Below are 72089 nucleotides of genomic sequence, written 5' to 3' on the forward strand. Positions count from 1 at the left end.
AAATGCGTTACTTTACAAGATCAACAAGCCAACTTGAAAGTAAACATGACAAAAATTCAATAAAAAATTTGCCTCAAAACCAAGCAAAACAAATTGAACAATATCACAATTTCTCAACAACAACAAAGGAAAAGAGACCGAAAACCAAAAGCTTGGAAAAAGAAAATCAAAGTTATTATTTTTCCTTTTTCTTTTAAGGAATGTAAAGCAACTTTTGAGGTCACAAAAAGAACTACTAAATTCAAAAGACCAAAAAAGAAGCACAAGGAATCTTGATATCTTGCAAGTTATAAAAATGATTAATGAATGAAACTTGAAACAACAAAGACTACAAATTTGCACGAACTGACCCAAACAACAATAAAATACTTCAGCAAACCGACAAAAATCTTAAGAAAGAAAAACTTTCAAATTTTTCAAAAAGATTCTAAAAAGGAATCGAAAAGCAAAAAGGCCAATCAAACAAGGAAAAACAAAGAAAGGCAACTTGAAATGTAGGCTGCAAACAAAATTGAAATCAATTTCTTGTTCTGGAAAATCAGCTAATCCATGAAATTCAAACAGAACTCTTGAACCCAAGACACAAACTACTAATTGTTGGCATTATGATTCAGGTTTGGCACTATGGCACAGGTGTTGTACTTGATGGAAAATCACTCAAGTGGAAAAACTCTATTCAGGCTCTCAAAATGATGGAAAATAAGGGGTTCGTAGGTGCACCATTCAAAAGGTGTGGACCCGCAGGTACGTCGACCAAGAAGTGCGGTCATACCCGCAGGTGCTCTGTTCAGAAGGTGTGGTCCCCCATTTCACTCACTCCAATGCAGAGAAGCGCGCACGTGGGGTTTCTTATGTTTGGCCCTTGGTATTTAGCCCGTCGTTCATGATCCTATGGTTTTGGCCCGTGGTATAGGATCTAAATTATTGAACCCTGGTTTGGATCCCTTGTATTGGTTTTCGATGGTTTTGTCCCATGGTTTGAATAAGGGCTTGCCTATAAAAAGGAAAGGAGATCACTTGGCTAGACACTTGTGAAAATTGAATATCTTAAGATCTGAAATTTTGGGTAATCGGTTTTAAAGGCTAGATCTAAATCAAGGTGAAATTGAAGGTGAATCTATTGATAGGTCGTGATCTCTCGGGCGCATGATCAGATCTATGGATCTGATTGTCTATGGCACATTGGAGGACTGTTAATTTGGCCCTAACCAGAGGTTCGCAGGCGATCCACGGCGTGCGTACGAGGGTCCGCAGTGTAGGAGAAGGCGCAGGTGCGGGGATCCGCAGCGTAGCAGAAGCCGCAGGTGCGAGGTACGCAGCTCAGAAGAAGTCACAGTGCGGAGGTACGCAGGGGAACAGAAGAACCAGTTGCAGAGGTACGCTGTCAGGCAGGAAGTGCAGGTGCGGATCTAAGCAGAGGTACGCAGGGCAACAAAAGGAGTCGGTGCAGAGATACGCAGAGCAGAAGAACGACCAGGTGTGGATCTACGCAGTTTAGACACAGAAGAGCTGCGGATATTCGCAGACCCCTATTGGTGAAGTTGCGGACCTATCTTGAAACATTTGTTGGCTGTCTTTTATCTGTTGCTGAAGAGTTCTGGGTTTACATTACTAGTATTGTTGATCTGGTTAGTGCATTCTCAGAAGTTATTGGTTGGTTCATTGGTTGATTGAAAAAGTTGATTGGGTGATTCACATGTACTTGATGATTATTTGATGTTCATGGATCCAGTTTGAAAATTTATGAAACGTGGTCCTTAAAGAAGTAGAAGAGCTAAGGGGCTTGTAGCTCCCTTCTAGGAGAGACTGGAAAACGAGAGAGAGTTGTAGCTCTCTGCAGGTTGCAGCCTACGTACTAGTAAAGGATTACACCAGTACAAAATCATTGTAAAAGAAGTTTCTAATTGAAAGAAGATAGAGACATATTGCAGCAGGTGGTTTTCACCCACATTGGGTTTCCACCTTATATCTGGTGTTCTTTGGTGTGACTATCTGTTTTTCATTGTTCTTGTTCATTATTATATGGTACTGACATACAAGTTAATCATCAATATCTAAATAATATATTAAAGTATAAATCTAGATGGCATATTGAAAAGAATTTGATAATACTGATTCACCCCCCCTGTCAGTATTATTTCCAACAATTGGTATCGGAGCAGGTCCTTCAGAAGAAGCTTGATCGCTTGAAGGAAGATCTTTCATCATGAACAACTACGAGAGGGAAGCATCAATCAGGCCACCGATTTTTGATGGGACAAACTTCGTATATTGGAAGGTAAGAGTTACTGCCTATCTTCAATCTCTTGGTACAGAAGTCTGGGATATCATAGACACAAGGTATTCTTTTCCATCAGCAACTCCTACATATCTGATAGAGAAGAAGAAATATGAAACAAATGCAAAGGCGGTCAATACTCTTCTAGGACGTCTATCTCAATCAGAATTCATGAAGGTTATGCCATATAAATCCGCAAAAGAAATATGGGACAAGATTGTTCTGAGCTATGAAGGAGATGATCAGGTAAAACGAGCAAAACTTCAAACCCTCAGAATTCAGTATGAAAATATCACAATGTACAATGATGAAAGCGTGGCTAACTATTTTCTTCATGTAGATGAGATTGTTAATTGTATGAAAAATTTGGGTGAAGAAATAAAAGAGGCAGTTGTGGTTGAAAAAGTTCTAAGATCTTTGTCCCCTAGGTTTGAATCTAAAGTTTCTCCAATAGAAGAAAAAGAGAATCTACAAAACCTTAAAATGTCACAGCTGCACGGAATTCTAACTGCTTATGAAATGAGGAAAGGAGGTCCATCAAACAGGAGAGAAGCTCCCTTCAAGGCTTCAGGCAAAGGAGAGTACTATGAGTCAGGACACGTGTCAGAAGAAGAAGAAGAATCAAATTTTGTTAGAAATCTTCAACAGGGTACTGGAAGATTCAGAGGTAAGTTACCTTTCAAATGTTTTTCTTGTGGAAGAGTAGGTCACTATGCTGCCAAATGTCCTCATAAGGATAAGATTGACAAGGGGAAGGAACCTGTTAGATGGAACAAGAAACAGAATGCAAATAAGAAAAGCTATTACACTCATGAAGACAGTGATGGACTATCAAACAGTGATGAACATGAACGAGGTAATAACTATAAACTTTTAATGGCTTTTGAAGATGATGATTACATGGATGCTATAGATGTGGATGGATTTTATGAAGAGATTTCTAGACTCAAGACATTTTTAGAAGAAAAGAATGTGATCATTGATACTCTGCAATTTCAACTTGATGAAAAAGAAAAATTTCTTGAGAAGTTAGAATGTGAAATTGTTGGTCTTAGAAAAGAAATTGAGAAAACAAAGGCTCTTAATCTTAAATTTGTTAAAGGATCTGAAACTCTAGATGAGATTATCAATGTACAGCGTTCTCCACTAATCAAGACAGGTTTGGGGTATAATGGAGAAACATCTCAAGCATCCACCTCAAAGAGTTATCTCAATGTAGCAAGAAGGAATGAGCAAAAGCCCAATGGAGATCACCAGGTAAAACAGGGATGAATTACATCAAGAATAAACAAATACTACGAGGTAAATCAGGGGCAATCCACCTTAAGGATGAACAAAAGCTACAACCAGCCACAGGTAAAATCTTCTCAATTTGCCTCAAGAATGGATGAAAATAGAAACTATAATCATTTGGCAGGTAGATTTGATAATCGCAGAAGTTTCTTCAATGGCCAATGTTTCTCTTGCCATAACTTTGGCCACAAAGCAGCTCAATGTGTTGCCTATAAAACAATCATGACTAGAGAAGCTCAAAAGCAAAGAAATATGACTGGGATCACGAAAAGGACTTATAACAACTTTTCGGCCCTTGAAAATGAAATTGAATGTTCTATTTGTAATAACTTTGGTCATGAAGATTCTGAATGCAGGAGCAGGTTTTGGCAGACAAAGGAACAAGCCTCAAGTACCAGAACATGGAGAATAAAGGAACCACAACTAGAAAGATGTGGGATAGCTTTTTATGCAGAAGGACAGGAAAATCAATGGTACATCGACAGCGGATGTTCGAAGCATATGATAGGTGATAAAGAAAAACTTGAATCATATACTGCTTTAGAAAAGGGAAAGAAAGTTTCTTTTGGAAATGATACCCCTGCAGCCATAAAAGGAAAAGGCACTGCTCAACTGAAAGAAAAGGTCAAAGCTGGAAATGTTTTGTATGTTGATGGCTTGAAGCATAATCTACTGAGTGTCAGTCAGATGTGCGATCAAGGAACCGAGGTAATATTTCGATCAAATGGATGTAGTATTCGTGATCTTGATACAGGAAAAACAGTGATCAAAGGCAGAAGAACTCCAAATAATCTATACATATTTGAAGAAGGACAACAACAATGCTATTTGAGCAAGGATGATGAACATTGGTTATGGCACCGGAGGTTGGGGCATCTAAGCTTTTCACAAATAAGGAAAGCATGCAAATACCAGGCAGTTCGTGGTCTTCCAGATATCAAAATTCCAGACAACACCATATGCAAATCATGTCAGTTTGGTAAGCAAACCAGAACTAACTTCCCTGAGAAGGAAGGATCAGCTAGCAGGCCTCTTGAACTAGTCCATACAGATGTATGTGGTCCATTTAGGACAAGGTCACCTCGAGGAGAAGAATACTTTATATTATTCATTGACAACTTCTCCAGGATGGTTTGGTTGGGACTCATGAAACACAAGGACGAAGCATTCGAAAAATTCAAATCTTTCAAAGCCTTGGTTGAAAACGAATCAGATCACAAAATTAAGTGCCTCAGGTCTAACAGAGGTGGGGAGTTTACCTCAAATGAATTTTTCGATTTCTGTGAAGAACATGGAATAATAAGGGAATTCTCTACAGCTAGGACTCCTCAACAAAATGGAGTGGTGGAAAGGATGAACAGAATGGTTCAACAAATGGCTCGTGCTATGCTTGATGAGTCTGGAACTCCCGCAACCTTCTGGTGTGAAGCTGCATTTGCTGCAGTTGTTATTCTCAACAAAACAAATGTCTGAGTTAACAACACTCAAACTCCTCATGAGCTCTGGTATGGTGAGATTCCTTCGGTAAAGCATTTCAACTTTTTTGGAAGCAAATGCTATATTAAGAATAATGATGAACAGCTTGGCAAACTTGAACCTAGAGTAGATGAAGGCATTCTCCTTGGTTATTCTCCCCACAAAAAAGCATATAAGTGTTACAATAAAAGACTTGGAAGAATTGTTGACAGCATTGATGTGGTGGTTGATGAAAAAGGAAACATTCCTAGGCAAGTAAATTACGAAAATATCGAAGAGGATGAAGACTACCCTCCAAATCAGACTGAAGATGAAGAAGAACCTCAAGAGGCACCGGAGGAACAGATAAGGACAGAAGAGAAGACTCCATCCAGGTATGTCCAAAAGAATCATCCAGAATCTCAAATTTTGGGGCAAAAGGAGGCAGGCGTACAAACAAGAAGAACAATTGCAGAAGCTTCAAGATATTTGGCATTACTCTCCTCCACTGAACCACAAAATGTAAGAGGGGCATGCAAAGATGAATGTTGGGTCAAGGCAATGGATGAACTTGAGCAAATCGAAAAGAACAACACTTTGGAGTTGGTTCCTAGACCAAAAGATAAGAATGTCATAGGGACAAAATGGATCTTCAAATCTAAGTTGAATGAAAATGGGGAAGTAATTAGAAACAAGGCTAGACTTGTTTGTAAAGGGTATGTCCAACAAGAAGGAATAGATTTTGAAGAAAATTTTGCTCCTGTTGCAAGACTTGAGGCCATCCGAATGTTCCTTGCTCTCTCAAGCTTTCAAAAGTTCAAAGTATTTCAAATGGACGTGAAATCAGCCTTTCTGAATGGAGACTTAGAAGAAGAAGTATACATTGAGCAGCCAGATGGTTTCATTCTTGGGAATGATCCAAATCTTGTATGCAGACTGAAAAAGGCTCTCTATGGTCTTAAACAGGCTCCAAGGGCTTGGTACTACCGTTTGGACAAATATCTTCATCAACAAGGTTTTTCAAAAGGATCAGCAGATAGCAATCTTTATATAAAAATTGAAAATGACAAATTGCTAATACTTGTTGTGTATGTAGATGATATTATCTTTGGCAGCAATGAAGAAGCTATGAGTCAAAGCTTTGCCGTGGTGATGCAGAAAGAATTCGAAATGTCTTTGCTTGGAGAACTGACATATTTTCTTGGTTTGCAAATCCAAGAAAATGAAGACAGTATCTTTTTGTCTCAAACCAAGTATCTCAAGCAGATCTTGAAGAAATATGGCATGGAAGATGCAAAACCAGTATGTGCCCCCATGGTTACAGGATGCAGCCTCAATGCAAATGATGAATTAGCAACAGTACATCAGCCAACCTATAGATCTATGATTGGAATCCATACATCATGCATGCAGTGGGAATAGTTGGAAGATTTCAGGCAAATCCAAAGGAAACTCATCTTCAGGTAGTGAAGAGAATTTTCAAGTATCTTCAAGTAACTCAAAACTATGGCTTATGGTATCCTAGAGATACAGATCTCACACTTCATACTTATACAGATGCTGATTGGGCTGGAAGCGTGGATGACAGGAAGAGCACAAGTGGTGGTGCATTTTTTATGGGTTCCAGATTAGTATCTTGGTTCAGTAAGAAACAGAGTTTGATTGCTTTATCTACAGCTGAAGCGGAATATGTGGCTATTACATCTTGCTGCACTCAACTTCTTTGGATGATGCAGACCTTGCAGGATTTTCAAATCACTTGTACACCACCTATCTCCATCTTATGTGATAATACAAGTGCAATCAGCATTTCAAAGAACCCATTCATGCATTCAAAGACCAAGCACATACAGATCAAGTATCACTTTCTCAGCGAACAAGTGCTTGAACAAAAGGTCAAGTTCGAGTATGTTCCTTCTAAGGAACAAGTCGCTGATATATTTACCAAACCATTGCCCAGGGAGACCTTTGAATACCTCAGGCAAAAGCTGGGGGTAGTTGATGCATCATCTTGTTGTTGAATCTCATCTATTTCAGAGATTGTTGGTTGTACGCGAGTTTCATATGGGGTATACGTGTACATTTGCTGGGTTATGGATTGGTCGAAGATCGAATGGCACATGTTCAGGGGGAGCATATATAATGCATTGTTGGCATTATGGTAGCACAGAAGGACAACATGGATGCTAATCTGAATATGGCTATAATATGTCTCTATCTCTTTCACGGTAATTTATGGTGTATGGTGGATTATGGTTCTTTTTGAAGAAATTTTTCTCTTGCAAATCTGGTCTATAGTCAGGGGGAGCATGATCAGCAGAGCAAAGACTTAAGCATGTTCTCAGGGTGAGCATAACCCTTTGCCCTTGATGTGAAAGGGGGAGAATGACGTTGAGGATCTTGAGGTTTCCATCAAGTCCAAAGGGGGAGATTGTTGGCATTATGATTCAGGTTTGGCGCTATGGCACAGGTGTTGTACTTGATGGAAACTCACTCAAGTGGAAAAACTCTATTCAGGCTCTCAAAATGATGGAAAATAAGGGGTTCGTACGTGCATCGTTCAAAAGGTGCGGACCCGCAGGTACGTCGACCAAGAAGTGTTGTCATACCCACAAGTGCTCTGTTCAGAAGGTGTGGTCCCCCAGTTCACTCAGTCCAATGCAGAGAAGAGTGCACGTGGGGTTTCTTATGTTTGGCCATTGGTATTTAGCCCATCGTTCATGATCCTATGGTTTTGGCCTATGGTATAGGATCTAAATTATTGAACCCCGTTTTGGATCACTTCTATTGGTTTTCGATGGTTTTGTCCCATGGTTTGAATAAGGGCTTGCCTATAAAAAGGAAAGGAGATCACTTGGCTAGACACTTGTGAAAATTGAATATCTTAAGATCTGAAATTTTGGGTAATCGGTTTTAAAGGCTAGATCTAAATCAAGGTGAAATTGAAGGTGAATCTATTGATAGGTCGTGATCTCTCGGGCGCATGATCAGATCTGTGGATCTGACTGTCTGTGGCACATTGGAGGACTGTTAATTTGGCCCTAATCAGAGGTTCGCAGGCGATCCACGGCGTGAGTGCGGGGGTCCGCAGCGCAGGAGAAGGCGCAGGTGTGGGGATCCGCAGCGCAGCAGAAGGCGCAAGTGCAAGGTACGCAGCTCAGAAGAAGGCACAGTGCGGAGGTATGTAGGGGAACAGAAGAACCAGTTGCGGAGGTACACTATCAGGCAGACAGTGCATGTGCGGATGTAAGCAGAGGTACGTAGGGTAGCAAAAGGAGTCGGTGCGGAGATACGCAGAGCAGAAGACCGACTAGGTGCGGATCTACGTAGTTTAGACACAGAAGAGCTGCGGATATTTGCAGGCCCCTATTGGTGAAGTTGCAGACCTATCTTGAAACGTTTGTTGGTTGTCTTTTATCTGTTGCTGAAGAGTTCTGGGTTTAGATTACTGGTATTGTTGATCTGGTTACTGCATTCTCAGAAGTTATTGATTGATTCATTGGTTGATTGAAAAAGTTGATTGGGTGATTCACATGTACTTGATGATTATTTGATGTTCATGGATCCAGTTTGAAAATTTATGAGACGTGGTCCTTAAAGAAGTAGAAGAGCTAAGGGGGTTGTAGCTCCCTTCTAGGAGAGACTAGAAAATGAGAGAGAGTTGTAGCTCTCTGCAGGTTGCAGCCTGTGTACTGGTAAAGGACTACACCAGTACAAAATCATTGTAAAAGAAGTTTCTAATTGAAAGAAGATAGAGACATATTGCAGCAGGTGGTTTTCACCCACATTGGGTTTCCACCTTATATCTGGTCTTCTTTGGTGTGACTATCTGTTTTTCATTGTTCTTGTTCATTATTATATGGTACTAACATACAAGTTAATCATCAATATCTGAAGAATAATTTAAAGTATAAATCTGGATTGTATATTGAAAGGAATTTGATAATACTGATTCAGCGCCCCTCTCAGTATTATTTCCAACACTAACTTGCTTAAGAAGAAATCCTAGGCCAATCAAGACCTTTCAATGGGAAGGAGATTTTGAAAAAGAAATCTTGCAGGAAAACTGAATTCTTTAGATAGTAGATGACCATACAACAACATAAATCATGAGGTAGTAGACCTAACTAGGAAAAACAATTTGAAAAAACAATTCAAAAAATTGCATACGTGACTGTGTAAAGACACAAAAGTGTGCACACGTGTTTCTAATACAAGAAACTCACATATCTGTGAGTATTCTTAAAGAATCCTACGTGTATACATGGATATAACCCAAGAAAACAACGTATACAAAGCTTAATTAGGAAAAAACAAAAATCAAAGACAATCCAAACCAGGAATAACAAGAATGTTATACCCTATGGAGTTTCGAATTCTATTGCGGGTGAGAACACCTTAGGGTCTAGGGTTGAGAACACCAACAGAGTGCAGGAAAAACCACAACAAGAAATGCACAGGCAGTCAACCAAAATTCTTATTTTACTGAATTGTGTAAGAGTGTCCTTACCTGGAAGTCCTACATTTGAGTAGATCCCACAGGGTGAAAACCCTTAGCTTCTCTTGATGTCTTCGAAACCTGAAAATTATCCAAATGAAACATATACAACAGTAGAAACATAAAGCATGTTCATGATATTAACTTGAAATCATATAAATGAATGAACAATTATGCATCAATGTAAGATTCATAAACGAATTACAATATAAATAGGTGCATAAACACATTTAATATTGGAAAGAGAACAACATTCCTTTATTGAAGTTAGCTACAAGTAAAGTGGAGAAATATGACCTGAGTCCTTGTCTAGCTCCAAGCGGAACCATCCTCTGGATCCGTCCTTTCCCAGCCTCAACAATCTTCCTGCATCACCAATACAAGGATATCTCAAGAAAGATGAAGGATATCTCCAACAAGGAAACAAGGGTTCCCTAAAGCTTTGGGGAATGCATGAGGCATAGGGATTTCGTCAGACTCAATCAGGGATAATCTCACTATAGTAACAATATCTAATATCTTCTCCCTTAAGTACCTCCCATTGAGGTTTATTTATACATCTCCAAATTAGTTTTTTTAGTTGGGAAACAGTTGGGCCACGGGCAATAGGAGGTGAGTAACAGGTAAAACCCATGACTCCGCCCAAAATTAAGGATTTTTTTTAATTGTTTTAACATATGTACGCGGGTTGGGTATATGCTGACCCAAGTATGCTTTTATCAAAGGGAAAAGTAGTGTATAGGGAATAAAACATTGTTTTTTAAATTTTGGACCAAGTCTATAAGGAAGGGTTGCCCTAGGCCATAATCAAAGCATCAGATCTACCAAGAGTGGTAAATAGTGCTATAACACTTGAAGTTATGTACAAGTGCCTCTAGAAATAGTTATGTCAATAATATTAATAAAGGTTTCACTGAAACGTCTAATAGTGGTAATAGTAATCAACATGCAAAGCCAAGTCTAAAGAAGCACACTATAGAGACATTAGAGAAAGCCATAGTTTTCTCCCAGTGGATGAGTATGCCATATTTTCTTGAGTTTTCAATAAAAATTTCATGCATACAACATAGAATGTTGGATGGAAATATGTCTATAATAGCACGGGATAAAGTTGTAAATGATTTCAAGACACTCCCTAAGGTAATTGTTATGGCAATGTCCCTGAAAGTTGCAAGTCTTGGTCTCAACATGGTTGTTGCATGTTATGTTCTTCTACTTGATACTTGGTGGAATCCAAGAATTGAAGGCCAACCTTTTGATAGATCATATTGAATTGTACAAATGTGTCTTGTAATGGTTTCCTGGTTTATTGTTAAATATACTATGGAAGATAGTATTTTAGCACTGAAGTAATGGAAGCGACAAATGCTTGCATCAACATTTAGGGAGGATGGAGTTGGTGGTCATCAAAGATGACTTACAGAGGAGGACTCGATATATATATTTATGGTTTAAGAACATTTGTCTTAATTCAAGAAAGGAAAAGTGACTCGAGAGTTATACAAAAATAAGCAAAGCTACAAGTTTTGAGATAGTTTTGGGATTTAATGGGAGAAAGTTATACAAGAAAGTAAATTTCCATTGCATTGATAAGACTGTATTTTTCAAAGATCACTGGGCATGTGTGGATGTTTCCCACAACCTGTATTGAATCATTATCATTATAATATTCTCTCTGATTCTGCAAGGCATTTCTTATGAGTGGGTCCCTTTTGATAATATTTATAGTCAATTCCTTGTAATTATAATAGTGTTATCATGCTAATGTTTTTTCTGTGCTATGTGATTCCATTTTTGGAAAATTGTCTCTGAGGAATTTCTAAGTAAGAAATCATAGCACTAGATGTTTAAATTATTGAAATTTATTCCCTATAAATCAGTTTTTTTCCGCAAAGAGATTACATCCTATTTGTTTGTTTTTTTCTGTTTTTAGTTTTTATTTTTTTGATAAAATGCTTCCTTTAGTTTTTACTATATAATTTTACTGTAGATTTGGCATTTTACAAAAAAAAAACGTGGGCTACATAGTAAAAATCATTAACAAATGCCTCCTGGACAATAAGAAACATAAGTCAAATATCATCAAAAGGTATTCATGGGAAGTCTATCAGAGACATAGGGGAGGTGTGGGGAAAAGTAGATGAGATATCATTATGGTATTTTAGTGTTGGCCCCCAACCATTGGCAACAATTTTGTGAGTAGTTACTATAGGTTCCCAACCTTCATTTCTTGGTTCTAGCGGTCTTTCATTATTGGTTAGTGCAAGCAAGGGAATGTTTTATTTTGCTAAGTGGGTGAAGGGGGATAGGTTGTGTTAGTGCTCTTTTAACTCCCTAATTGCATGACAAAACTAAATGATTTGGCCTACTGTAAGATACCCTACCTGGAATATCCTTGAAAACTCATAAAAATTACAAGTTATATAGTTTGGTTCACTCTAGTGTTTTGACAAACTATTTGCATGCGAAGTGGTGTAAGTGACTCTCTTTAAGAATTATTCCAAATGAACATGTACATGATCACATATTACCAAAATAAAACTTCAAAATAACTTGGACAATACCAAACTCATATGATAAATAAAATTCAACTCAGCTGATATTTATTTGCATTAAAAAGTAGGGGTATACATACCACTGTTAGAATATGAATGGGATGCAAGATACCACTAAGCAGAGAAGAACATATGGTTGTAGGTGTCTATCTCACTTCAGATTTATAACTATAATACAATGTGATTTCCAGTAGCTAGAAGAACTTAAGTGTGCCACTTCTAGACATGAAGATAAAATCAGAAATGATAATCAGAGGTATAACAGTGTTCGATCACAACAAATGATGAAAAATAGTGGCCTCCTTCAGTAATCATTTGATGAAACTAGCGCCACAAGGAACTAATTTTTTTTAGCAATGTAAGCTTCACCGCATCAATCCACCTTAATAAATAGATCTAGAAATATATTACCCTAGTATATCATCCTGGAATATCATCAAATCAATCCCTTTTTGTCATTCTAATATCAATCCCCTTTGCCATTAAGTTACTAGTCACACAAAAGTTGTGTGTGCATACCTCTTCAAGTAGTAACTCAACTCCTTTTCTTGGCTCCATACCTCTAGAAATTACTTAGTATAAATACCATACCACTCGACCAATAAATGGTGAATCTTATTGTCACTTCACCAAGAAAACTCAACATATTGGGATGGGTAACTCACCTAGGAGCTAGGTGTTAGAAAATATATGTTACAGAGAAATGGAACACATAAAATATATTTCAAAAATATAAACAAAGAAAACGCATAAAACAGGAGAGACACAGATATATGTGGTTCACCCAATTTGGGCTACATCCATGGAGAAACAACCCATTCTTCCTTTTATATTATCTAACAAAATTAAAAGATATAACCTACAGAAAACCCGCTGTAATTCCCTCTTTTCTCTCACACAATCTCCTCTCTCTTTCTCGCTCAGAATATAGATCTACATAGCCACAATACAATTCCCTCATATATAGCAAGGGTTGCCTTATAGGGAAAAAATCCCTAAATTAAACATAACTTCTACCATCAAATCTCCGCCTAATGAACGGACGAGATTGACTATGAAATTACAACATTTTACAAGGCAATTTTACATTAATTTTTAGCTTTGCGGTCGTTGCCCCCACTAGACCCCCCTGGACGTGCACATTTAGGGGCAACATTGCTGCCACATTAATAAATGGGGTCCAATGCGATGATACCTCTGAATAAAGAAGATAATCAGGCTCCACACCCAACACTAGGAGTTGTTGAGAAATCTAGGAGAGAGATATTTGATGTGATTTCTCTTATAATGATAACTACCTGTGATGAATTTTTACTTTTCTTAATTAGATTCTTCTTGAACTTCATTATTATTATTTTTTATTCACTAAAAAATAGCAAACCATAAATAAAAATGAGACAAACGACACAATATGTAGGCTATCAGCCAGGGCCAAAACCTTTCCAAGATTGAGAGGGAAACCCACTGAATTCTTCTCCTTATAGAATCTTCAATTGATGAATTCCAAGAACAGGACCCCTGACCTAATGACCTCTACAATACGAAGTCAATTTCTCCTTGAGGATTATACACTTTCTTCTTCATCACAACCCCTTGGTTCAACAACATAAGTTTGAAATTCTTGGCCTCCTTCTCTATAATTTTCAGCTACCTGTAGGTGACTACAATTTTACACATGTGACCGAATTAGGGATACTTCAACCTTCCTTATCCTTTGCTTGGATAGGGATCGATTATTTGTGACTTTGGACTTCAATGTAGATTTCTTTCATGAGTTGGATCATCCATCCTGAAATGACTGTAATGTGGACTTGTAGTAGGTAGGGTAACCTGAGTTTCCTCGCACTTGTTAGCAGGATTACCCCAAAATAGACCTGCAATTTCTTTGAAATTCATTTGACCTTAATCTTGTCCTTTTCTCTTGGATGTAAGGCTTCTTCTTTGACATTGTACTCATAGTTTTAAAAATTGGAGTCGGTGACTGGACCGGTCCACCTAATAAACAAGGTTTCAAATTGTTGGAAATTGTAATTAGGTTTGATCTTTATTAATGTATTTGAATCATGTTGTAATGTACTTGTCAAAAGAATAAAGAAAATTATTATTATTATTATTATTATTATTATTGTGACTTATTAAAGCATGGTTTTCATGCTTGGCTTGCCATGTCTTAGGTCATGGTCCCCATTGAGGACTCCTAGGATTTATTCTGAGTCAATAGAGCCATTGTACTTTTAAAGAGACCCTTCTTGGGCTTTTTGAATCATGTAAAAAGGTTTAGTATTGAGTTAAAATATGATTTATGTATCTTCAACACCAATTCAGCCTAAGGACACTAATTCGACCTCACATGGAGCCTATAGATACAAGCACATCGAATTAATTTGGAACATACATTCTCAAAAGAAGTTTGATATCTCTTGTAGCTGGGAAAAGTGTGAAGTATGTGTTCGGGAAGCCAAATTAACTGTCAGTTTGGGGAAGTCTAAGGAGAAGGAAAATTTTGAAATTTTGGTGCCACTCTGTCTCTCTGTGTTTTGTGCCCTAGATTGGGAGATCGAAATCTTTCAAGTTTCGCTGATGTCGGAAGATGATGCCTAGTCGAAGTTGCTAGAAAGGAGGTCTAAATTCTAAAGAGGCTAACTATGTGTGGATGGAAGGTATGGTCTTTGTCTAGGGTGAAGAGTCTTAAAAAATACTATTGAAAGGAAGTATTTCTTAACTGGGTTTTCCCCTCAAGGGGAGATTTTCCCTGACATAGTGCCTACATCTTGTGTCTATTGTTTTATGTGTTGTTTCTTTTGTAATTGCTTGATGAACTAAAAAAATAAGATATAAAGAATCGTAATAATAAGAAACATCACAAGTAATTATCAAGAAATAGACAACAATGATGAATATTTAAGCCTTATGCATGGTTTTCCCCTTCATCTCATCCTCATGATGAGTGACACTGGTTGGTTCGAAACGCATCGGCCAAAATTTCTCCTATGTCATTTCTACCAAAATAATTTTCTAAATTCATCATGGATCACAAAAGCCTAAATTCAGAAAATGATGAAGATGTCGAAATAAACCTTAACCAGTTTAGACACACTTCTAAACTACATAATGTGAATGTCGATGCTCATAGAAAACCTCTTGCTTAGGGTAAACCATCAATTAAAAACTCAAAGGTTGATGGAAGATACCATAGAATAAATCTAACCTTTCATATTGGAATTCTCAAAATATGTGCACCAATGTTTATGAAATATGACGAGTTGCATTGAAATTATATGGGTCATACCTAACTGCATTGGGAGGAAAATTTATAGAAAGGAAGCAAAATACACTGAATTATTACCAGTATTGAGAATTTAGTGTTGAGCAGAAACCGCAAGTCATGGAGGAGTGGATGGGTTGAGATTTTGAATAGAAGCTACAAGCTAGGGACGATTAGATGTGCAGGAGTACTGAACAAAATCCACGAATAAAGAACGAGTGGAACAATGGGATTTGTAAACAAAAACCACAAATCAAGTAGTGGAGATGTGGAAGTTTTCCTTTTATGTGGAAATTTTGTTCAATAAATAATGATGAGGAAGTGATTGAGAAACCTAACCCGAATGATATTACATACTAGAATAGTGATTTAGATACAAAATACAACCTTTATTACAGCAATATGGGAAGGCACTTTCCTTCTATTATAAGCAATAAAAGGTCCTTAAATGCAGTTGGTCCAGATGTGCCATCATGGCCAAAGGATGATGAAGTAGTGACATTCAAAGTAGTATCACAGTACCAAGATCTAGCATCATTGGATGCTACAAGTAATGATGGTATTTTGTTAGTACCTTTTCTAAAGCACCAGAGCATTGCGTTGACTTAGATGGTTCTACAAGTGACAACCAACATACACTATGCTAGTGGTATTCTTGTAGATGATCAGAAGCTTCGGAAGATTGGCTCAATGATTGTTTTGATTTTGAAGGAGAGGTCTCCTAACAAATCTCTTCATGAAGATTCAAATCAAGTAAAGGTTGAAACATTTGCTATAAATCTAGATGAAGATTATGCAGTATCAACATGTTTTACAAATAAATACGTCAAATAATGGTGCAAATGATATTTCTTTGGATCAATACATTAAGTCGAAAGAAAAAAAAAAAAATCTATGATGAAAGACAAACAATCTTCCATTACTCTGGTTGTGTGTCCAACAAGTGTTCTTAAGTAATGGGCACAGGATATCTGTGACAAGGTTAACCTAAATCCAATTTGTTTCTCCATGTCTATCTTAGATCAATAGAAAAAAGGACCCTGATAACCTGGCCAAGCATGAAATTATTTTGACTACTTATTCCATCTTAAGTATTGAGGTTTCAAAACAGGATCTTGGAGACGATTATGGAAAAGTTGAAAGAAATCATGATGATTCTATTCTAATTGTCTCTTTTTTTCTTAAAAATAAAAAGAAGGCGTCAAAGACTATTAAGAAGACAAATAGTAGAAAGGGTGAAAAAGGCTCCTCAAGTGAACCTGTTCCCCACCCTCTTGAAAGAATGGGTTGGTTTAGGGTGGTTCTAGATGAAACCAAGAGTATTAAGAATCATAGGAACCAAGTTACTATAGCATGTTGGGGTTTACAAGCTCACCAAAGCTGGTGTATCTCTCGGAAACTAATCCAAAATTCTATTGATGATCCTCTCATCTACACTAAGTTTTGTGGTCACTCACTGCCAAATGTGTTTTCGGTTGTCCAAAGTGAAAATAAGCAGTGAAGTTTGAAGCAATATCGGTCCCCCTCCATTTGATAGTGCTCGGAATAATATTTCCAATGGTATGTGAGACCATCTTATAAGAAACACAATTACATGTAACGATGCAGTTAAATGACTAGCACATAGATAAAAATAAATTATGGAAATTATACTTTGATGGATCAAATTCCAAAGAGGGAAATGGAGCAAGAGTATTGTTGGTATCTCCTAAGGGCAGCTTGATACCCCTCTCATTCAAGCTGGAGTTTGAGGAAACCAACAACGTTGAAGAGTATGAAGCATTTCTCCTTGGGCTATAAACACTAAGGAATATGAATATTGAATTCTTAACTATGCATGGAGACTTCGAGTTGATTGTAAAGTAGATCCAAAATCAGTGCCAAGATAAACACCCCAGATTTTGAAGACTTACCAGAATGAGGTATGTGATTTAATTGATAAATTATTCCTAGTCTTTAATATCCAATTTCTGTCCAAAGAAGGAAACGGAATGGTTGATTCCCTTACTGTGGCAGCAAGAAATTTCAAATCTCCTCAAAATCTGCTTCTCATGTACAAGGTGGAGGTTAGGCATAGACCCTCTATACCTGATAATGTCAAGCACTGGCAAGTACTTGAGGATGATGAGCAGATCAAATGATTTATAGAAGTAGTCGGGGAGTTCAGTATATCAAGTATTGATCATAGAGAGGAAAAAGAGGTAGATCAAGAACCAACTTCATCGGAAGACATAGTTGCTGGACAGAAAATTCTACAACTGGAAGGGAATACTATTCCTCATGGGCTAGTCACACTCGAAATATTATTTGATAAGAATGATGTAGCCTCCAAACCAACAACTCCAGAGATGGACGAACAAGTAGAAGATTGCAATATTGGCTCAGAAGATGAACCCAAAATTGTCAAACTATCAAAAGGAATTCCCTAACAATATAAAAAAAGGTATTTAAATCTCTTCAAAATGTATAAGGATGTTTTTTCTTGGTATTATGAGGATTTAAAAGCATTTGATACTAATATCATGCTGCATAAGATTCCTTTAAAGAGTAGAATAAAATGATGCAAGCAGAAGCTCAGGCAGATTAATCCATTGTTACTCACATCTATTGAAAAAGCAGCGAGGAAACTTCTACAGGCTAAAACCATAGTTCCTTTAAGGTACTTGGATTGGGTGGCCAAGCTAGTCCCAATCCAAAAAAAGAATGGAGAAATAAGGTTATGTGTATAATTTTTATGGGCCTCTAAATTAGACATAAATTAAGGCCCATGCCTCTAAACTAAAACATAAATTAAGGCATATGACCATCCTTCAACACATTAAACCTCTCCTTCTACATTAGATAATGTATTTTAAACTTTAATATATTCATTAGGAAGGTTTATAAATAATTTCATATTTGTGCCTAATATTATTTATTTTTGTGGAATATTATGAGAATATTGGGTAGATTAAGAAGATTTGGAGGAGAAGATAATTTAGGGACTTGTTCTACTACATGAGGATCAATAATAAATAATAAATCAGCAAGATATTATGGAATTATGGCACATATTGTGGAACTCCAATGATTGAGAAAATCTAGGAATGTGTTCCCTTCCATTTAATGCAGATTCCTAGCATTGGGGACCAGATCCACTAATCAAGGGATTTTGGTGGGGAAATATTCCTCCCTTCATGGGGAACCATTCCTACTCATTTTTTATAAGAACCAAGTCGAATATTCCTCTAGGGATAGAATTTCATTAGTGTTCTTGTGGAGAGAGCTTGTATTTGTGCAGCTCCATTGTATTTTCTTGCGGGGATGTAATTCTATTGATGAAAATAGTGAAGATTGGTGTCATATTTAGCTTCTAAATCTTCTTCTCCTCCATATGTATCTGATTTTCCTTGAGTTTGGAGATCCCAGGGGCCTTAGAGCCCTTTTCCATCATTTTCTTTTCATCTTTTCACTTCTTATTCACATGCGTCTCTTCTTTTTCTTTCTTTCTATTTCTGCATATAGTATTAATGATTTATTGTTGTGGAATTGAGTTAAATGGTTAATGAAAATTATTTTGTAGGATCACAATCATTATTTCATCCTTGGAAAATATTTGGAAGTTCATAGTAATCATTGAGTTGCTTGGATTACTCTTCTTAGGCCGGGATATAGATTTCTAGAACTTCTTTGTGGCAAAGAACAGTGAATTTCTGCTATTTTTTAGAGAATGCTAATGAGATTCAATCGAGTTGGTTCCACTTGAATTAGATCACAAAAGCATTATAGTTCATAACAAAAGTTATTCCATTGCATTTTTAGTTGATTAGGTTAGGAATTTTTTAGATTTACTATCGCACTAGTTCTCGAATTTCTAGATTTTCGACTAGTAATGTTTTTCTATTTTTTAGCATGGGTTAACAGAGGTATTTTTGAATGATTCCAATTTGAATGGGGACCTAAGACATCCTAGTGAATAAAAAATCGTCCCCATCCAATTTGGATTCGATTTTCTTGGTCATTCGATGAATTATAGTAAATCTGTACATCCTATAGGAAATCACTGTAGCATCCTATAAGGAATTCTATTTTGAGCCCAAATTGAGGAAAATCATCATTGAAGATGGGATTAGGCCTCTTATTGACCTCCATGCCATAATTACCATTTTAAACCTCTTTCTCCACACTTAGGTCAACATTTGGCTAGTTTTCAAGAGTAGGATTTGATTTCCATTTCTTCTATCTTCATTTTTACATTAGATCTCATCAATCTTCTATATCATTTTACAAAGTATTCCTCATGCATGAAGTAGATAGCTAGGTCATGAAATTTTGTTTCCCTTAGATAATTGAAATTCTTCTTGTTTTCATGATTTTTGGGTAAATTTCAATGTTTGATGCAGTGCAGATGTTTCAGGAGTACAAAGAGATTCCATAGCCAACAACCTCATCCCAACTTCATCCACCAATGGTCCTCACTCTCTTTCACTAAACCCTCACCAATTTCATCATTTCACAAGGAAACTTCTTCAATCTTTTTGAGAAAATCAAATCATCTCCCAACTTTGGTTTTGAGTTCTAAAGTTGTCCTAGGCACTCCCTTGCCTCATTTAATCCACCAACCACCTTCCCTAACTTTTCCATCACCTTCAACATCCATCCTTTTCCTCTCGGCTGTATCTTGTAGGTTTTCGAGACATCCTATAGGAAACCCTATTTTAATGTTGAATTGAAGAAAAAGCCTATAGGAAGCTAGCAAAGGATCCATACTTGTCTCCCAAGCCTTCTAACCATTCAGCATCATCTCCAAGCCACCTGCCATATCACCATAAGGGATTAGCTTTCACACTCTCACATGAAAAAAGACAAAAAGAAAAACAACTTTTTTTATTCATTTACATGCACAGCAGTAGAAGTTTTGATGGTTTGAATATGCATGTTTAGGACAGTAGGATTTCATACATGTTAACTCAACATTCTTTTGAAGAAAAGCCTCTTAGCAGTTAGTTAGAAAATGGAGTTTTCTAGCATTTGATTTCAGTCTCCTTCCTTGTACCTTCTTTCTTGTAATAGGTTAAGGTTCCATTTCGAACATTTCATTTTCTGAAATTAGTTTAGGATTTGATTTCAGTATATGCACTCCATTATATAATGACAACAAAGGAGGGACACATTGTATGTTGCACATATATTGCTGATACCTGTTAAGTTTGTACGAACCCTGGATTGATAATTAAAGTCGGTAGCCTTGGGAGTTACAACATTCTTTCTACAATATCAAGGCTCATCACTTTTTGGCACCATTGTCAGGGAGGTGTCAAGGTATGAATTGTTTTCTTCCCTAGTTGATTCATTTATTTTTACTTTTTGCAAAAAAAAAAAAAATCATTAGGAATATTTCATTTCAAAAGTAGAAAACTGCATTGCATTATAGTTTTGATGCAATCATAAAAACAGAAAATCTCCAACACCAACCCGCTCCCCCATTTGATCATGTGGTCCAGTAAGAGCCACATCACCATTGACTTTTACAGGTAGAAGAAGAATATGGAAAATAATGTTGAAGAAATTGATGGAGATGATGAAGAATATCCTCTCGGATTTCCCATTCAAGATATTGATGGTATTGTGCACATGAAGAACATCCCTCCATATTTTCTTCCAAAATTTCACGGTATAAGGTCAGAGGATCTGGAAACCTTTCTCTTTGAATTTCATATTGTTTGTAGATCTTATGGTTACTTATTTAACACTGAAAAATTCAGATTGTTTCTGGCAACATTGAAGGATAGGGATCTTAAATGGTTCATGATTTTAGGGACTAATTCAATAAGATCATGGAATGATATGAAAACTATATTTATAGAAAAATATAAATATCATGATCTCAAAGAAGAAATCTTGAGAATGAATCAAAGAGAAGATGAGATTATAGAGGATCTAATAGAGAGGTTCATGTATAATGTTAAGAGGGGAAAACTACATCATTTAGGAACTGACACACTAAAAACCCTCTTACTAACAACAATTAGAGATGAGTGGATTGATATTCTTGATCTCACGAGTAGAGGTGATGTATATCAATTATCATTTGAAGAAATTTGTGAAACATCCAACACATATCAAGAGGAAAGGCAAGAGTAAGTCAATCAGCATCAGGATCGGTAAGTCAAGCTAAACTTGGAAATTTGTTTGATGACTTTAAAACATAAGTTCTTACCAATCTAACCAAACAAGTAGAAATGCTAAGAATACAAAATGAGAAAAAATAAGTTGTTTGTGTTGTCCACACAGAATCACATGATGTTAAATGTTGCTCCTCATTACCAAGGTTGAATGTAGTTGACCAAGAGGACAATCAAGCAAGTCAATTTCCAATGCAATGATGTTAAGTAGCTCCAAGAGGACCATGGCTACCTATTCAGCCTGATATGATGAAAGAGCCTAATTCACAATTTCAAGGTTATGTATATCCACCTCAAAGTAATTAGAACACACCTTTTCCTTGGCAACATTAGCCATCTCAACCCAAAAACAAATCTTCGCAACAAGGTTGGCAAGGAACTTATGGGAGCCATCCACAATATCCTCAATATTTTCCTTAATATCCTCCATACCCAACTCCATGTTATCCCTACCATTCACCTCCACCACAACCACAATCCTAACCACATCCATCTCAAATATACACTCCCACTCAACTCCCTGTACCACCATTTCCAAACCCACACATTGAAGTAGCTCAACACACTTACAATGCTAAGGTACAACACTTCCAAGCATCTCCTCTTGAGCTTAATGGTATTCACCATAGATCAGGAACATTAATACAAAAAAGTGATTCTGTTGATACCATTGAGGGACAACATGTAGAGAAATAAGATTTGAAGGAGAAGATCAAATAATAATGGGTTGCACTTGATGAAGAGAAGACAATAAAATCAGAGATTGATAAAGTTCCCTCATGGTTATCATCAAGTCCTCCATGTGTTTAAGAGAACAATAAAAAGAAAGAGAAATATTTGAAGGTCATGGAAGAAGAAGACATCCAAGATGATCCAAATCAGTAAGTGGACTAGGGCCATCACAACTATATTGAAATATGGTTCCAGACAATCATTAAGTTGCAGCAATACCCTCTTTTTCAAATGTGCTTGATATCATCAAAGTCAAATCATTTGATCTTTCAAATCCAGGTACATGTCAAAGCATACGTTTCAAGCCTCCACATCATTTTGTCTTTCATCTTGATGTGCACAAGGCTCCATTGGAAGTATTCTTATACTTGAAAGTGATTTTGTTTTTTCAAGTATGGTAGGGTAGAAGAAAAAAAAAATGATGAGAAAAAAGAGAAAAAAAAAAAAAAATCTCAGGCGAAAACCTCCTTGGAGGTGCCTGAGATTGGCTCATTGATTGAAAACCTCCAGCACGCAGTTAATAGGTTGGGAAAAAATAAAAAAGAGGAAAAAAGAAAAAAATCCTAGGTGAAAATCGCCTTTGAGGCACCTAGGACGACCTTCTAGTTGAAAACATCCTTGAGGCGGCTAGTAGGCCTAGAGGAAAAAAAAAAAAAAAAAAAATATTTGCTTCATATATCTCTCTGATGAGTGCATGTACTCTCCAACATCTGCAAGCAACAATAACAAGTTGGTATCAAAATGAAAATTGGTCAAGCCTAGTCAAAAGAGGTGAAATTTTGACTTTCTCCTCCTTTGCTCAAATGCTCCAACAAGGCCAAGGCCATGCGAATCCATCACCCTCATCTATTTTCACCATCCATGCATCATTCTCAAGCTTCCACCATTCATTTTGCTTGTTGTCATAGATAACTACAGGATCCTCTGTTTTACTACAAGATACAAAAATACATAGAAGAGAAATTTGTTTTTGCAATAACTTGAAAACCATGAATTCATTTGTCAATCTATTTCAAAGGGAGATGCATATCGATGATGGTAACATGCTTAAGCAATTTCAGAAAATTCTAGTGTAGAGTTTACGAGAAATCAGCCTCCATCACCTAGAACCATTTTTGCATTTTCTCGATATCTATGAATCCATTTAAAAAATTTTTGCATGGGGAGATCCATATGGATGATGGTAACATGCCCACGCAATTTCAGAAAATTCTAGTGCACAGTTCTCGAGAAATCAGCCTCCATCACATTCAGCCATTTTTTGTTTTCCTCGAGATTTGTGCATCCATTGACTAAATGGTTTTCATGGGGAGGTGTATATTGATGAGGGAAACATACTCAAAACATTTCAGGTCAATCTATTCTACCGTTTGGGAGATATGGACAAAACAAATCCACTGCAAAAGGTTGTCCCAAAAACCTACATGTATCTATAGGAGATCCTACAGGGTACAAAACAACACCTACAGGATCAGCAGTGAGCAGATTTAAAAGGGAGAAACAAAGGTTGGCTTCATCAAGCAGTGATAAGGAGGTAGGCTCTATACTTTCCAACATTTTCTGAGTGAAAAGAATATAGAAAAACCTTCTAGTTTATTGAAAAAGATTGCAATCTAGGGGAATTGTATACACAATTTTTAAATTTGGTATCAGACATATACAAACCTCCATCCATCAGATAAAAATATCAAGGTGAACCCATCAACACAGTGAGGATTCATCAACACCCTCCTATACCAGACATATTCACAAGGCACAATTTGATGGGTTTCTTTCAAAAATTGAGGGGATACGATGATGAAGTAGCCAGAGATTTGCAGTCAGCTTCAGCATAGAGATCCAGAGGTTAAAGAAGTGCCTCTAGAGCTTAGCAGTAGCATCGGGATCATCAACATCACCATCCAACACCTACGCATGAACATCAACTCAACAACAACATGCAAGCCTCTCCAACAACCATGAGGTAGGTACAGGTATGCAATATTCTTGACCTCTTCTCTTGAGCATATTATAGCTAGAAATTTGTTGTCAATGCATGATAGATGAAGTTTTATAAGCTAAGGATGGGTCAACAGTCTCAGCCGCCTTCAACTAGTTAATTGAAACTCATCCCTTCACTCATGGAATGTTGAAAAGTCATATTATGAAAGGTGATGATTTCAGGGAATGAGGACAATGGTTAGAAGAAGAAAATTTTGCAAAGGCCAAGTCACCACAGCACTCCAAGCCCTCCATCCACTTTATATTCACTATATATTCATCATTCATCCATCCCATTTCATCCTTGAAAAAATAAAAAACAAACAGAGCATCCTCTCCATTTTTACAAACCTACACTAGTCCCTTTGAGCCCTAGCATCATCATCCAATCCGTCTTCATCAGTTCTCATCACTCCCATACTATTAGAAGACCCTGAAAGAGGAGGAATGACTACTACAAGAAGAGAAAAATTTTCTACAAGAAATAATAAATGAAAAAATTATGCTAAACCCCAAGATGGTAGTGCTTAAGAGAGACCTAAAACAAAAAGAGAACTCCACGGCCATTAGGTAGTCATCTAGGCCATAAGAAAGAAGAAGAAGGAAGAAAAGGAAATGAGGCATTCACCGTCAAAACAAAACTCAAACTATAGTGATGAAAAGATGTTTTCCAAGAGGTCTCCAATCTCTCTCTATCTTTTTTCCAAGGCCAAAAAATGGGAAAAAGGCATCAGAGTCAAGTTGAGGGCCCATCCTTGGCTCAAACTATCATTTATGCTAAAAAAGGGTATCCTGTAGTTTTAACAGGGTTTCCTGTAGGTTTCCTGTAGTTTTGACAGGAATTAATACAGGATTTGCTAGTTCTCATCTAAATGAATTTTGAAGGTGTTATAGGTGTCCAAATGGTGGAACAATGTAATAGAAGGTTGATAAGGATGTGGAAGACCTTGCTAAACTGAAAAATATTCAAGTACCCATTTTGAATAAGGGGAAGAAGACAAGCTAATGGTCTCAAGAAACGGTGATTTTTCTTTGCCCAAATATGTTTTTGGGCTTGTCCTTGCAAAACTTGCTGCCAATATTCTTAATTCACAAGAGAGAGGCCACTGGGGCCATGGATGAGGCACAATGAGGTCACTAAGTTTCTCAATGGATGAGCAACACTTTTAGTAGGATGGCACGATGGCCCTCTAAATTAGACATAAATTAAGGCCCATGCTTCTAAATTAAAACATAAATTAAGGCCTATGACCATCCTTCAGCACATTAAACCTCTCTTTCTACATTAGATAACGTATTTTTAAGTTTAATATATTCATTAAGAAGGTTTATGAATAATTGTATATGTGTGCTTAATATTATTTTTTTGTGGAATATTGTGAGAATATTGGGAAGATTATGAAGATTTGGAGGAGGAGATAATTTAGGGACTTGTTCCCTACTACAGGAGGATCAATAATAAATAATAAATCAACAAGATATTATGTAATTATGGCATAGATTGTGGAACTCCAATGATTGAGAAAATCTAGGAATGTGCTTCCTATAATTTAATGCAGATTCCTAGTATTGGCGACTAGATCCACTAATCAAAGGATTTTGGTGGGGAAAGCTTCCTCCCTTCATGGGGAACTATTCCTAATAATTTTGTATAAGTACCAAGCTGAGTTTGCCTCTTGGGATAAATTTTCATTAGTGTTTTTGTGGAGAGAGCTTGTTATTTTGCAGCTCCATTGTATCTTCTTGTAGTGATGTAATTCTATTGATGAAAACAGTGAAATTGGTGTCATATTCAACTTCTAAATCTTGTTCTCCTCCATAGGTCTCTGAGTTTCCTTGGTTTGGGCAATCCCAGGGACCTCAGAGCCCTTTTGCATCATTTTCTTTCCTTCTTTTCACTTTTTATTCACATGCATCTCTTCTTTTTATTTCTTTACATTTTTGCATATCGTATTAATGATTTATTGTTGTAGGATTGAGTTAAATGGTTAATGAAAATTATTTTGTAGGATCAAAAACATTATTTCATCCTTGGAAAAGCTTTGGAAGTTCATAGTAATCATTGAGCTGCTTGGATTTGTCTTCTTTGTCCCAAATATGGATTGTGGAACTTCTTTCTCGCAAAGAATAATAAATTTCTGCTACTTTTTAGAGCATTCTTACGAGATTCAATCGAGCTGGTTCCACTTGAATTATATCACAAAAACATTATTTTTCATAACAATAATTATTCCATTTCATTTTCACTTGATTAGGTTAGGAATTTTTTAGATTTACTATCTCACTAGTTCTCGAATTTCTAGATTTTTGACTAGGAATGTTTTTATATTTTTTAGCATGGGTTAGTAGAGGTATTTTTGAATGATTCCACTTGGAATGGGGACCTAAGACATCCTAGTGAATAAAAAATATTTTCCCATCCAATTTGGATTTGATTTTCTTGGTCATTCGATGAATTATAGTAAATTTGTACATCCTCTAGGAAATCACTATAGCATTTAGTAGGAAATTCTGTTTCAAGCCCAAATTGAGAAAAATCATCATTGAATATGGGATTAGGCCTCTACCTGACCTCCATGCCATCAGGGCCCTTTTAACCCTCTTTCTCCACACTTAGGTCAACATTTGGCTAGTTTTCAAGAGTAGGATTTGATTTCCATTTCTTCTATCTTCAGTCTTACATTAGATCTCATCAATGTTCTATATCATTCTACAAAGTTTTCCTCATACATGAAGTAGATAGCTAGCTCATGAAATTCAGTTTCTTTTAGATAATTGAAATTCTTCTTGTTTGCATGATTTTTGGGTAAATTTCAATGTTTGACGCAGTGCAGGTGTTTTAGGAGTACTAAGAGATTTCATAGTCAACAACCTCATCCCAAATTCATCCACCCATGGTCCTCACATTTTTTCACTAAACCCTCACCAATTTCATCATTTCACAAGGAAACTTCTCCAAGCTTTTTGAGCAAATTTAGCCGTCTCCCAACTTTGGTTTTGAGTTATGTAGTCATCTTAGCCACTGCCTTACCTCATGATGAACCTAGGTATTCCAACAAGAATGCTACAACTCCCAGGGCTACCAACTTTACTTCTCAACTCGGGGTTCATTCAAACTTGCAAGTGACATTGCTATATGCACAAGTAGGAGTGAAGGTATTGCCTATTGTCACTGCTCATCTGGAAAGAGACCCTAAGGGTTCCAACCCAGATGTCTATAGAGTTAGAAGAAGCTTGATTTTGATGGAAGAAGAGAAAATCTATTCTAAGAGAGAGCTACTCTACTGCAGTAATGAAGAGAACAACTTGTAATGCTAACTCACACCAAACCCTAACTAACCATCTAAATGGCTATGTTAAGCAAAATTGCTAAAACAACACTAATCTAATGCTGCTATCTAAGTTTGCAGAAGTGGAAATAATCAAAACTAGACTAAGGGGTAAGCAAAGGAAACTAAGCTAAGTTTGTGTTTAAGTAGAAGAGTAGTCGGAGATGAAAATTGGTCAAAAGAGGATGTAAGGGGGCGATAGTGCATAAGAACTATTGGATCATTCGGTTGAAAGGAAAGAAAATGTCTAAGATTGAATTGTAGGAGGTGGTAGCTGTGTTTCACGTGCCCTCAAAACCATAAGTTGTATTTTGAGATTTCATGGGATTAGCCTTACTGAGTGACACGTAGCATGAGAAAACTACTTTTCTCACATGCTGTTGGCCGGATAACAGTCGTGAAAGTGTCCGTGAGAGATTGTGCGATAGCCGTTGGATTAGGCGGGGCTGATCCATGCTAGTTGGCGGTTGGGTGAAGTGACAGTAGTCAGATCAAGAGACAGATCGACAGTGGATATTAAAGTGGGAGAAGAAGACATGCAGAAATGTCGGAACAGGTTTAGAGGGTGGTATGGTGTTTATTTCGTGCCCTGAAAGCTGTAAGAAGTTTTCTAAAATTTTATGCGGTTAGTCTCCCTGGGGGACACGTAGCACGTGGAAACCACTCTCATCTCCTGCCCTCGGGTGGATAAGGATTGGACAGAAATCCGTGCGATATCACACGATAATCGTCTGATCTAGTGAGGCAGATCAACAGTGGATATTTGACTGAGCTAGTTGGTGAGCGGGTGCGCGATAGCCATCGAATCAGGCAAGGAAGATCGAAGGGTGGGGATTTAAACTACATAAAGTTAGCGTTGGAAATGAATTGGGTGGTGATTGGTCAGGTTTTTCCGTGTAAGGTGATCTATGGTTAAAAACTATTTAAACGTGAATTAACTTCTTCTGCCTAAGTATTTCATGCTGAGGGAGAATGAAAGGGATATGAGGGAGATCAAATGACAGGAAGAGCGTGAAGGAGAAGATGATCATGAAAGGAACAGAGTAAAAATGTAATGAACCCAGTGACTGTATTAAACAACAAAATCCTTGTGAAAACCAAAACACTGTGTTTTTGGGGTTGCTACAGGGTTTCTTTCTCATGTCATGGTCCTAGAGGGAGGAGGTGAGGCCGAGACACCTGTGGGCAACCTTGTGGATATTTTCCTTTCTAACCTGCTAATTGAATGAAAGCATAAATGAAGCAAAATGAAATAGAACTAATATACTCTACATTACTGTAAATGAGACTACAAGTACTTAAACAAATAAGCAGTTAAACAATAAGCCTCTGTAATGGAAATGAACTACTGAAGTAAATGAGCAATCAAACCATGAATCTATGCTACTGCTGTAATGGAAATGAACTACTTAAGCAGATAAATAAAAAGTAGGAAGCTATGCTACTTAAAAATACAATAAAGAGGGGCTTTGGCTACTAGGGTCGGGTGCTAACCCAAGAGCTTCAACCCACTAAGTTAACTCAGTGTTGGCTCAAAACAAAACTCATCTTCATTATAAATCAAAAACTGTTACAAGACTTGCAGCTTGAAAACAAAGTAGAGTTCTACAATGAGAAGTCTGAATTCTTCCTAACACCTGGTAACTAAAAAACTAAGGTCCTAAGCCTCTCTACTTGTACATATGAAGTCTCCAATGACTTCTTTGAAAATTAGTGAGGCACAACTCCTAATTCAATGATAAACTTGTGCCTTCCCTTTCACTAGCTTGGTTGCCTTCTAGTAGGGAGGCTTGGCTCCCAACTCAAGATAAACTCGTACTTTCACTTGCTTGGTTGCCTTCTAGTACACATGACTTGACTTGTTTCGCACTCTCACTTGCTTGGCTACCTTCTAGTACTTGTCATTTCGTTGTTTGCACCTTCACTTGGTTGGTTGCCTTCTAGAAGAGGGTCTGTTTGTACTTTTAGCTGATGGAGGGATATTTGAATCGAGGGGCAGTAAATGAGGAGGATTTATCTCTTGTAATTCGCCTCCCTTGTCCCATTCAAGTTTTTACCAAGGTCCTTACCATAGATCCTTTCTTTTATATTTTATCTATGCATTTTCCTTTCTTTTATCCTTTATTCCTGCATTACATGCACATTATACCACAAAGCAAAATATCCAACTCAACTCATCTCATAAACAAAATATAATCAAAAGTATGAAATAAGTTGTGAGAATACTTGGTTTGACTAAGCTAGGAGGTTAATTAAGGTCAATTAAGGCCCATATAATTACTCAGTGATGAGGCTCATCATCAGCCCCCTACTAATAGTGTTGCTCATCCTCTGAGAAACTTAGTGGTTCTGGTAGCATCTCTGACATCTCATGCTTCTGTTGTGGTCTCTACTTCTTGCCATTAATATTATTTGATATTCAAGCTATGTGGCAGTGTTTTCCATCTCCTTATGCAGGCTTGTATATTATCATTTCTTAGGAGCCAAAACATGTCCTAAAAATGTGAACTTTCTTTCCCTTGAGTAGCAAGATATCGAGGTGCCAACAGAGGATTATTTACAATTAGATTATGGGTACTGATTAGGGCCATGGAATTTGATTGTTCAATTGCTTCTCTATCCCTGATGCCACTTATCTCTTTTGTTTCTTGTTGCTCTTTCTTATTTTGAAATGTAGAGGGGTTTGCCTCGTTCTTTTCCTTTTTTTCTTGACTGGTGTGCTGAGAGAAGTGATGGCATCTGTTGCCTTCTACTCAGGGACCTCTGGACACACCCCGGATGACTCCTCCTTTTGTTCTTCCCCTTCTGTTTCAATGCCTTCTTTGTTTCTATTTTTTCTTTCTCATCTCTATCAGTTTCTTGCTTCATCTCTTCATCTGTTTCAATGCCTTCTTTCTCTTCTATTTCAGCAGCATCCTCTGTATTAGTTCCTTCTACATCCATCTCATCCCCATCTAGCTCTGTATCTTCTTCTTCTCATTTTTCCTCCTCCTTATTGATAGAAGGACTAACATCATAGATGAGGGTTTTGATATTATCCTCTGTTGGTAAGTCTCAAAATAATAACCATGTTATAGGGATATTGAGCTTTTGGGGGGCATGCTCAATGAGGATTCTAGTAAACCCATGGTGAACTAACTGTTGAGAATTTCCTATATTTTTTTTTCTACTGGAGTCCAGGAGTGATTGCATCAAAAAAAAGGGTATGCTGAGTCTTTGGTGAATTGGTGTTTCTACCCCAAATCTTAATTCTTAGAGCTCTCTAAAATGGAAGCCACAAACAACACTGTATCTACCCTCACATGAGATATACTTGATGATCATCTTGCCTGTGAGGCTTGAAGAGGAAATAAGAAAATTCTTTGGCAGGAAAAAACATTGTTTCCTGTGTATGTAAGCCACTAGCTTTCTAGAGGAAATTGGCCACATTTTTACTTACAAACCAACTACCTCTTAACCTTTACAATGTTTGATCAAATGATGCATATGAGTGAGTGAGTAGAATAATCACCTGTGGACTTAATGCCACCTTGTAGTTGTCAAATATCAGAGGTGCTGCTGATGGTCATTCTTCTTCCTCCTCTACTCTCTGCTAATGGTTTCTTGACTGCAGATCTGATGTTGTTGCTACTGCTGTCTGGTCATCCTTCTTCCTCCCCTATTGTCTGCTGATGGTGTTTGTGACTGCAGATGTGATGCTACTAAATTGATAGAGGGAGTAGGAGTGTGAATAGATTCAAGGATGATGGTAATGGATGAGGTGAGGGGTGGGATCTAACCAATCTACCAGTCAAGGGATCCTATAGAAAACACAATTTTCACCTGAATTGGAGCAATGAAGTGAAAAAAAATGGAGTTAATGGAGGGATGCATGGTAAGGAGTGGAGGAGATGAACATATGTGAGGCGGGGCTCCCTTTGTATCTTCTCTTTGCTCCCTGATTGTCTTTCTCATCCTCCTACAAATAACAATTATGTTTTCTTTCTCTCTTATTATTATTATATATTTTTGTTTTTTTTTTCTAAAACACCTAGGCTGCCTCAGAGAGGTTTTCACCCTAAATGTTTTCCCTGGGCGCCTCAAGGAAGGTCTTCACCTAGGGATCTTCTTTTTCTTTCCATTTTTATCATCCTTTGGCCACCTCATGAAGGCTTTCAACACAAAGATGGGACTCAGATGCCTCATGGAGGTTTTCACCTGAATCCTTATTCTTTTTTCTTTCTTTTTTAGTGACCTGATGATGGAGGAGCTGAAAATTGCTCCACCATCATCACTGTCTTATTGATATTGTTAATGAACTCTTGCTTAGATAAAGGCCTCTTGTACATTTTCAATCTATGTCCATTAACTAGTAATGGAATGACTTCTTCATCTATAGTTCTGATCTACACTGAACCATTGTCATGTCATCCTTCCACCACATAAGGTCTGAGCCATATTGTCCTTATCTTTCCCTTGAAGTCTTTATACCTGGAGTGATATAACAATGCCCAATATCCTTCTTGAAATTTCTTCTCCTTACTATGCTTGTCATGCCAGATTTTCCTCTCAAGCTTAACTATCTCTATATAGAGGAGGGCCTGCATTCTGAATTCATCCAAGCCATTCAAATGAAACAATCTTTCTTTTTGTGCATGACTGGGATATAAATCTAGATGGGCTACCATCCTCAAAGTATTATATTCAAATTCAATGGAAAACAAAACCGTTTTCCCATAGACCAACTCATAGGGTGTAAATCCAGTGGTGGTCTTCATTGTCATATTATAGGCCCAGGTGGCCTCAACTAGTCTTGCTGTCCAATCCTTTTTGTTGTTGTACACTACCTTGGTTAGGATATTCTCCAATTCTCTATTGGTCACCTCCACTTGCCCATTAGCTTTTGGATGATAAGGAGTGGAGGTCCTATCCTTTATTTTTTGATGCTTAAGCAGTTCTTCAATCATGCTGGAGGTAAACTGGCTACCTTGTTCTGTGACTAGCTCTCTAGGGTACCCTAATTTGTTGAATATATTCTCACTTAGGAACTCAACCACCTTCTCTTCTATTGTTGCCTTAATTGCCTTGGCTTCAGCCCACTTAGTCAAGTAATCAGTTCAAACAATAATGTGTTGTTTTTGCTTTGAAGGAGAATTAATAGGCCCAATGAACTCCATGCCCCACTTGTCAAATGGATGGAATGTCACTTGAGGTTGTAGGGGCATTTCGACTCTTGAAGTGGGATTTCCCATCCTCTAGCACCGATCACACTGACTAGTGTACTTTTTCACATCCTGGTGAAGAGTAGGCCAATAATAGCCTACCTGTAGCACTTTGAATGATTTCCTCTTTACTGTAAAGTGACCTCCACAAGGCCCATCATGACAGGTTAGAAGGATGTCAAAAAATTCCTCTTCCCTGACACACCTTCTCAAGATCTGATCTGGGCCAAGTCTGAACAGATGGCACCCAATCTAGGTGATGGGGGCACTTTTCCTGATTATCTTTCTCTTTTCTTTGGAGGGTAGATTTGGTGGGAATTATGTTGATACCAAATAGTTTTCTATGTCAACAAACCATGGGGAGAGCACTGAAATAACAAATAAATGTTCATCTGGTAACTGATCAACTACCATTCCTTCTTCACATGTAGGCAGATTCATCCTAGATAGAAAGTCAGCAACAACATTCTACTTACCAGGCTTATCAACAATAGTTAGATCAAACTGTTATAATAAAAGTAACCATCTTATGATACTAGCATTTACATCTAGTTTTTTCATTAAATATTTAATTGTAGCATGATCAGTATGCACAAATGTTTGATAGCCTATAATGTAATTCTTAAAATCATTCAATGAATGAAAAATAGCCAGGAGTTCTTTTTCGGTTACAATATAATTTAACTCAACCTTTGACAGGTTTTTACTGGTAAAATCAATGGTGTAGGGAAATTTCTTCTCTACCTAACCTAAGCCTCCTCCAATCGCTTTCTATGAGGCATCAACATGAATATGAAAAGGGAGGGCCCAGTTTAGGCATATGAGAATTGGTGTAGTGGTTAACTTCCCCCTTAGAATGTCTAAGGCCTCTTGATAGCTCTTTGACCATATAAATTCAAAAACTTTGGCCAACAACCTAAACAAAGGAGAGTCCAACATGATGAAGTCCTTTATGAACCTTCTATAGTATCTAGCAAACCCTAAGAAACTCCTTACATCTCTCTACTTTTATGGAGGTGGGACCCTTTGGATTGGGTCCACCTGCAGTCCTTGCTGAGATATGGAATGACCTAGCACAGTCCCTTAAGTCATTAAGAATTCACATTTTATGGACCAGGAGACAGGTTCATTTCAATGTATTTGCATAATACTTTGCCTAGGTTAGTTAGGGCTTCTGGAAAATCATAGCCATAAGGTGTAAAATCATACATATAGATCTCTACAGCATCATGTACTAATTCAGCGAAAATGCTCAAGATCTCTCTCTGGAAAGTGGCAAGAGCATTGAATAAGCGAAAATGAAGGACCCTATAGGGAAATGTACCCCAAGGATAGGTGAATGTGGTTTTATCCTTGTCTTCGGGGCATATTTGGATTTGGTTGTACCCACTAAATCCATCTAGGAAAGAAAAAAACTTCTTCCCTGCTAGGCCATCTAGCACTGGTCAATGAAGGGTAGGGGAAAATGATCCTTCTTTGTGGCTTTTTTCAACTCCCTATAATTGACACAGATCCTCCACTTACCATTCTTCTTTGGAACTAGCACTAAAGGAGAGACCCACTCACTGCAGAGATAGGGTAAATGGACCCTGCATCTAACAATTTTTGCAGCTCTTCTTTCACTATGTCTTTAAGGGCTAGATTCATTCTCCTTTGTGGTTTCCTGACTAGCTTGGAACCTTCCTTGATGTAAATGTGGTGAGTACACACTAAGGGGCTTAGTCCCTTCATTTCATTGTAGCTCCAAGCAAAGGATTCTAGGTTTTCTTTCAACCTGCTGCATAGCTTTTCCTCTTCGGGAGCAGACAGAGATGGAATGATTTTCAAAGTTTTCTCTGGGCCAAATTCTATGGTTTTGACTCGGAGTGGGTTGGAATTGGCCAAGCATAAATCAATTTGATTATTTTTCATTGTTTCCTTTACTTCTTCTACTAATGGTAATGAACTAGGAGTTGCACTTTGGAGCAGGTGTTCAATTAAGTTATCCTCCTCTTGTTGTCCCCCTCCTATGATTGCTTCCAAAGTATAAAGTTGGAAATAATAAAGCTCATCTTCTTCCTCCTCCTCCAACCATAAAGGTAAATCATGTTCTAGGGAGGGTTAAGTAGGAGGGTATAAGACTAATTGTTTGGACATATGCCCATTATTGATGGTCATATTCCTAGCTCTGTAGCTAATCTAGGCATCAACTATAGCCAACCATGGCCTCCAAAGGATGAGAGGGTAACCAATAAGATTAGCCTTGGGATGGAGAACTAGGAAATTTGCAGGGTGCTCCCAAGAGTCAATGGAGACCATCACATCCTCCAGAATTCCCTCAAGGGTGACTGTGGAATGGTCTGCAAGTTGTAGAATTGTTGTGGTCTTCCTCAATGACCCTTGGAGGTTAAGCTTGAGCATGGTTTCCTTGTTCATCACATTAATGGTAGCCCCAAGATCAATCAAAGTGTGTGGGACAATGGTGCCATTGATGTGCACATATACTACAAGGCTTCCAGGGTCTAAGTATTTTGGACATATTACCTGCCCCAGCAATAAGTTAGATAACTTCCCAATGACGTTAATGATCGGGACATCCCTTTTTCTTCTTCCTGGATGCTTGAAGCACTTCTCCTTAATCAACTTATTGTAGATCGAAACATCTTTGATTTCCTACAGAAGGGGAATCTTTACACATAGATTCTTGAATTCTCCCAGAAGTTGAGTTTCTTCTAGGGTAGGCTGGAGTGGTTGGGCTAATCTTTCAAGAAAGGGTGGGTTTTCTTTAAGGTTTCTTTCCTCTCTTTCTTCCTCAACCTCCCTATCTGTAGAGGGAGGTTGGTTATCTCAGAGAATTATCCCAGATATTAGGTTTATCTCCTGGATTTCTACAACATAAGTTTGTTATGATGTCTCTCCATTGTATCCTTGTTGTGCTTGCCTATTGCTTCGGTTTGGATTTGGCCAGGCAGGCATCTGGGGTTGCTTAGGTGAAGCAGAGTGCAAGATTTGTGGTTGGGTAGGTGGTGGAGGCAATAGGGCTGGAACATTGTTGAATTGGGGCCTTCACGCCTGGGGTGGGGTATTCCATTAATATTGTGGCTGAATGTAAGGTTGAAATGATTGGTTGGTTGGCTAGGAATGATAGTGAGGTGCATAGGATGAAGGAGGGGGTGTAGACTAGGAAGGATGAGAAGGGGGTCCCCAACAAGGTATAGTTGTGGTTTGGTTGGGTCTGTAATATTCATGGGATGATCATTGGATACCCTGCTAGTATGGTCTAGGCCCAGGAGGTCTTATGTGGTTGATGTCGCAAAGCTACTCAGTGACCTCTTCGGCTCCTTGATATACATCTTTGAGTCCAGGTAAAGAAAGTCACTTGTCTGTGGAATGGTTTTCTTCACAGACTGATCAAATCTAAATATAGTTCAATGAGCATTCATTCCTAGGATGCCTCCTAGTGCATATAGGACAAAATATGGCCAAGGCTCTCTCTACATCCTCTTGCTTCCTTTTGATATTCATGGTATCCAATTGCAAGGCAAGGGTTTACAACATCTCAATTTTGAAGTCCACCAGAATATTCCAATTTCACCCTTGATGGATGAGTTGGGAGGTGATGTACTGGCCATAGGTTGACTACTCCTACCCTTTTTCCTAGTTGGCCTAGAATGGTTTCTAAAGATAGTCTTGACATCCTCATGGGTTAGTTGGTAGATATCTCCTCCTACTAACAAATGCAAGGTATCTAGGATATCCTCCCTTACTCCTCTAAGCAGGACCAACTTCGGTGACTGAGGGTCAAGTGTGCACCTGGCCCTTTTATAACTGAGCTGGAATCTTTCTTCATAGTCTTCTAAGGATTCATCTTGGCCTATGGTCATCCTAAAAAGCTCTTATTTAGTGTCCTTTGACCTACAATAGTCCCTATATTTGTTGTTAAAGACCTGCTGCATCTGAGCCCAAGTTATGATGCTATCTCCAGGTAAACCCATGAACTAGCATAATGCTGCATCCTTGAGGGTAGATGGAAAAAGTTCTAACTTTTGCTCATCCTCTATATAGCCATAGGTTTGAAATATAACAAAAAACTCAAATAGGAAAGTGTCAAGGTCCTCTGTGGTCAAGCCATGAAAATGAGGTAGAGCAAATGGGGCTTATATTCTTCGTTTTAGTGCCCCCATTAGTTTCCCTAATGGGGAAGGCGCCCTCAATTCTCTCTCTATCTCCTTTTTCATCTTGGTTTTCAGCCATTGGTTCAGTAGGAATGGTTTATTCCTCTTCTTCTTCCCCTATAGATTCTTTAAATATGTCAGGTTGCCCACCTAAAGGTTCTTCCAATTCATAGTCATTGAAGAAGAGACAAGGTTGACTATTGGATGTAGTGGGGGTATCTGGAAAGAATTTTCCTGAATTATCCCTATTCCTATCAGGCATGAAAGGTAATGTTTTTTCTAAGATCTTCTTTAAAGTTGAGAAGTACTCTGCAAAAAAGGAAATTGTTGATTAAATGAAAAACTACTAACAAAATGGAAACTATTTGCAGAATGAGATTACTGATTGAATGGAAAGAATTCTGACAGAAAGAAAACTACTTGGAGAATGAAATTGCTTAATTAAATGAAAGAATACTAACAAAAAGGAAACTACTTCCTGAATTGAAATTGTTGATTGCATAATGGAAAGGAAAGCAGAGAAGTGACAAATGAAAGAAAGAAACTATATTACTTTTGCAGAAATAAACTAATGGAAGAAAAATGAAAACTAGAAATAGAAGAAAAGAAAGTTAGAGACTAGAAATGGAAGGAGCAGTAATTCACATCCTACTCTGACACCTCCCCAGCAACGGTGCCAAAAAGTGATGAGCCTAGGTATTGCAGCAAGAATGCTACAACTCCCAGGGCTACTAGCTTTACTTATCAACCCGGGGTTCATACAAACTTGGAGGTGACAGTGCTATATGCACAAGTAGGAGTGAAGGTACTACCTATTGTCACTGCTCATCTGGCAAGAGACCCCAAGGGTTCCAACATATACTTCTATAGGGTTAGAAGAAGCCTGATTTTGATGGAAGAAGATCAAATCTATTCTAAGGGAGAGCTACTCTACTACAGTAATGAAGAAAACAACTTGTAATGCTAACTCACACCAGACCCTAACTAACCATCTAAATGGCTATGTAAACCAGAATTGTGAAAAAAACACTAATCGAATGCTCCCATATAAGTTGCATAAGTAAAAAGAATCAAAACTAGACTAAGGGTAAGATAGTGAAACTAAGCTAAGTCTATGTTTAAGCGGAAGAGCAGTCGGAGATCAAAATTGGTCAAAAGAGGACGTAAGGGAGTGACGGCGCATAAGAACCATTGGATCAGTTGGGTGAAGGGCAAATGAATGGATGAGATTGGATCGTAGGAGGGTACATATGTAGATGGGTGAATAGGGTTAATTAAAAGGATGGACGACAAAGATTAGATCACGAGCAAAAGAAACGTGTGGAAATGGTAGCAGGTTTGCGGAGGTAGTAAGCTGTATTTTGCGCGCCATCAAAACCATAAGCTATATTTTGAGATTTCACGTGATTAGCTTTACTAAGTGACAGGTAGCATCAGAAAAACACTTTTCTCATGTGCTCTCAGCCGGATAACGGTTGTGTAAGTGTCTGCGCGACATTGTGTGACACCCATTGGATCAGGAGGGGACAATCAATAGTGGAGATTGGCCAAGCTAGTTGTAGATTGGGTGAAGCGACAACTGTCAAATCAAGAGATAGATCGATGGTGGAGATTAAAGCGGGAGAAGAAAATGTGCAGAAATGATAGAACAGGTTTAGAGGGCGGTAAGTTGTTTATCGTGCGCCCTCAAAGTTGTAAGCAGTTTTCTAAAATTTTACGCGATTAGCCTCCCTGGGTGACACGTAGCATGGGGAAACCAATCTTATTGGGTGCCCTTGGGTGGATAACGATTAGACATATATCCACACGATATCGCATGATAGTCATCGGATCTGTTGAGCAGATCAATGATGGAGATTTGACCAAGCTAGTTGGTGAGCGGGTGCACAATAGCCATCGAATCAAGTAAGGCAGATCGACGGTGGGGATTTAAAGGGAATAAAGTTGGCATTGAAAATGAATTGGGAAGTGATTGTTCAGGTTTTGTTGTGTAAGGAAATCAATGGGTGAAAACCATTTAAACTTGAATTAACTGCTTCCACCTAAGTATTTCATGCTGAGGGAGAATGAAAGGGATATGAAGGAGATCAAATGACACGAAGGAAGTGAAGGAGCAGATAATCATGAAAGGAACATAGTAACAATGTAATGAACCCAATGACTGTATTAAACAACAAACTCCCTGTGAAAACCAAAACCTTGTGTTTTTGGGGTTACTGCAGTGTTTCTTCCTCATGTCATGGTCCTAGAGGGAGGAGGTGAGGCCAAGACACATGTGGGAAACCTTGTGGGTATTTTATTTGCTAACCTGCTAATTGAATGAAAGCATAAATGAATCAAATTGAAATAGAACTAATTTAAACTAATCTACTCTACACTACTGTAATGATACTGCAACTACTTAAATGAATAACTAGTTAAATAATAAACCTCTGTAATGGAAATGAGCTACTGAATTAAATTAAAAATCAAACCATGAATCCATGCTACTGCTATAATGGAAATGAACTAGTTAAGCAGATGAATAGAAAACATGAAGATATGCTACTTAACAATACAATAAAGAGGAGCTTTGGTTGTTGGGGTTGGGCCCTAACCTAAGAGCTTCAGCCCTTTGAGTTAACTCAGTGCTGGATCAAAACAAAACTCATCTTCACTATAAATCAAGACTTGTAGCTTGAAAAAAAAGTAGAGTTCCACAGTGAGAAGTTTGAATTCTTGCTAACTCCTAGTAACTAAAAATACTGAGGTCCTAAGCCTCTCTACTTATACATCTGAATTCTCCAACAACTTCCTTCAAAATTAGGGAGGCATAACTCCCAATTGAATGATAAAATTGTGCCTTCACTTTCACTAGCTCGTTTGCCTTCTAGTAGGGAGGATTGACTCCCAACTCAAGATAAACTCATACTTTCACTTGCTTGGTTGCCTTCTAGTACACATGATTTGGCTTGTTTTGTTCTCTCACTTGCTTGGCTGCCTTCTAGTACTCCTCATTTGGCTGTTTGCACCTTCAATTACTTCGTTGCCTTCTAGAATGGGGCTTGTTTGTACTTTCAGTAGATGGAGGGATACTCGAATGGAGGGGTAGTAAATGAGGAGGATTTACCTCTTGTAATTCTTGTCCCTTATCCCATTTTAGTTTTTACCAAGGTCTTTACCATATTTCCTTGCTTTTATCTTTTAATATTACATTTTCGTTACTTTTATCCTTTATTCCTACATTACATGCACATTAGACCACAAAGAAAAATATCCAACTCAACTCATCTCATAAACAAAATATAATCAAAAGTATGCAACACGTTGTGAGAATAGTTGGTTTGACTAAGCTAGGAGGTGAATTAATGTCAATTAAGGCCCATATAATTACTCAATGATGAGGGTCATAACTTCATTCCATCCACCAACCACCTTCCCTAAGCTTTCCATCACCTTCAACATCCATCCTTTTGCTCTCGGCTATCTCATGTAGGTTTTCCAGGGATCCTCTAGGTTTTCAGGATATTGTGTAGGAAATCTTATAGCATCTTGTAGGAAACCCTTTTTGGAGGCCAAATTGAGGAAAAAGCCTCTAGGAAGCTAGGAAAGGGTCCCTACATGTCTCCCAAGCCTTCTAACCATTCACCATCGTCTCCAAGACACTTGCCACATCACCAAAAGAGATTAGATTTCACACTCTCACATGAAAAAAGACAAAAAGAAAAACATATTTATTTTATTCATTTACATGCACAATAGTAGAAGGTTTGATGGTTTGAATCTGCATGATTAGGAAGGTAGTATTGCATACATTTTAACTTAGCATTCTTTTGAAGCAAAGCCTCTTAGAAGTTAGTTAGAAAATGGTGTGTTTTAGCATTTGATTTCAGTCTCTTTCCTTGTAATTTCTTTCTTGCAATAGGTTAGGGTTCCATTTCGGAAATTTCATTTTCTACAATTAGTTTAGGATTTGACTTTAGTACATGCACTCCATTACATCATGACAACAAAGGAAGGACACATTGTATGCTACACATATAATGTTGATACCTCTTAAGTTTATACAAACCTGGGGTTGATAATTAAAGTCAGTAGCCTTGGGAGTTGTAACATTCTTGTTGCAATACCGAGGCTCATCAATTTTCGTAACCTTAATACGGGATCTTCGAAAGACAATTACCCACAACCCAACATGGATTACATATAACTTAAGGTGGTTGGATCAGTTAGAATTTCCATGATGGATGGGTTCTCTGTTTATAGCCAAGTGGAAATCCACCATAATGATTAGAAGACGACGAATTTCACCAACCCTTAGGGAACTTTCATGTATGCTCACATTCCTTTTGGTCTTATTAATGTAGAAACCACCTTTCAGAGAGCTGTGGATATAGATTTTGTAGGAGATAAAGACAAGTTAGTGGTATATCTAGATGATATCATAGTATTCTCTAATATCGATGAAAAACACATCCTCCACTAGAACTCACCTTTGAGAAATGCAAGAGATATGGGCTATCTTTAAATACCAAGAAGTCTCAGTTTTCCTTACTGAGGGGAAGCTACGAGGATGCATAGTGGAGCAAGAAGGCGTGAAAATTGATCCTATGTGAGTAAAATTTATCAATCACATTGCTCTACCCAGAAATAAGAAAGAGGTCCAAGTCTTTTTCGGGAGAATCAATTTCTTGATGAGGTTCATACCAAACTATGTAGAAATAGTGAATGGTATTACAGATATGCTAAAAAATTAAAATCAAGTCATATGGATCCCTACCTCTCGATATTATTTTACTATAATTAAAGAATTTTTTTCTGAAGAACCGGTACTAGTGGCCCTGACTACTCAACACCTTTCTATATCTTTTCTTTTGCTTCTCTGCATACTATTGCCATAGTCCTACCAGAGAAGAATAAACATGGTTATGAACATCCCATCGCATTCTTCATCCAAGTACTAAGGGATGCTGATAAGAAATATAACATCTTGGAGAAGCAAGCCTATGCTCTAGTCAAAGTTTTAAAGTCATTTTGAGTGTATGTGCTATAATCATAAATCACGGCATTTGTCCCAGTGATAGCAATTAAGGACATCCTTGTCCAAGGAGACAATGAAGGAAAAATGGGTAGGTGTATAGAAAAGGTACAGGAATATGAGTTATACATAAATCATACTAAGCTCAGAAAAGGCGAGGGGTTGGCCAAGATTTTATCAGAATCAAACTACTAAGATTTGGGAATAAACCTAATAATAGAGGAAGACAGAACAAAAATTCATTAGAATGGGATTAAAACAGCATATCAAAAGATCTGTGCTAAATATGAGGGATCACCCTCGTATAATAATATCATCCATTATCTCTTATTCATGAGGTTCTCAGTAGTGCTGGTAAACCTAAATATAGGACATTGAGAGTACAAGCTCGAAATTATATCATATCCAATGGTAAACTCTACTAGAAATACCCAGTGCGAGTTTTTCTGTTATGTTTGGTAGAAGTTGAAACTCATAAAGTGATTCAGGAATTTCATGTAGGGGTTTTTGGAGGTCATTATAGTTGGAATACCACAACTCATAAAATCATAAAGGCTAGATTCTATTTGCCTACAATATTTGGAAATGTGCATTTACAAGTCAGGTCATGTCAATTAAGTGTCAAGTCTTTGCTAAGAGACAAAAGCTTTCTCCTCTTCCCCTGATCCTAGTGCATGAGGAAGAACCCTTTAGACAATGGGGACTAGACTTCATAGGTGAGATAAAAGCACATTTCAATGGCCAACATAAGTGGATATCAATGCCCACAGATTATATCACCAAGTGGGTAGAGGCCATTCCAGCCATAAACACTACAGACTCAGTGGTAATTAGGTTTATGGAGGAAAACATATTATCACATTTTGTTTGCCCTGCCAAAATCATCACTAACAATGCTCAAGTCTTCAAGTCTAAAAAATTCATCAACTTCTATTAAAAATTCAATATCATCATCAGGCACTCCACTACCTACTATCCTTAAGGAAATGGTTTATTTCAGTCCTCAAACAAAACTGTGGTGAGAGTGTTGAAGAAGACCATCACCAAAAATGAGAGGAATTGGGACACCCAATTGAAGTTTTCACTCTAGGCTAATCGAGTGACTCCTAAACATTCCACTGGAAGGTCACCTTTGGATCTAGTGTATGGTAAGGCTGCAGTCTTCCCAATCCAATTAGCAATGTCAGTGGCAAAGTTACTACATGAAGTTGAGGAGGAGACAATTGCTTTGATACGAAGGATAAACAAACTAGTTGAGCTTCATGAAAACATGGAACAAGTGGGGGCTAAATTGGAAAATTACCAATAGAAGATGAAATCTATGTTTGAAAAAAAGGCCAAGGATCGACCTCTTCAACCGGGTGATTTAGTTTTGTGATGGGACGTCCGATGGGAAGAAAAAGGTAAACATAGAAAATTTGATTCCCTTTGGTTCGACCATTTCAAAAGCTTAGAGAAGAAATGAAATAGCACATACCTATTCGAAAATCTAGAAAGTGAATTGTTGGAGATGCCAGTAAATGGTCAGTTCCTTAAACTTTATTTCCAATGTTAAAGGTACCTATGTTGCACTCATTGTAAATACCATTGTGTACATTGTAATTATCATATGGCATTTTCTAGTTTTCTATTTAAAATTTCACTTTCACAAAATTTTCATTTGTTTGAAAAGACTCATTCCATAGAAAGAGAATTTCAGACGCTGTAGGTTCTCAATGCATTGCAATCCAATGCCCCGTTCCCAGGTGAATCCAATGTTGTCACTCACTGCCAAATGTGTTTTCAATTCTCCAAAGTGAAAAAAGGAAGTGAATTTTGAAGCCATCTTCCAAGCTATAGAAGGTCATAGACCTAAATCATCCCCTTTCCATTAGATATTTCTCAGAATAAGCTTTCCAATGGTATGTGGAAGTACATAAATGGATTTCTAGATCAAAAGTTAGAGCAGATTGAAGCTGCTATTTGAAAGCAATAAAACTAAGAGAAAAAGACCAAGGATAAGGTCCTAATAGATTGGAGGTCCCGACTCATAGCAAATCACAATCAGATTTTTCTAGAAGCAGAAGTCAGTGAGGTTAAAGAAAAATGGTGATGGAGTGATCATCGATATCAAAAAGTTTAGTGAAAAATGGCGATGGAGTGATTGCCAATATCACAAATCTCATATCAGGTCTAGGTCATATCGTCAATTGATGATTGGCATTGTCAAAATGTAAATCTCAAATAGGTTCTAGTCAGTGAAATTTGATGGTGCTAAGCCACCGAGAGGGACAAAAATAGTTTAACAAAGGATTTTAGTGAAAAGCCAAGTATTGGCAAGCTTTTTCTCTCTCTTCAGGGGGCCACATCGCAGAACACTATTGGAGCCGATGAAGGTGGAGGGAAACTAGCGTCATCATGACATGGCATTATGGAGGACATGTCGCATTCTGATCTCACATTTTCAGAGGCCTATGGCGACATATCTGGCTAACACATGTCACCTCTCAGGAAGTGACATGTGGTAGTGTTAACATCACCAATCGGTAATCATTAATTGGTGAAAGAAGACATCACTCCATAGTGAAACCTCTAATTTTGATCATGGGATAAAAGGGCTTCGATAAGGGGGCTATCTAATGGAGACAGGAAGAGCCAAGAACCAAGAGCTAAGTAGGATAGGCGATCCCTCATATCAGCGATCATAAATATCAAAGGGTACAACCAAATACAATGTCATGAAAATTCCAGATGGTGATAAATTTAAAATATATGATTGTGAACCTCTGATTGGGGGGCTCTGATAACAGGGCAAGCCAATGGTCATGGGAGAGCAAGGAACCAAGGGCTAAGTAGTGAAGGTGGTCGGTGATTGGAAATTGGAAAAACCCGATATCACCTTAATCCAAGTTAAATCCCTGATTTCAAAATGCCAACTAAGAAGCTTTGATATAAAGGTTGAGCCTTAGGTCACAGTCCTCGGTCATATGAGTAGAAATGTAGAAAGGTTCTAAAGTACATGGGGCCTAAAGGGGATCAGAATTCACGTTTTGTAATGGTTTTCAGTGTTAAGTGCCAGTCCTGGAAAATTCTCTATATTACACTATGATTGTTTTAAAACAATTATAGGGCTTCGATAGTGTTTTACAAGGACTCTGGAAGGGTGGACGAGTCAGCCAATTTAATTCATGAGTGGTGCAAAATATATTTTACCATCATGGGTAATCACTCTCGCTTCCTGAAAGAGAAGAAACAAAACTGTTAAGACCAAAAGTGACAGGGAGCTAGCCGAGAGAGCATGAGGCATAATGTAGAAGAAACTCAGTTGAACCAGAGGCCAGAAAGGAGAGTGGCGTGGAGATATTTTCCACAGGACCATCATTTCATTTCACTTTTTAATTTTGTTTTGTTGTTTTTTATTGATATTTTTATTTTATTTTATTTCCAAGAAAAGAATCTTTATGTTGTAATAATTGGAGGTCACAGAGCCAACACATCGAGACATCTAGTCATGTAGGCACCTGGAAGCTCTAGCCCGAGATATTTTGTAATTTTCATGTTCTCCATCTCCTTATAAAAGGGAGGAAGAAACACTTAGAATAGGTTTTGCATTCTAAAGAATAAGTACATGTTATTTCTGAAACTATATGACTTCTAGATCTACATCTTTCAGAATATCAATGAAACAGTTGTGATTCCAACCTTTCAGTACTACAATATATACCTCTCTGTTAAATTCCATATGTTCACATTTCTTCTCTGATTTCATGTAATTGTAGTTGTTATAAATATTTCATATGCTCTGACAGATTCATTTGTATTGACTTGTTAATGCACCTTCCTGTATGTATCTTTGGGATTATATCTTTAAAATAGCACTACATGAATCATATCACCCAATCCTCTTTCATGCATTATGTTTTTCTAAATTAGATAAGTGTAGAGTTCTTGAACTTTCAAGTTCTATATGATGAGTTATTCTATCTTCTTCTCTTATTTCATCGCTCTACCAGAAGCTGATTAAATTGTAGGTCCTCGAACTACTAGGCCTCCACTAATTTATACCAATATTTCTATGAGTTGTATATGCAAAAGATACCAGAAATACATGGCTTTGTCCATTGATGAATGAACCAACTCATGATGTTTATTGTATATATGTACTTACGTATGTGTAGAAAATGTATATGATGTCTCCGATTTCCTTAAAATCATATCAAACACATAAAATCTAGATGTTACCAAGCACTAGTCTTGTAAGCAATTTGAGGCTGTCTCTGAAAGAGACAATAGGTTCTTAAATATGATCCATATGTTGTTTTTAAGTCTTTCAATTCCAAAATAAAGTTTTTTGATTTCCAGAGATCAAATTTCAGGATACTAGAAGCTCCATGTTGTCATGGAGACAGTAATTATCTGGTGTACAGAAGATACCACCATTGATGGGGAACCTATTATTACATGACCCCCTAAAATAGTTACCTTGTAGAGGGTTGAATTCTCTTTGGAAGAACATGACTTTTAGAAATTTCTTGAAGCTCATTTACAAGCTCAATTCAAGTTCTATGTTGTTGCAAGAAATATGAAAAATAACTATGTTAATATATTATTGATGTTGTTATGTCTTCGTCAGGCGTGTGATAATCCTTATATTGTTAAAAGTTACTTATGCATTTCTACTTGGAGGTCTTTTGCAAAAGCAGTAAGGAAGATGCCCAAGGAAAAACAAATTGATTTGATAAATTTTTTGGAAGGTCCATTGGCTCTTTGTGGCCTCTGTAATGATGCCCCTGAAGAAGTCATTTCCACCAGATTTGGTCATATATTTTTCGATAAGTGCATATTAGATTACCTTAATCATAGAATAGCATTTTTCGTGCTCAAGGCTATGAGAGGCAGCAGGAGAAAGTTTTCATGCTTTTTCTAACTGCCTTAAAGCATTGTACCTCTAACGATGCTATCAATGATGAGATCTCTGCAAGTTTAGAAGGAGTCAGTGAACTAGATTTTAAATTTGATAGTCCAGACTTTCCTTATTCATAAAACAATGTTGCAATAGAAATTCTCTAACCCCTCCCGAAGTTATGTACAAGTGCCTCTAGAAACATTTACATCAATAATATCATTAAAGATTCCATTGAAACATATGATAGTGGTAATAGTAATCAACATGCAAAGCCATGTTTAAAGCAACAAATTATAGAGACATCAGAGAAAGCCATAGTTTTCTCATGGTGGATGTGTATGTCATATTTTCTTAATGTTTTAATAAAAAAATCATGCATACAACATAGAAGGTTGAATGGAACATGTCTGTAATAGCACGAGATAAATCTATGAATGATTTCAAGACACTCCCTAAGGTAACTATTATGACAATGTCCCTGAAAGTTGCAAGTCTTGGTCTCAACATGGTTGTTGCATGTTATATTCTTCTGCTTGATCTTTGGTGGAATCCAACAACTAAATACCAACCTATTGATAGATAACATCGAATTTTACAAATGTGTCCAATAATGGTTTCCCGATTTACAGTTAAATATACTTAGGAAGATCGTATTTTAGCACTCAAGTAATGGAAGCAAGAAATGCTCACATCAACATTTAGAGAGGATGGAGATGGTGGTCATCAAATATGCCTTACAGAGGAGGACTTGATATATTTATTTATGGTTTTATAACATTGGTCTTAATTCAAAAAGGGAAAAGTGATTAGGGAGTTAGAGAAAAATAAGAAAAGCTTCAAGTTTTGAGATAGTTTTGAGATTTCATGGGAGAAAGTTATACATGAAAGTGAATTTCCATTGCACTACTCAGACTGTACTTTTCGAAGACCATTGGACATGTACGTATTTTTCCCACTTTTTTTTAGTCGTGCTCATTATAATATTTGGTCTGATTCCGCAAGGCATTTCTTATGAGTGGGTCCCTTTTGGTAATTTTTATAGACAATTCCTTGCAATTATAATAGTGTTATCACAATAATAATTTTTCTCTGGTCCGTGATCGCATTTTCAAAAAATTGTCTGAGTAATTTCTGAGTAAGAAATCATATCACTATATGTTTAAATTATTGAAATTTATTCCCTATAAATCAATATTTTTCCTCAGAGATATTACACAGAGCCTATTTGTTTGTTATTTTTAGGTTTTTAGTTTTTATTTTATGATAAAATGCTTCCTTTATTTGTGACTATAAACATTGAGTGTCGATTTGACATTTAACACAAAAAAATGAAGGCTACAAATGAAGCCACCACAACCACTACTAGCTTAAGACCAAGCTGGAGCTCGTTACAAACAAAAGAGATCCTCTAGACCAAATGCCCCCACTAGGCATATGATAGCAGTAACAGAAGTCCACAAAATGACATAGTAAAAAGCATTAACAAATGGCTCATAGGCTGGAAGAAATATAAGTTAAATATCATCAAAAGGTACTAAGGGGAAGTCTAGTATCATGGCTAGAGGGGGGTGTTGGGAAAAGGGGATGAGATATCACTATGATCTTTTGGGGTTGGGCCCCAACCATTGGTAACAATTTCAAGAGGAGTCACTATAGGTTCCCAACCTTCATTGTTGGCTTCTAGTGGTCTTTCATTATTGGTTAGCGCAAGTGTGGGAAACTTGTTATTGTGCTATGTGGGTAGAGGGGGTTGGTTGTGTTGGTGCTTCTTTAATTCCCTAATTGCATGACCAAACACAATGATGTGGCCTACTATAAGATACCCTACCTGGAATATCTTGGAAAAGTCATAAAAAAATTGAGTTATATAATTTTTTTCACTATGTTGTTTTGATAAACGGTTTGCATGCGAAGTGTTGCAGGTGACTTTCTTTAAAAAATATTCCAAATGAACTTGCATATGATCACATATTACCCAAATAAAACTTCAAAAAAACTTGGACATTACCAAACTCACATGATAAATAAACTTCAACTGAGTTGATATTAATTTGCATTAATACGCAGGGTTGTACATACCACTTTTAGAATATGAATGGGATGCAAAATACCATTGAACAGAGAATAACATATGGTTGTAGGTGTCCATCTCACTTCAAGTTTATAACAATAATACAATGTGATTTCTAGCAGCTAGAAGAACTTATGTATGCTACTTCCAAACATTCAGATACACTCAGAAATGACTATCACGCATACAACAATCTTCTATCACAACAAATAATAAAAAATCGCGACGTCCTTCAGCAGGCATTTGATGAATCTAGTGCCACGGGGAACTGATTTTTGTTTAGTAGTGTAATCTTTAGTGCATCAGTCCACCTTAATAAATAGCTCCAAAAATATATTCCCATAGTATATCAGCCCAGAATATCAGCAAATCAATCCCTTTTTGTCACTAGAATATCAATCCCCTTTTTTCTGTAAAGAATCTAGTAAATTCCATTGGGTTGACTGAGGAACTGCAGGATTCTTGCAACAGTCCTGGCGGCTGCAATGTTGGCCTTTTAAGCATCTAAGCCTCTTACTCGGGTTTTCTACTCCTCCTTTACAATGATAAATGCCCTCCTCAACTCATAAAATGCCAATGCCATTCGTGCAAACAGTAATAGAATGGAACACACATATTAAAAACTAAACATACAAGTGTGGCTGCAAAAACAAATAATGGATTTTGAATCAGAAACATGATGTGTGTACTCTCTATGTCGAAGGCTAAATGTGGTGTGAAAATGCATTGAAGTTACAAATGGAACATACCTTGGCACCATCAATAGACTGAAGATCCAATGGTGGGGTAAATATTGGGTGTACTACTAGTAAAACCCTCATTCGAAAAAATGAAAACATAATCCTCAGTCCTAGAAGGTAAATGATTCAACGCTTGGCATTTTCAAGAATGTTTAAATTTCCCTCTTCGAAAAATAATAGACAAAATTTTAGTTGTATTTGAGCAACTAACTACTCTTACTCTTACATATCTTTTTGGTTTATGTTCTAAAATGTTTATCACATAGTGGTATTTATGATAATAACAATATTTGTTATATCTAATTTTAAGGTTAGGGATTTTCTATAATGATTCTGTTGTTAAAGTTTACCACGAAGAATTTGAGATCTCTCAAAGGAAACACAAGCTTTTAACTTGGTTGTACTGAAAACAATTATGTATTCTCACATATAAGGTGGGTGCAAGCAAAAGAGAGTATATAGTATGGACTTAATAGTTAAAAACAAGTGCTAATTTCTTAAAAATGAAAGGACAAATTGAGAAGGGATAGGGTATGTATCCTTCTCTATGTTAAATAAATTAAAAGTGCTGTGTGAATGGGGTTGTAAAACCCTTTGCTTTCATCCTAAGAAAAGGGATTCATCTCCTAGTCACTCGCATATTTTAGGTTGTCATAAAAAAAATAGGTTCTTTTCCTTAAGATCTGAACATTTAATTTTAAGCAATGTGATAATAAAATTCCAGTGAAGCATTAATAGATGGAACGAGCACTCACATTTGGGATGATAGTGTTATGTTATACTTGGGGAAAGAGTGAACGTCTAGGAAGACTATAACAAGGGTTGAAGAGGTGGAATAATTGTGAAACAAACTTAAGGCATTTCATGAGATTCATGAAAGGACCTTAGCACTGGTACTAAGTGAACATTCCTTGATCAATGTCAATACCCTCTCCTTGGCACAATCACTTTGCAAGATCAAGAAGAAATGTGAAATACATGTGTGACCCACTAAAGAAGTTACCAAGGTTTTTGCAACATATATAGTTGGTTATGTCATGTTTCAAAAGGAGGTGTGTGAAATGGGAAGGTGACCATTGGAGTAGATTTGTCATAGAGTGCCAGGGAGATGCAAGGATCTCATAAGGAGAAAATTATACAAATCCAACAACTAGGCCATATTGGGTTAGTATATTACTATTTAGGGATATCCATAGTTGAAGGTGCATTTTATGGCAGTGTGTTCTAAGCACTTGAGTGCATGCTAGGTCTTAATGGTATCTTTGACTTTTGGTGTGTGTTAGTGGAGTTAGTGCATTGTGTTTAATGAGCACTAGCTACAATGTGTTCCATGAAGGAAAAAATCCCACAACTTAGAGATGACTTAACCATTTGGCATCATAAGGTGTGTTATGCCCTGCTTTGGAGGAGAAAAATCGAGCCATCTTAGAGTGTGATGGGTTGGGCCATTAACTTAGGTCCACTTACATGGGTTGAGGTGTGAAGGTACCTCATGAGTTGAGGAAAATGATTACTATGCTTACCAAGATAAAGTGTTTATGATATAAGATTAATGATTTTTTATTGTACAATAGAAGAGAAAAATAATGAAAGAAAGGCATTGGGGTTTGTTGTAAATTAATCAAAAGGAAGTGAAAATGTCTCTTTTTAGGAGGATTTTTCAATTTGTCTCTTCAAATATGACTAAATTTTAGTTGTGGAAATGGAGTTGGCCCCAAAGGACACTACGAGTATAAGATCTAACATATCCAAGCTAGTCCATTAGATAGGTTCATCTTAGGAAAAAGTTGCAAAGGCTAAGGTGAAAATATCCCCTCTTTAATCTGGCTTTTAAACCTTCCATTTGAGATTGGTAAAAACAAGGTCGCAATCTTGAAAGGAGGTCCTTAATTTAACTAAAAATCAATTCCTATGCTTAATCCATGGTGTGATTCTTCCTATTTGTGTTTGGAATTGAACGATGACATCTATCTTTGGGTCAATTTATCAATTTTTCATTTCATTTATGTGTTGAGAAGATCTTAATGACTATAGGGGATAAAATGGTCATTTTCAATACCCCTCCCTTCAAACCCTATAAAAAGAGTGTGCCCCATTTTGTTGTTATAATATTCAACCACGAGCTCTCTTGTGAGGATGTCATTGAAGGGAGGGCATCCAAAGGAAGTGGAAAAGATCATAACTTCATGTTGAGTCAAAGGAGGAGTATGTATTATAGGTGTCTGTAGAGGTATTAAGAAAGGTGAAGTGGAATGGAGTTTACCTCCTATTGGAACACCTTCTATTCAACCATTGGAGGTGTTAGAGGGCATTGAATTTAAGGGACATAGGTGAAGGTTCCCAAAGATCTTAAACATTAGAAGGTAGGTGTGATTTAATGTAGGATTGATTATTAAATAGTTGAGTTTTTAGGTCATATTTCCTTGTCTTTTTTTCCATGGAACCCTGGTGAACATTTCATAGCATTTTGGTCATTCTTGTGACATCTATGACAATTGAATGAGATGAAATTATAATCTAAATTCCTAAGAGAATTGATTTGTTGATGTTGAAGTTGAAGTTTCACCCCATAACTTTAATTTAATATTTGAATTTACCAATACCCTCACCACCTTTATCTCCACATAATATTTGAACATGAGGTCAACCTCCAAGAATTCCCCCAACTTATTTCCAATTTCCCTGAGAGCCTACTTCGACCAGAATTATACTTTTAGTCCTAGAAGTTGAACCTAGATAGGGGCCTTGTCTAGTCTCTCCTAAGTGGGATTAAAAATAATGGTCCAATGCTTAAGCATCAAAAGGGTGGAGTTGATACTTGAAACCTTATTCAAACCCAATGGACCTCTTCAGACTTGTTGAAAACCAAAATGAGCCAACCTCTTACTAATATCATGTCAGGGAATGTTAGGGAGTGCCATGAAAACACAAGGGAGAACTAGATAAAAATTGATGGAAATTAATGAATAAGAGTGTGTGATAGGGAGTGACATTGAGGCCCAGGTGTGTTAAGGAGGGAGTGACAATGTTATATGCTAAGCAGTCCCAAGGCATGTTAGATTGCTAGAATGTGTCAGGGAGTGCTATGGGGTGCTTGGGAGAGCCAAGGCATGCCAAGGAATGTAAGAGATGTTAACACATGACACGTAGTGCTAAGGGATTGTAATTATACATGCCAGGTGCTATGGAATGTTAAGATGTAAACTATGTTGCTTAGTTGTTTTATGGCCACGGTTGGATGTGAGCCTTGACTTGGTATCTTGTTAAGTGGGATGAGTTGAGATTGGACATGAGTAGCCTAATATGTGTTGTAGGAAGTTCTTAGGTGAACAAGGCATGGCGTAGTTGTAGTAATCATAACTTGGTCAAGTTCTTGTAGATGAGGCAGGACTTGGTTGGGTTCCCAAGTCCGAAAAAGGGTAAGGGTAGTTGTGAGGGCATGATAGATAATGAGTGTCACGGCAGATGAAGGAATGAAAAGGAATGCTAATACATGTCAAATAGTGTCAATTCATGTTGAGGAGTGATAGGAAGTGGCAGGGAATCACAAGGGATAACTAGGTAAAAATTCATGGAAATGAACCAATAAAAGTGTGTACCAATGAGTGTCAACGAATTCTAGGTGTCTGAAGGACAAAGTATGTTAGGAGAAGTTTATAATAGAATTTGAAAGTGGAAAGACTGTGGTTGCAAAAAGGGGTTGGAAAAAGAAGTTTCAAACAAGGGGAGACTTTGGGTTGGGGACAAAATTGTTTTTCCAATGACTTGGTTGGGTTCCTAAGCCACAAAAAAGGTAAAACTATCTATCAAGGCATGAGAACTACAGAGTGCCAAGGTGTTCCAGGTAATGCTAGGAACTACTAACACATGCTAGGAAGTTCTAAGTCATGTTGCAAATGCCAAGGGAATCCACATTCTAAGGCATGCTAATATGTTCCAGGTGCCAGGGTGTGGTGCCAACGCATGCTATGGAGTGTTAGGGCCATGTGTTAGGGAAACACAATGGAGAACTAGCTTCAAATGCATGGAAATGAATTAGTATGAGTGTGTAATGTGGAGTGTTAGTGATGTCCATGTGGACTAACGATGAAGTGAAAAGGTATGTTAGGTAGTGCCAAGGCATGATAGAGTGTTATCAAAGCATGCCAAGATGTGCCACATGCCAAGGTGTGCCAATGCTTGATAAAGAGTCTTAGTGACTGCTAGGAAAATATAAGGGAGGAGTAGGTCAAAATGCATGGAAATTGATGAATAAGAGTGTGTGAGAGGGAGTGTCAGCGAGTTCTGAGTTTGCTAAGGAGGGAGTGACATGGTATGCTAGTCAGTGCTAATCCATTCTAGAGTATACAGGTAGCATGCGTCCAAGATGTGTCAGTGCCAAGGTGTGCCAATGCGTGCTAGGAAGTGTTAGGGAGTGCCACGAAAACATAAGGGAGAACCAGGTCAAATTACTACATGAAAATGAATGAATGAGAATTTGTCACAAGAAGTTTCAGTGAGTTCCAGATGTGCTAAGGTGGGAGTAACAAGGTATGTTAGGCAGTGCTAAGGCATGCTAGAGGCTAGATCAACAAGCCAATATAAGACAGGTACCAGGGTGTTTTAATGCATGACAGGGAACATTAGGGAGTGTAAGGGAAACACAAGGGAGCATTAGTTTCATAAGCATGGTAATGAATGAATAAGAGAGTGTGATAGAGAGTGTCAGCGAGTTCTAGGTGTGTTAAGGAGGGAGTGACAACATATGTTAGGTAGTTCCAAGGAATACTATATTTCTAGGGTGGCATGCCAAGATGTGTCAGGTACTAGGGAGTGTTAGGGAGTGCCATGGAAATACAAGAGTTCCAAGGCATGTCAAGGAGTGGTAGAGTGTGATAGGGAGTGATAAATCATTCCAAGGAATGCAGGGGATGCCAAATCGTGCCACATAGTGCTAAGGGATTATTAGGCATGCCAGGTGCTATGACATGTCAAGATGTAAACTATGTTGCTTAATTGTTTTATGGCCATGGTTGGACGTGAACCTTGACTTGGTAACTTGTTAAGTTGGATGATTTAAGATTCGACATGAGTATCGTAAGATGGTTTATAAGCCATTATTAGGTGAACCGGGCATAGCATAGTTGTAGTAACTGTAACTTGGTCAAGATGTTGTATTGGAGGTATGACTTGGTCGGTTCCCAAGTCTTAAAAAAAATAAGGGTAATTATGAGGGCATGATAGCTAAGGAGTTCTAGGGCATGCCAAGGAATCAAAAGGTGTGCTAACATATTCCAAATAGTGTTAATGCATGTCAAGGAGTGTTAGGGAGTGTCAGGTCAACACAAGGGGGAACTAGGTTAAAGTGCATGGAAACGAACCAATAAGAGTATCTTTCAAGGAGTGTCAGTAAATTCTAGGTGTCCCAAGGATGAAGTGTGTTAGGAGAATTTCAAAGTAGGACTTGTAAGAGGTAAGCCTACAATTATGATAAGGGGATGGACAAAGCAATTTTAGACAAAGGGATACTTTGGGCTAGAGACAACACTACTTCTTCAATGACTTGGTTGGGCTCCCAAGTAAAAAAAAAAAGTAAAGCTATCTATGAGGGAGTGAAAACTAGGGAGTTCTAAGGTGTGAAAGGAATGCCAGGAAGTGCGAACATATGCTATAAAGTTCTAAGGAATGTTAGAAATGGCAACACATCTCAAGTGCTAAGGCATGCCAAAATGTGCTAGGTGCTAGGGTGTGGCACCAACTCATGGTAGGGAGTGTCAGGGAAACACAATGGACTAGTTTCAATTGCATGGAAATGAATGAATAAGAGTGTGTGATAGGGAGTGTTAGCACATTTTCGGTGTGAAAAGGAGGGAGTGAAAAATTATGCTCAGTAGTGCCAAGGCATGATAGAGTTCTAGGAAAGCATGTCGAGATGTGCGAAGTGACAAGGGGTGCCAATGTGTGCCAAGGAGTGTTAAGGAGTGCTAGGGAAACATAAGGGAGGATTAGGTCATAATGCATTGAAATGAATGAATAAGAGTTTGTGATGGGGAGGGTCAATGCATTCCAGGTGTGTTAAGGAGGAGTTATAAGGCATAATTAGAAGTGTTAAGGAATGTTAAAGTGCTATGGTGGAATGTGACCAAGATGTGCAAAAGCATGCAAGGAAGTGTTAGTTGGGACTGTCAAGGAAACACAAGGGAGAAGTACGTCAAAATGCATGGAAATGAAGAAATGAGAGTTTGGGATTGGAAGTGTCAGTGAGTTCAAGGTGTGTTAAGGAGGGGATGAAAAGGTATGATAGGTAGTGTTAAGGCATGCTAGAGGCAAAAGCAACATGCCAATATGTCCTAGGTGCTAGGATGTATCAACACATGCCAAGTTATTTTAAGGAGTGCTAGAGAAACACAAGGTAGCACAAGGTAAAAATGCATGGAAATGAATGAATAAGAGTTTGTGACTAGGAATGTCAACAAACTCTAAGTGTGCCAAGGAGTGAGTGACAAAATATGCTAGGTAGTGCTAAGGAATGCTAGAGTGCTAGGCCTACATGCTAATATGTGTCAGGTGCTAGGGTGTGGAAATGTGTGTTAGGGAGTGTTATAGAGTGTAAGGGAAACACAAGGAAGCATTAGGTCAAAATTCATCGAAATGAATGAATAAGAGTGTGCGACATGGAGTGTCAACGCGTTCTAGGTGTGATAATGAGGGTGTGACAAGGTTATATGCTAGGTAGTGGCAAGATATACTAAACTACAAAGGTGCATTAGGAAGTTATAGGGTGTACTAGGGAGTGTCAAACCATGCCAAGGGATGTAGGGGATGCTAACACATGCCACATAGTGCTAAGGAATTCTAAGACATGTCATGTGTTATGGCATATGAAAATTTAAATTGTGTTGATTAGTTGTTTTATGGCCAGGGTGGGATGTGATGAGCCTTGTCCTGGTAACTTGCTAAGTGGGATGAGTTTAGATTGGACATGAGTAGCCTAAGTTGAGCTTTATGTAGTTCTTAGGTGAACAAGGCATATGTTGAATTTCTACGACACATGAGAATTTGGGTTTGGTCTTAGAATATTTGATGAAAACACACTCAAGTTCAACAACACATCTACTTTGCACAATGAAATATACACACATGATGGAATCAATTAGCGCAAATGACAATTTTTAACTTTTTCAAAACCTTATTTCTTATATTTGAAACTGTAATAGAACAGGCTAGAGCTCCCATACCATGGATCATGACCCTTTACAAACAAATTGATACAAGGAATACAACTAGGGCTTGGTTTTAGTCCTTTGACAACCAATCTACCTTGAACAAGAAAACACTTGACCTACTTCCTCATGGTGGCCACACATAGCCCCTTTAGTTCACATCTCTAGAACACATCTGGAAGGTCCTCTTACCTCCCATTCAACAACTCCCTAATATGGCTCTATCAATAAACTCAACTCCTTTAGGTTATTAAACTCGACTCAAAAAAAATTTCCCTCTAACTACCTCCTATTTCCTTCAAGGTCTGCAACACTTAGGGTCTTGAATCAATTGTTCACAACTCCGTTTATGAACAACTATTTGGTCTGCACATTGTTTCCATACTATTGCTCCAAGATGACAAGTCTGGGGCTATGGAGGTCACCCTTCTTCACACTGACTCAATGGCCTACAATACAATGAACTAGGGCTAGTTGGATAACCCACTTGACTGCTACTTTAGTCTTTAAAATTATGCATATCCTTAGGCCCAATACACCTACCCTTCTACCAATCTTGTTGTCTTTCATAAGTATAGGACTTAGGGATCTTATTTGACAGTCACCTAACAACCCTCCAACTATAATAGGACTGCCATCAATTTGCCCAACCATAGTCAATTATTTCACTCATATAAGGCCCACAACACTACCCTCATCTAGAGATCTTCAAATCTTCCACCTAATAGTGATTCGAGTCCTTTCAAAATCACTATTCTTATTTACCATTTTCTTTATTGCCCAATCTATGAACAAATATGAACTAATCCTCTTATCATCTTCTATCAATCTATATATGACTAAACTAGGGTCAAAAATCATCAACTAAAATTCCATTGACTAATTGCTTATAGACTGCTTTAGATTTCTATCCAAAACTCTATGGATAGAGTTCATCTAGTCTTCAACTGACATTGACATTGGTTTAGTACTGGGATCTACCGTGATTCACTGATCTTTATCCACCAGCAAATTGTCCAACTTGAGTTTCCACAACTCAACTCTGACTGTTAAATTTCTCAATCTCTATCTTTCCACTGCTCACCATATTATTTCACCACAAGAATCCATCCCGCAGATCTCCCACTGAACAGGGTCTACTACAGTCTTGAGCAAATCCCTCAATAATAAAGGCATCCCCTTAAATCCAAAAAAGATCTAATACCAAATGAATGTTTTAACCCTGTACAGAAATTACCCGCATACAAATTCTAAAAATGAAAAATAAACAATGGTAAGAGCATAAAACATAAAACAGAAATACACAGATGTTTTACCGTAGACCCCAAAACCAAGACTACTAGATTGATTTTTCATTATATTCCTTTCAATGTTATGATAAATATATATACATGCCAAGAAATCCATAAACCCCAAGACATTAACCCTGGTTTAGAACATAATCATAGTTCCCTTGACTGGATCTACAAAATACCATGGGAAGAAAACCATCATGCACAAAAACATGTGTGAAATCCATGCACAAAACCATAGGTAGGTCAGCCCACCTAATATCGAGTCCTAAAAAAAAATCCCCAGGGCACTGCCTTGGATCTCGTAGAGGGGGTTTACCGCCCCGCTCAAACCCCACAACAAGGGGGATGCCAACGCCCCTCGTTATCTCGGTGGAATGAACAGGGTGGGATTTCACCACCCTATGAGCCCCCGATGCATGGGGCTAGTCATGGAAACAATACAATACGCACCCAACATAGTCCATCAAAATCGATTCTTCTTCATGTCAATCCATTCCTCATATGGCACATTTCTTTTGTTTAATATTCTACTCATGTTCCACCCTCCTTTGGATCTTCTATCTCCACACATACTTCTGCAAACCATCTTCTATATCTGTGTTCTATATTCCAGAGATAATCCTCACTCTAAGGGTCATGATGCCTCTTCTCCTATGCAGATGTATCACAGTCCTAAGGGCATACCTTATGGACTGAAAATGCTAGGAAATGATGCTAACATGGGCATTATACTTATATTCTAATTGCTTTAGAATAAAGCCTATCCACCCATAGAAAAGCAATAAATATTCCCTCAGTAAGACACTCGACCTAGATCATATGGATCCACAAATTATGGGAATTTCTTTTACTCAATCTCGACCTGAACTTTATATCTCTATGACCCTCAAACTATCGTTACCTCAATTAATATTACACCTATGAAAATATTAGTGCAGGACCTCCTCCATTTGTGTTGGCATTTATCACAAACCTTGTAGCCTTATAACGACCACAAGACAAAGTCTCAACCCTCTCTTCTATTTCAGAATTTAATTTGGCCTTGACACAAAAACATGACTGAAATGACATGCCCAAATTCTCATGAGCTACCTCTCTTGAGCTCGGTTTACCAAAAGAGAACCAATAGTATGCCATCCTACTTCTTAGATCAAACCCATTAAGGTATGTGACATTCTTGCGAACCCTCACATGATTATCTTACTCTTGATGGATGATGATGGTCTTGCTTTAGCGACCATTACTTAGCCCTCTAACTTGGCCTACTTTAGGACTACATCTCTCTTGGCATCCTTGATCAACTGAGCTCCTTCTCACTTGATGTTCTTGTCTTCATACTAATGCCTACTTAAACATATTTTTGTAACCATGCCTCTTAGGAACCCTTTATAACCTATGAGTTTTATCCACTTAGACCGTAGGAGAGATTAATTTTCCTTTTTAATTTTCTTTTATATTTTAAACCCCATCTTGGGTCCAAAACCCCTTCTCTTGGGTTCCTTTCCCACAAAAAATTTTGTGACGAAACTAATAGAAACCCATCTCACTAGGCTTCTAGAGTACATCCCAAATTACACAATTCAACAACACAGTCTAGTTGTAGTAATCGTAACTTTTTCAAGCTCTTCTAGTCAAGCGAGGACTTGGTTGGGTTCCCAAGTTGCAAACTAAGTAAGGGTAATTGTGAGGGCATGATAGCTAGGGAGGGTTAGGGCATGACAAGGAATGAAAAGGCATGCTAACACATGCTATAAAATATCAATGCATGTTTAGGAGTGTCAAGGAGTGTCGAGGCATTACAAGAGAGCACTAGGTCAAAACGCATGCAAATGAACAAATAATAGTGTGTGTTAGGGAGTTTGAGTGAATTCAATTGTGCCAAGGATGAAGTGTGTTAGGAGAAGTTCATAATAGTATTTACAAGAGGCAATCCTACAGTTTTGATGAGGGGCTTGATAGAGAAGTTTTAGACAAAGGGAGACTTTGTGCTAGACACAACACTATTTTCCCTTTAGCTATTATTTTTATATGACATGTGGCACATTTTTTCCAAATTCTCATGTTTCAGACTAGTTAAGACAATTGCATATTGTAGATTATTGCGTATAAGTTCTGGGGCACTTGGCTTGTGCCTACTTATATCATGTGTGTCTTGTGGTTCTTGAAAACTCTTAGTTAATGCTCTATTGTTTATATGAACTGGACATATATGTGAAATATTGTTGGTGTAAGCTCTGTTTCTTAGTTGTTTTATGACCATGGCGAAATGTGATCATTGTCTTGGTAAGTTCTTAAGTGGGACAATTTGAGCTTGGACATGAGTGGCCTAAGATGAGTTATAGGTAGTTCTTAGGTGAACAAGGCACAATCTACTTGAATTAGCTGAAATTGTTCAAGTTATTGCAGATGAAGTAGGACAATGTCACATGAAATATAGTAGCTAAGGACTTGATTAGGTTCCCAAGTTGTAAAAAAAATGTAAGGCCAATTGTGAGGGTTAGAGTGCCAAGGTGTGCTAGGGAATGCTAACATATGACATATAGTGTGAAGGCAAGTCGAATATGCTAAGATGTTCCAATTGCTAAGGCATGCAAAGACGTGCAAGGGTGTCACAATATGTGTTACGGACTATCAAGGTAACAAAAAGGAGAACTAGGTTAAACTACAAGGAAATGAACACATAAGAGGGTTAATAATTCATCAATTTACATTTTCCAATAGGGTCATACTAGGCACACCAACACTAGGTGAAAATAGGTATGAAGTCCCAAGTGTTAGTGCATTCTAAGTCCCAAATATTGCTTTGTTACATCTAATCTACTTTCAAGTAGTTAATCTCAAATTACTTTAATATTAAACCATGCCAAAGCATACCGAAGCATCTCAACGAATGCTAGACATGTTAATACTTGTGAAGCACCAACACGTGACAAGTACTAATGTGTGTTAAGGAGTGATACACATGTTATGAAGTGGTAGGGCATGTCGAAGAGTACTAAGGTGTGCTAGAGCGTGCTAATGCATGTTGAGGAGTGTTAGGGAGTACTAGCGAAATACAAGGGTGCACTAGGTCAAAATGCATGGAAGTGAATGAATATGAGTGGATGTTAGGGAGTGCTAATGAGTGCTAGATGGCATACAAAGGAGGGAGTGACAAGGTTTGCTAAGGATTGATAAGGCATGCTAGGGAATATCAGGGCATGTCAAGAAGTGCCAAAGTGTGATAGGGAGTTTCAGTGTGTGTTAATAGGTGCCAAATAGTGCCAAGGCATGCTAGGATGTTCAGGGTCCCAAGTTATGCCAATATGTGTCAAGAAGTGTTAAGAAACATAAGGAAGAACCAAGCTAAAATGCAAGGAAATTAATACATAAGAGGTTTAATAAGTCAGGAATTTATATTTTTCAAAAAGGGCATGCTAGGCACACTAATAATAGGTTCCAATACATGCCAAGTGACAATGTGTGCCAAGTGCTAATGTATGTTAGTGCATGCCAAAGTGTTCCATGGCATGTTAGGGACTATAGGGTATGCCAACACATGCTAAGAGAGTGTTATTCTATGCTAGGGCCTGGAAAGATTTTCTAGGCACGAAGATGTTCCAAGACATGTGAGATTCCAAGAAATGTTAGGCCAAAATATGTTAAGATGTGCCAAGAGTGTTAAGAACAATGTAAACTTTGAAATGGGAACTAATATTGTTACTTGTTTCATAGAGATAGCAAAAAAATGACCTAATTTTGAAAAGGGGTGATGCAGAACACACATGTTTTTTTTAGAGCATAGTTTTTGGCACTTTAAACATTTTTATGTACATTGCATTTTAGAATGGTAGTGATTTTCATGCTGATTTAAAAAAGTGGTAATTATGCATCAGACCCTTTTTTTAAAAGACCTATTTTTTTACTTTAAATTTTCTAATGTATGAAATGTAAATAATTACTTTGTAAATTTAATAATTTTTGAAGTGGTCGTTTTCTTCATATTTTCTTATTTTTATTTTAATTTTAACTTTCTGTAGTGAGGATTTTATTGTTTTGCATTTTTAAATTAGAATGTTGATATTTTGAATTTTTGATATTCTACATATTTATACATCCTTAATTAATTTTTCAATCCACATGAAATAATTGTTTCTAAAAAACAATATATTTTAACAATGGACATAAAAATAACCATTTTTAACATAAATATAACTAAAAAATTACACGTTTTGATAATTTTTTGCTAGAATTGACATGTCAAAATCATAATTTTTATACGAAAATTTTAACTAAAAATGGTTAAGTAATAGTATTTTTTATGAATCTCATGTCAAAAAAATAATAATAATCATTTTTTCTTCAAAAAATAATCATTAACTTAAAAATTAATGTGAAAATCACATATTACAAATATTGAATGCATAACAGTATCAGTTCTAGTAATCGGAATCGAATAACCACCGCATGACTGCTCATGGGTGTGGCTATCCAATTCTCGGAACCGGATAGCCACCGCCGGGCCGAGCGGTGGCCATTTGATTCTGAGAGTTAGATAGCCACCACCCGGCCACCCCTATGGGTGGCTGGGTGGTGGCTATCTGATTCTGAGAATCAGATAGCCACCACCCAACCACCCATGGGGGTGCCCAGGCGGTGGCTATCTGATTATCAGAATCAGATAGCCACCACCGGGCCACCCCCACGAGTGGCTAGGCAGTGGCTATCCGATTCCGAGAATCGGATAGCCACCCTCATGGGCAACTGGGCAATGGCTATTCAATTCCGAGATAGCCACCCCCACGGGCGGTCGAGCGATAGATATTGGATTCCAAGAATCAGATAACCACCCGCACCAATGGTCAGGCGATGGTTATCCGATTCTCGGAATCAGATAACCACCCCCTGGCTGCCCTTGAGGTGGATATCCAATTCTCAGAATCTGATAGCCACCGCTCGACCACCCCCATGAGCGGCTGAGTGGTGGCTATCCGATTCTGAGAATCAGATAACCACCACTCGACCACCCCCACACGCGGCTAAGTGGTGTATATCCGATTCCGAGAATCAGATAGCCACTGCCCAACTGCCCATGGCGGTGGCCGAGAATTGGCTTTTCAATTCTCGGAATCGAATAGCCACCGCCCGGCCACCCATGGGGGCAATGGCCGATAATTTTTATTTATTTTTTAAACAAAAAGTAAATTTTGTTAAATATGTTTATTGTATGTATATATATATATATATATATATATATATATATATATAGATATAGATATATATATATATATATTGCATGTGGTTCACGAGCACCCTGGTCAGTGAGTGATCGCTACGTCCACGGAAAAATCTGGGCGATAGCTAGGCTAAATCGCCCCTCGGCCTATTGCAAGACCTGACCCCAAGGGCTTCGGGTGGATTCGACCCTATGACCTCCCGATGGCGAGGCACGGTTTTTGACCAACTGAGCTAACCCTTGGCGTTATATATATATATATATATATATAAATTTTTTTTTAATTTTATATATATTTGTAATATATATATATATATATATATATATATATATATATATATATATATATATATATATATATATATATATATATATATATATATATTAAGTATTTTAAATGTTCTTTTTAAAAAATATCAAAAATATATTTAGCTTTTTTTAATTTTAATACTTTTTTCAAAATGATGTTTAATTTGAAAATATGTATGTTTTTTTTAAATTTAATTGTTTTTCGGGTTTTTATTTTCTTTTTAATTTCAACATATTTTTGTTTTTTAGGGATTTTTGAAAATGTTTTTAATCTATATTTTTGTAGTTTTTTAATTTTTTCTTCGTTTTTTTTGTTATTTTTCTATTTTTTTTATAATCTAGTTTGTTTTTAATTTAATTTTTTTTTTTGTTTTTCTTAATGGTTTTTTAAAATTTCCTATTTTTACTTAATTTTATAGTTTTTTTTATTTTTTTTCCAAATTTGTTATGGTTTACCACATTAAAAAAAAAATGTTATTTCTTTTGAAAATATGTTTTTCTTATTATTTATTTCTTTAAATTTTTTTAATTTTTTAATTCTTATATTTTATAGGTTAATTTTGTTTTTTTTTTTTTACATTTTTATGATTGATTTTTTTTTTTAATGTTTTGTTTTTAATATATATTTTTATTTACGTTTTGGTATTTTTTAAGCTTTTTTTTGTGTTCATTGTTTTTATTTTTAATTTTATGTTTTCATTATTTTTTTGAACTTTTAATGTTTTTTGTAGTCATAACAAAATATCTTACACCATTATTTCAAAATGTTGAAAATTAAGCCCCCCCAAAAAAAGGTGTTATTCAAGCATCAACACTTTTCGTTTTGAGGGTGTTTTTTGCACAATTTTTGCACATAAAAATTCAGTTTTACTGGCATTTTTTTAAAATGTTGAAAATTAACCCTAAGAAAAAAATCCATCATTCCATTATTAGCACTTTCCATTTTCAGGCTGGTTTTTACACAATTTTCGCAAAAAAATTCGTTCTCACTGCCATTTTTAGAACATGTTCAAAATTGGCCCTAAAAAAAAACCATCATTCTAGTATACAAACTTTTCGTTTTTAGCACTGTTTTTCATGTTTTTTCGGGATTTTTTGGGCAGAGTTCTCGTTTTGAGTTTATAGTTCCTGTTTCAAAGCTTACATTGTTTAAGGAGTGCTCAACCTCTCTCATTGATAGAATTGACATATCTTGATTATGGATAAAATAATATTGTTCCTACACACACTAGTGGAAATTTATCTAAAGGGAATTTGTTAGATAATAAACCTCATAGACATGAATCATGTGTTGAATCATAGGAAAATTATATTCTCATTACATGAGTGAAATGATACACACTAATTACTTCTTAACAAATAGACTGACTCTAACCACTATGGCCTTGGACACAATGAAAAATACTCCACAGTAATGTTATTAAACAATTATCTTTTGAAAAAAAATATAGTAGCACGAACATCACGTCATCAAAAACGCATTGGAATGATTGCAGATGACGAACATTTTTTGACTGTCACCAAAAGTAACCAAAAATAGCATTGGTGATAGTCAATAAAAAATAATCACTAGAAGTGTCACCAAAGGGATTATTAGTAACAGACCTTTAACAACCCTCACCAAAAGTTCCCCTAAAAATTGATTTGGTGACAAAACTTAAAGGACCATTATTATATGCACATACAACAACGCTTTCGTAAGGACCATCACCATATGTGACATTGGTGATGGGCCTTAAAGGTATGTCACAGGCATGACCCTCACCAATGACCCTTTTTTTGTAGTGAATACACGTGGAAGCATTGATTCCAAAACCCTCCATTAAATCTTGCTTGATGAATATTAGAATTAAATGGAATATTATCGATCTTTTGTCTGGCTAGTCTTCATGAGCACTTATTCCCTCTCTAGAATATTCTAGAAAATGCTCTTTCTCCAACAATAAAACTTAGAGCTACCGCTTATCTCCATGTAAAATATAATTTATTTTGACCATCATTCACATACTTTTAGGACTAATGCTTCTTGGGTATCTTGAAAAATAGTATCGATACTGAATCACTTTATGGACATACTTCCATCCTAGTAGTATCCATTTAAATATATAGTTCCAGTTATACATGTATGAAGTATAGATATTGATCTTATCTGACAGTCAATCATGTAGCTAGCCTTTTTTACATATACACACTTACATACAGATAAAGACAACCTCTAATTTTTTGTCTTGAAGCACCGAAGAACAACAAGACCCATCAGTGTATAGTAGATTCACATAAACAAATTAGCAATATTTTCAATGAATAATGTTGAGAACCACTAATTTAAATTATGCCACTCTATTCATTGATTGGTTCTGCATGATAAAAGAAATTTTAACACACCAATTTAACTAAGTAATAGAAAGGAAAAAAATAACCTAATTGACTCATGATGAGAAAAAAACCAATATTTTGCACATGATGATAAAAAATAGTATTATGCTACCAAAAGAACATACTGCAGCCATGGGATGTCGGTGGCTCTAAAATAATTTACATCATGGACAATGAAGGAAATCTGGCTATGGATTGGTCATGTGGAAAACATTGTAGGTGACACCCCCACCATGATACTCGACTACCTTGCAACCTCCTTGCTTTATTGCATGTTCAATATTGTCCATAACCAAACTACCTTCTAGTTTCATTACAATTATAACTTCATGTGGATTGAGAAAATGGGATTTTGTATATCACATTTGCACATAGATTCCATGAAACTCTTGTAATGAATAAGCCCCCCCGCCCCCCCCATATGGAGAACTCAATGTACATGTTTTAATGGGATTACATGTAATTTCAGTTTTAGAGACTAAAGATGGAGGCAATGGTGGAGATGTCATAACTATTGGAATTAAGGAATTGTTGATATGGGGGTGAATAAGTAATTTAAGAAACTCTTTCTTTTCTTTTCCTTTCTTAGTGTGATTATAGTTCCTTTTTATGTTCTTTCATATTTGAAAGAATTCATTCATAAGGAAGTAAATATTATAAACTTTCAGAACACATACTCAAACAACAATGTCATGACAATCATAGATTTGACACAATGTTTTCACGTGGAAACACAGATGAAAAGAACCACCAATTTGTTATTTTTTTTATCATGTAATTTAAGCGCCAACTTAATTATATCTGTTTGATAGTGAGCACCCACTCACTGGAGGCACCAAACCCATTTTTTAGCAAGCACCAACTTGCCAAGAGGCAACGACCTATTTTATTTCGCAAGCACCAACTTTCCTAGAGGAACAAACCTCTTAAGTATACAGGGACTAGGGCCTTTCACTACCACTCTTTTACTATTTCATGCAATTTTCATATTGAAATAGAGTCATACAAATTACAAGTAAAATACCAACTTAATGGTTGTCTACATATTCAACTTTTTCACTTTGATTTCTGAACACTTGTGGTAGTCCTCCACTTTCTTCCCACTATAACACTTGCTATGTGATCTACTTTCTATTCTCAGTTCTCTCCATTATTTTACCAAAAAACGCCCCTTGCAACACTCTTCCAATACATAGCTCACTGCTCTACACTCTCGCAAGTACGCTCACACTCCCCATTAGCTCAATGGGGGTTCACAGTTTTGTTCCCATGCTTCTCTTAGCTTTATGTCGTCACTTTCATCATCAATTATTCCCGCACATGTACCCTAGGCATGCCACCCTATTCTTCTATTGATTTACATAAAATTGAATTCAGTCGTTGCATTAATCTCGTAAGGATAGGTGACGATCACTTCTCTGTCATACAAATGAATCTCCATGTTGTGTATTAACTCTAATGCCTCCTTACATATTTCACAAAGGCTCCCCATACTTATTTATGGTTCGCAGATATTTACTTGTACATCATCATGGAGCCTCTGTTTTGAATTTATTTACAATGTCTGCACAAGAGGTGTTTGACCATCAAACCTATAGATCTGCATTGGAAAACACAATTGTTGATTCATACATCTTAATGGCACCCTATACCATCATATGAGAGCTTTTCATCGTAGTGTTGTGTAGCGGTGTAACGCTATGAAATAACCCCTGTTATACCTCCACCATAAGACTTGGTTTGATGACCAAGTGCCAACAATTTCAGAGCCCCCTATATTGGTGTTTTTTATTTGTGGCCAATGTGCCCAAAACCATAAACTTGTGACCATTGATCTCCTATTTTTAAGCCCCTTCCACTCAGCCCTCACCGCATACTTCTCACCATCGGACCGAGCATGGTGACTGGGGACCTGGAGTTAAGGCACTAAGTTCTTTAGCACTCTTCCAAGGGCCTATGCTTCCCTCATAAAGTGTCGCACCCTTGGTTTCTTGTCTTTCCTCTAGACCTTGCACTTACCACATCAGAGCCCCTTATTGGTGTTTTCCACCTTGTGACAACGTGTCATCCATAAAAAATCGTTGATCCTTGATTAGAACCTCTATTCAGCCCTAGCCTTTGGTTCCCTTAAGCCTTTACGACCACCTGCTATCCTGCATCCCACATCCAGATGAAATTTCATTGTGCCACATGAGCCAACCATTGTAAAACTTTGATCCATGATTACCGATGTGACATCATCACTACCACGTGGCACTCCTATGTGGTGACATGTGTCACCCAGATATGGCCCATTAGGTCATCCATAAACATCGAAAAATCTACCACATGTCCCTCCATACCGTGACGTCATGCTGACGCAAGTGGCCATGTGTCCCTTATCGGAACCAATCAGATCCTACCACTTTTCCTCATCGAAGCTCCTCCGATGTTACCTTCTATCCTTATCAGAGCCAATTGGGTGCCAATTGGATGCCTCCTCAATCCTACCTGGAGGAGAGAGAAAGGGGCCTTTCTTACATTGGTTTTTCAGCAAATTCCTTTTTATTTTCATTTTTGGCATCCCCGATGACTTAAAAAAGAATGGACAATCTCGACTTATCCCTCAATATTGTGAGAAATCCAACATGTGGGATCGTTGATATCCAATTCATCGAGGCCTCTGATATGCAATTGACTGGGACCTCCAATTATGATTCATCGTGACCTTCAATTGTGATGCATTGAAACCTCTGATTTGTGGGACTTTTGATCTATGGGACTTTCAGTCTGCGAGATTCCTCACTACACAAGGCTTGAATCATCTTGAAATTCAATAGGGCATATCTATCGAACCACAAGTCCATTATTGTACTTCAACATACTATTGGAAATCTCTTCCAGAGGACTTTTCAATCAAAGGAGTCTTATTATCCATTAAGCCTATCTTCTACCTCAAAATATGGCTCCAAAGTATCTACCTAGCTAGAATCACAACCACCAAGGCATGAATCCCCATCATCAAGAGAAACCTTGTTTGACATCAATTCCAACACTTACACAGCTAACCACCTTCATACCATCAAATTTCTAACAATATCCCCCTTTGGCATTGATGGAAACCCTGCAGAATCCCCCTCAACTTGGCATGGTTTGCTATAATGCCAAATTTCTCCCCATTTGACATCAGTGGCAAAGAGAACTTCACTTGCACTCCCCCTAAACCAACACGGCCTACTCTGCCATGAGTTCCTCCTACTAAGTAGTTGCCACTTCCTACCAAAATGAATTCATTGGAAGGGAGGAGTCAACTGCTATCTGCTACCTGGGATACTCAAATGGTTCTCTTGCAAGTGGCTTGGTAAATATATCTGTCAGTTTCTCTTTAGTCGACACATATACAAGTTTAACAACATTGGCTACAACTTGTTCCCTCAAGAAATGATACTAGATAGGAATGTGTTTGGTTGTTGAATGCATGACTCGATATTTTGAGTTGTTGATTGCGCTAGTGTTGCAACACATTATTAGCATGGGATTATGAAGCTCTGCTTATATATCCTTTAAGGTTTGTTTCATCCATAGAATCTATGTACAACAAGTTGCAACATCAATATATTCTGCTTTAGCAGTCAATAGAGAGATGGAGCCCTAATACTCGGTAACCCACTATACCAAGTAATCACCGAAAAGGAAAGTTGCACCAGAAGTACTCTTCTTGTCATCTAGACTTCAAGCCAAATCTGCATTTGTGTAGGCCTTCAAATTGAAGTCCTTACTCTTGGGATACCACAACCCATACTCTATTGTACCCTGAAGATATTTGAAAATCCTCTTAACATCCACCAAATGACTTTCTCGTGCACAAACCTGAAATATTGCCACAATTCCAATTGCTTGCATGATAACTGGCCTTGAAGCTATCAAATATGGTAAGATTCCTATCATCAATCTATATTTAGTCTGATTTACCTATGGTGTTGCATCTTTCTTGCATAGTTTATAGCCTGTAGTCATGGGCATGCTGACAAGTTTGCAGTCCTCCATTCCAAATTTCTTCAATGTTTCCTTGAGGTCTTTGGATTGAGATATAAAAACTCCTCATGGGGACTATGAAATTGGAAGACCCAAGAAGAATGACAACTCACCAATCATGGACATTTCAAACTATTTTTGCATAAATTTTGCAAACTGATGCCTCAACTGCTCCACATCATTTCCAAATATGATTTCATCCATATACACAACCATTATCAGTAGATGATCATATTTAGATTTTACATAGATATTTGTGTCAACTGGGCCTTTATTGAAACCTTGTTACTGGGGATACTTATAGAGCCTTTCATACAAGGCTCTAGGGGCCTGCTTCAAGCCATGCAGAGCCTTCTTTAATTTGCATACAAGCCCTTCATCAGAGGAGATCATAAAACCTGCAGGTTTCTAAATGTAAACTTCCTCTTCCATGTCTCCACTGATAAATGTAGAATTTACATCCATCTTATAAACTTTGATCTTCTTTTGAATGGCAAGAGCAATGAAGATTCTTATGGCTTCTAGTCAGGCTACTAGTGCAAAGGTTTCTTCAAAGTCTACATGTTCTATCTGGTCATATCCTTTTCAAACCAACTGAGCATTATTCATGATTACATGACATTTTTCATTGAAATTATTCTTGAAAACCCACTTGGTTCCAATAAAAATTTTCTCTTTTGGTCTTGGGACAAGCTCTCATGTCTCATTCTTTTCAATTTGGTCTAGCTCTTCATTCATGGCTTTCACCCAAAACTTATCTTCACTTGCTTGATAGATTTGTTTGGGTTTTATTTGTGATAGTAGAGCCAAGTTTGCATGTTTTTTATTTCCCACAAGTCTCCTTCTTGTCTCAACACCCTGTATTTGATGTCCGAGAATTTGACTCTTAGGGTGTTCCTTTTTGACATACCTCGAAGGTGTTCTTTTCCTTGAAGATTTTCTTGCTTCCTCACCTTCATTGTCTAAATTTGTTTCATTCAAATTTGCATCCCTCAACTCTGAACTCTCTTCATCATGTGAGTCCAAGTTACTTTCCAAGGGTTCATGTTGTGAGCCTACTTCATCAACAACTATATCAATGAAGTATTCTATATTCCTTGTCCTCTTGTTGTAGCGTTTGTACCCTTTTCCTCGAATACAGTATCCAAGCAGTATTCCTTCATCAACATGTGAGTCGAGCTTCCCAAGGTTCTCTTCATTTCTTTTAATTAAGCAATTTCTCCTAAACACCTTGAGATGTTTAACTGATGTAGGTCTACCCTTCCATAAATCATATGGAATTTTGTCATTGTCAAGCCTCAGATGAGTTATGTTTCACAAGTATACTACTTCCTAAGTTTCTTCTCCCCATAAGTGGTGAGATGCTCCTTCTTCATCTAACATCGCTCTCGCCATTTCATGGATTATTCGATTCTTCCTCTGCACAACTCCATTTTGCTAAGGAATTATGGCTACTAAGAATTTCCTTCTAATACCTTACTCTTCACAGAATTCTTCAAACTCTTTTGAGGTGAATTCTCCCCCTCCATCTCATCTCCAACATTTTATCTTAAAATATTTCTCATTCTCTGCCTGATCCTTAAACTTCTTGATGTGCTCAAATTATTTCGATTTTTTTTTAAGAGGAGAATCCAAGTAGCCCTTGTGTAATCATTAGTGAATAGCAGGAAGTACCTCTCTCCTTTTGATGTTTTTATTCTTGTGGGGCCACAAATATCTGTGTGAATAAGATCCAGAGGTTTGGATGAGGGGAACTCTTTTTTTTTGAAATGAGTTCTAGTATGCTTGCCAAAATAACATGATTTGCAGATGAGGTTATCAGGCCTTGACAATCTAGGTAATCCTTTTACCACGTCTATCTTTCTTATATTCTTATCAAGCTATCAAAATTCATGTTTCTAAGCCTCTTATGCCACAATTGTGCTTCGTTGGTTTTTCTCAAGTAACAGTTGATCGTTGAGTCATCGGACACATAAACATTATTGTGTCCTGACAGCCTTGACCACTAATTTTCCATTTTTAATATTCCAAATATCTCAATCTTAGATGGGAAGGTAACAT

This window comes from Pinus tabuliformis, chromosome 1_2 (genome assembly GCF_031772625.1).
Source record: "Pinus tabuliformis cultivar Carrire ecotype Pingquan chromosome 1_2, CPIR1, whole genome shotgun sequence".
NCBI classification, from domain to species: Eukaryota; Viridiplantae; Streptophyta; class Pinopsida; order Pinales; family Pinaceae; genus Pinus; species Pinus tabuliformis.